Source organism: Urocampus carinirostris, chromosome 12 (genome assembly GCF_059441175.1).
Source record: "Urocampus carinirostris isolate Australia breed hairy pipefish chromosome 12, RoL_Ucar_1.0, whole genome shotgun sequence".
NCBI classification, from domain to species: Eukaryota; Metazoa; Chordata; class Actinopteri; order Syngnathiformes; family Syngnathidae; genus Urocampus; species Urocampus carinirostris.
In genome coordinates, this window is record NC_142360.1 from 32,098,518 (window position 1) to 32,166,143 (window position 67,626).

The 67,626-nt window shown below is 38.2% G+C and overlaps 3 protein-coding genes across 3 annotated transcripts; 2 read left to right on the top strand and 1 right to left on the bottom strand.

Annotated features, from left to right (window-relative positions):
* Positions 1–6,733: 6,733 nt before the first annotated feature.
* kdr (kinase insert domain receptor (a type III receptor tyrosine kinase)) lies at positions 6,734–43,362 on the bottom strand. The gene is made up of 30 exons (XM_088349183.1): positions 43,157–43,362; positions 40,264–40,357; positions 39,996–40,198; positions 39,804–39,925; positions 38,236–38,404; positions 37,996–38,135; positions 35,917–36,100; positions 35,731–35,851; positions 33,005–33,171; positions 32,275–32,431; positions 28,013–28,133; positions 27,808–27,919; positions 25,327–25,674; positions 23,529–23,675; positions 23,336–23,467; positions 19,416–19,522; positions 17,648–17,783; positions 15,930–16,034; positions 15,752–15,865; positions 15,569–15,657; positions 15,362–15,500; positions 15,201–15,292; positions 15,002–15,124; positions 14,484–14,595; positions 13,699–13,798; positions 13,520–13,625; positions 13,313–13,422; positions 13,152–13,224; positions 12,877–12,950; positions 6,734–11,035 (listed from the first exon to the last, which is right to left on the bottom strand). The coding sequence occupies exons 1-30, from the start codon at positions 43,209–43,211 to the stop codon at positions 10,810–10,812; spliced, it is 3,978 nt and encodes a 1,325-aa protein (XP_088205309.1). The 5' UTR covers positions 43,212–43,362; the 3' UTR covers positions 6,734–10,809.
* Positions 43,363–46,910: 3,548 nt separating this feature from the next.
* Positions 46,911–53,597, top strand: srd5a3 (steroid 5 alpha-reductase 3). The gene is made up of 5 exons (XM_088350273.1): positions 46,911–47,183; positions 48,083–48,234; positions 50,409–50,588; positions 50,671–50,796; positions 53,047–53,597. The coding sequence occupies exons 1-5, from the start codon at positions 46,960–46,962 to the stop codon at positions 53,304–53,306; spliced, it is 942 nt and encodes a 313-aa protein (XP_088206399.1). The 5' UTR covers positions 46,911–46,959; the 3' UTR covers positions 53,307–53,597.
* Positions 53,598–56,628: 3,031 nt separating this feature from the next.
* Positions 56,629–63,534, top strand: tmem165 (transmembrane protein 165). The gene is made up of 6 exons (XM_088350420.1): positions 56,629–56,976; positions 59,326–59,551; positions 61,224–61,399; positions 61,520–61,708; positions 62,684–62,789; positions 62,957–63,534. Exons 1-6 carry the CDS (start codon positions 56,830–56,832, stop codon positions 63,031–63,033), a joined length of 921 nt encoding a protein of 306 aa, XP_088206546.1. The 5' UTR covers positions 56,629–56,829; the 3' UTR covers positions 63,034–63,534.
* The last annotated feature ends 4,092 nt before the right edge of the window (positions 63,535–67,626 follow it).

Genomic DNA, 67,626 nt, shown 5'->3' on the forward strand with positions numbered 1-67,626 from the left:
GATAGTCGAATAAATATTTAAAATACCCTTTGACTTAGAAATTAAAGTTTTCAACAGTAAATGTACGACAACTTCCTGTCAACTTGTGTGTTTACCCCATATTTTATCAATTTATTGATTATTTGAAATTGTACATTCGTTTTTTTGGTTGGACTGATCTTGTCTTGACTATTTCAGCCATATTCCACATCATTTCGGTCATTTGCAACAGACGACAACGTCGTAATTTGCTGATATTGTCGCGGTATTCTATATAGTCTGTCTTGCTGTGAGTAAATAGGAACCATGTTGTGTTAGTAAGGTTTATTATTGCTTATTACGGGGAATTCTAATCATTAATGGGGGAGCAGTTGGCTTTGGTTGACAAGTAAGCATTGTTTGTAAAGTGACAGTGTGGATCATTTAGCGATAGGGATAAGAGATGTGATTATGATTTTTACACATATGGACAAGATTTTTTTTTCACAATCTTGTGTGCTAGTCTAGGGCAGTGATGATTCCAGGGGAGGAAATTATCTCTTGAGTCCTATTTTAAAGGGACGGTAAGTATCATATAACCCTCCGTATTGGTAAATAAAAAAACCTTGATTTAAATAATAAGAAAAAATACATGCTCTATCATCAAAACATGCATTTAAAAAAAATACTCGTAGATCAAGAAATCAGTATTTATTTTTTTCATGACATGAGCCTAACTTAGAGGGAGCTGACATAATTGTCTGCCATCTCACTGTTACGGGTACGCAAAAAGAAAAAGAAAAGAAAAGAGGTAAAATGGTGCGTTTTGGTCACTGTATATCTCCACACTGTGTTCTTTTTTGTGCATTTTAGCACTTCTGCTTGGTTGCATTACACATGAGACAGTAGTGGCAAGCGCCCTCTTCTATGCGGCAGCGTGTTGGGGAGGCAGCGTCAAGAAGAAGGATGCCTCTCGTCTCAATAAACTGGCTAGGAAAGCGAGCTCTGTTGTGGGCAAAGAGCTGGACAGCCTAACAACAGTAGCTGAGAGACGAGCACTGAAAAAGCTGAGGTCAATCATGGACAATCCATCGCATCCACTACACAGCATTATCTCCAGACAGAAGAGCAGTTTCAGCGACAGACTGCTGTCACTGTCTTGTACTACGGATGCCATGAGGCTCTTTAACTCCACCCGGCAGAGTAAAGGCCCACATTAAACCACACCACCTACATTGGATATTACGGAATCTTACTGCAATATGTATTCTGTGTAGCACTATTTAGTTACTCTATTTAACACGCTACAGTGGACATTTGCACGTCACACTGGGTATTTGTATATTGTATTCTTTTGGCTTTATTATTGTACTGTTCTCAGCTCAGGGATGCTGCTGGAAATGTGAATTTCCCTTCGGGGATGAATAAAGTATCTATCTATCTATCTATCTATCTATCTATCTATCTATCTATCTATCTATCTATCTATCTATCTATCTATCTATCTATCTATCTATCTATCTATCTATCTATCTATCTATCTATCTATCTATCTATCTATCTATCTATCTACCTGGTGGTCAAATAATATACACTATCTTAAAGTTTTTATGGCGGCACACCATTATATGTAAAATCGTAATGACATATTTTGCTCATGATGGAAATGAAATGTTGTCGGAATGTTGTTAAACGCCATGTTTTTTACCACATGGGTTTCATTTTTACAAATCATGGGCAGGTGTCTTTCAAAGAGATTATTTTGCAATTTGATCCTTTTCGGCTCCAGCAATCTGCTTTTACTTGTGAAAGTAAAGCCCAATATATTGACGTAGTGTGGACCGAGCCAGTAATTACTGTACATTATCGCCAATGTTTTATAAAATGAAATATTGAATAAATCGTCTCTTTTAAAAGGCATGAATTGAAAATAAAACAAATGTGCATCCAATAACTCGTTATTTTTATTATATGTGGGCTTTTTTGTTCTTGTCTTTCTGTTTTTTAAATGGTAAGATCTTTATATGTATTGCAATCCCTTGCTACCTTGCGCTTAGTACTTTGTTGCCTTTGTCGCATTGCACGTTGTAAGATATTCCGTGATCCATTATCCCCGATCCCGTATTGCTGTGAGCAAGGGCAGGAAAAGTGCATTTTTGTCGGGCCTGGCAGCCCTTTTGTGCTGTTCTGTCCCCCAAAAAGTGAACTGCACTTGAGCAGCTAACTCCGTTATTGCTGTCTAAAATGAATTGCACTCCATTATCCCCAAACGCATACTGCTATGAACTGGAATCAGCACACTTTTGTCGGGAGGCATGCCGTTCTGGCCCATATGAAATGCACGATTATGGCTGCAATTTATTATCCCCTGTCGAATATTGCTGAGAGCAGGCACCAGAAAAGTACATGTCATTCAATTCGGGCCACAGAAGCACGCCATTAAGGCTCTTCTAAAATGAACTGCACTTTGTTGTCGACAATCCATTATACCATTGCTGCTTGCGGGTGCCTGCAGAGAGCATTTTGATTGGGCCCGGTAACTCTTTTTTAAACACTCATACAGCCACCTCCCATTATCCCCGTTCGCATGTTTGCTGCAACAGGGGGCGGACAGAATGCACTTTTGTCAGGTCTGACAGCTTTTTTAACTGTTACTGTATTTCCACTTTAACTTAACTGCACTTTTGCGGTTGTGATCCAATATCATCTTTCCCATATTGCTGTGAGTGGGGCCCAGCGGAAGGCCCTTTTGTCAGGAGGTGTGCCATTCTGGCTTGTCCAAAATGAAATGCACGATTGTGGCCGGGATCCATTGTCCCTGTGCGACTATTACTGAGGGCTAAGGCAGGGACCTGCAGAGAGCACTTTTTTCAAACCTGGCGGCTCTTTCTTGTCTGTATTTCCGCCAAAATGAACTGCAATCGTTTTGCCGCAATTCATTATAACCAATCTTGTATTGCATTGAAGGCGCTTTTGTCAGGAAGTGTGTCATTCTGGCTTGCTTTAATTGAACTGCACAATTTTGGCTGCAATCCTTTATCACCGGTCAAGTATTGCTGAAGCAGAGGCTGGCAAATCACTTTTTTTTGTCCAGGCTGCTGGAATTTGCCATAGTAGCCCACCTCAAACGAACTGCACTGGTTTGTCCACGATCCATTATCTACTGTCCTCTATTGTTGAAAGCGTACTAATATTACTGTATGTATTGTTAGCAATTTAATATTAAAATGTACCGTTTACCAAATTGTTCGAATTAGTCATTTGACTCCATTAACCAAACACAACCTACATTCACCTAACAATGCGCGCTCGTTTCTTGGTGGAAAAGATGACCAAGAGACCGGCATTTTCACACGGGGCAGATTCAATTTCTTAAACAAATTAACTAAGTGAACTCCATCGAATATGGCTGAATTAGCCGAATTAGTGTCGCTCGAGTCTCTGTCAGGCCTCCTCTCTCGTACTTCTGCTTCTTTCTCTCGGCACACGTTTTTCCGCAAGCTGGTGTGCCGGCTCCTCCCATGAGCGTACCAGGAAAGCCCCAACGTGAAGAGCGTCGTGATGTCTGGAATTAACCGAGACAACACCGAGCGTTTCTACGTCATCAGGGCCTTGTTCTTCAAACATCGCCTGCCGTCCCACGTCAAAGTCCGGTTATCAAAATTCCCCAGCCAAAACATTCCGCTTTTGGAACAGCGTGACCTGAAGCCCACTCAGTGAAAATCTTCATTGCACTCAATAAATTAAACTTGTATTCAATCGTAGAAAATCCCTTATAGTCAAATGTATAAAATCCTTCAGTATGTATGTGAATGCAGTTTACGCTCGTGTGCATGTCACTTGGGAGGCCTCCATCTGCCAGCGTTAACAGACAGTTAATTTTTTTCTGGGATTTAGGAAACATCTTTTTTTCCAATCTCTAGATTTGTCAAGCCTTGAGTGGCACGCCACCACGCTCCTTTTGCTGTCTGACGGCTTAACAAGACATCTGACAGCTGCAGGTGTGTGTATACATGTCTGTGTCTATAAGTGAGCGCACAGTTATGTCAGTGATGTGATCAGAGAGGTGAGGGGAAAGTGCATTGGGTTGAGATCATGTGGGATCATGCAGGAAATGATTGGAATATGACAATTAAGCGGTGTCTGTAAAATAGCAACATACCTGAAAATACATTTCCAAATATTTGACGTTGTTATATTTATGTGCTTTGAGTGCTACAAAGTATGGAAGACTGGAAGTGCAAAAAAGAAATAATTGATAAAATGTTTCATTTATCTATTATGCATTGAATTTAAAAAAAGTCAATTAATTAAATGCATGTGTTGTATATTGCACATTAGCTCTGTTATCTAAATATCCACTGTATAAATTTGTCATTCAATGTGACATTAATTAATTACATGCAATAATTTCTAAAATGCATGTATTCATTAATATCTTTTTAAAAATGCAAATCAAATTTTCATTCTTTAAATGTGAATTTTACAGATGGTAATAAATGTCATAAATGTGACTTTTTCAATAGTTATAATGGAGTTTATAAATATGAGTAAATAAATAAATAAATATGTGTTAAATCCGTTAGATGTTTCAGTAAATGACTGATAATTACTTGTAAAATGCAAATATTTAATTATTTTTTTGGTAATGAAAATGAAGTTTAAAATATATAATACGTGGATAAATGTGTCATTGCTTAATTAGATGTTTCCGTCGGTTACTATTGAGTTTAATGGGACAGTGTGTATATTTCAGTAAAAAAAAAGAAACATACTAGGCAAAAATACCTGAATTATCATCCATCCATCCATTATCTGCACCGCTTATTCTCAGTAGGGTTGCGGGGGTGTTGGAGCCCATCCTAGCTATCTTCGGACCATGGGCGGGGGACACCCTGAGCTGGTTGCCAGCTAGTTGCAGGGACAGACAACTCACTCCCCTTTTTACACATAGGGACAATTTGGACCGACCAATTTACCTGAAATGCATGTTTTTGGAATGTGGGAGGAAACTGGGTGCCCGGAGGAAACCCACGCAAGCACGGGGAGAACATGCAAACTCTGCACAGGAAGGTTGGTAGCTGGATTTGATCCCATGGCCTCAGAACTGTGCTGCAGACACGCTAACCACTCCCCAGCGTGCCGCCTGAACTATCATAGCAACGTTCATTTTTATCTTAAAAAAAAATTAGTATTTGTTTTTCAAAGTTATTTCCTGACCTTAGTTCATTACAGTGCCATCTATTGGTCATATATTACACACAGGGCTTTAAACTTTAGTAGAAACTCAAAATACGGCAAGAAGACATCAATGCATATCTAAGCCCTCTCTTTTTATTAAATCTTCATTAAATTTTCATTAAATAGCAAAAACCACGGACAACAGTGAGTCAAATTAAGGAACTGGCACCCCATTAAATCTCCTTTGCACTTATTAGTTTCCCATAATTATTTGTACAATGCATATATTTCTTTATTTCTCCAGTTGTCCCGGTTTTTTTTTTCATTTGAAAAATGATCTGCATTTATATAGCGCTTTTCAAGTCAAGACTTCCCAAAGTGCTTTACAGTGTGCTTCACATTTCCCAATAGCAGCCGTGCAGCCATGTAAGGCGCTAACCTGCTTATTGGGGGCATTAGGGGTTCAGTGTCTTACCCAAGGACACTTCGACATGTAACACGGAGGAGCCGAGATTCGAACTGCGATCTCTTGATCCCAAGACGAGCGCTCTACCTCCTGAGCCACTGCCGCCCAAAAACATTTCTCGTTCATCTTGAAATTGACTTAGTACCAAACTGAAAGCAATCGGTTACGTTGGTTTGAGGATACACCGAGAGACATTTAACAAGGAGAAAGATTTTTGACACAAGGAGACTGAAGGCAAATAAAAGGGAGAATGTGGAGTGCCTTTCTTTACAGAGGAGAATAAGAAATAGGTACTTAGATCAAAATAAGCTGTAAGAATGGAGATGTAAAGTCAATTTTGAAAACGGTGCATAAGGAAAATGAGAAAATGGCACAAGAGCTTGCAAGATGTGAGCAATATGACGGCATAAATCGGGCCACAGGAACAATTTCATTTCTAGAAGTTTGCGACTCACTAGCAGTATTACATTTGTTTCATGGACTGGAGCGCTATCTGCTGGACAGAAAGAGTTATTGCACCTCACACACTGACATTATTTCTTCATTTCAATGCAGTTTACATTGGACACAAAACTGGCTGTGGCTTTTCTTGTTCTGAGCAGATACAATATGTTTAATGAATACATACCGTCTGCATACTTTTTTATTATAGCTCAGTTAAAGTGTAATCATCACATTTTCTATAATGTGTGCTTAATCGCCAGAGCAGGGGTCTCCAACATGGGGCCTGTGGGCACCTGGGTGCCCCCTTGGCATACCTGTCAACCTCCACGGCTTCATGCCCTTACAAACTGTCGTATTTTCCCTTAAAAAATACAAAAAAAACCTTACACCATATTTTTTCTCAAACGTGTTTATTTATGTAGTTTAACATGTTATATTCTACATGTGTTTCGTTATATCATGTATATTGTTAATTAACATTTTGTTGAGAGACACTGAGTTGCTCGACATGAATGAGGTTTATTATAAAAAAAGTTCAAAAATGAAGTAGCTTGGACGTTCACTGTAGAAGGAAAAAATACATGCAAATATAATTAAGTAGAATAATACATTTTCTTATTCAAATTATCATATTCCGCATTAAATTATTGTTGGTAATATACAGATTAAAGGGATAACCACAAACCTGTCTTTTTTCATGATCTCCTTTAATACGTCCTTTTTTTCTTAACTTCTTTATACAACATAATCATTCGTAATATAATGCATCAAAGCAAGTTTGAGAGCCGGCTCTCTTTAATGAGTTGAGCCGAAAAAGCCGGTTCTCTAAAAAGAGACGGACTTCCTTTCACTACACAACTCGAACTCGTTTGACTTAATTGATTTGCCGTTTCGTGATAGTCGGTGTATCCTGGATGGTACCCATAATTGACAAATTTGCATTTTTCCGTACAGATTTTCTTGTATGTCGTACACGTCTTCAAATGCATAATAAACGTACTTTGTACGGCATTTTTTAGTAGTTTACTAAGACCATTTAACCCTACTTCCTATAATTAACCCGGTAATAACATAGTAACGAAATGGTAATAACTTGTTATAACAAGTTATCCTTAGAAATGTATATCAAATTGGTTAGCCATTTGCACTAATAAGTGACAAAAAGTATCTATCAGCTTGAAAAAGATTGAATACCACATATATTTATTCTAGTTTCCTGATTACTAATTGTATCGTTTTATAAGCGGCACCCACAACTCAATTTCCCTCCTGGTCCTGATCACTGGTGTTCAGCCCAAAAGTTGTAATGTACAAATGTCTTCCTGCTTTTTATTGAGAAAAGAGAAAAAACATTTTGCCTTTGCTTGCGATAATCTACTGTGTTCAACAAGAATGCTTAAAATTAGCGTCATATTTTAAATCAGCGCCATCATCTGCATAACTCATGTAATATGAATCTTATATAATAGACCTGTGGATATTATTTGAAAACGCACGTTATTGTGTTGTAAGACCTTTCTGAACAGTATCTTTTTAGGATTATTAGTTGACCACTGGATGGTGCTAAACATTACACAGTGATTATGTTTACATACAGGGAATAGTGCAACTGAAATGAGAATTTGGATTTTTACAGCAATCCGAATAATCGGTTACATTACTAGTGAAGGATTTTATACATTTGACTATAAAGGATTTTATACGGTTGACTACAAATTACATTTAATGCAATAGATATTTACTGACTGCTCCTTTATTCAATGAGCAGGGAAAGTTCAGGGCAGGCATAAGTGGTGGAAGATGTTGTTTACAGGGACGGGACGTATGGCTGATAGCACAATCAGCACACCCAGACGTTGTTGACGCAGAATGGGCCTGTGTTGTTTTTAGGAAGCCAGACATCAAGGCGCTGTGTTGTGAGAACGATGGGCACAAACAATTGCTTGGCACGCCCATGGGAGGAGCCAAAACGCCATCTTCCGGGAAGACGTGGACCAATAAGAGAAAGCTAAAGGATTTCAGAAAAAGGCTTCCCGCACAGACTTCAACGTCACTACTTCGGATGTCTTCGATGAAGTACACTTAGTTCTTCTGTTAGGGAAAATAAATCCGCCTCCGTGTGCAAATGTCAGCTTTCCTGATCATATTTCTCTCGAAAAACGAGCGCGCATGATTGTTGGGTGAATGTAGTTTGTGTTTGGTTAATGGAGTCAGATAGCTAATTCGAACAATTTGGTAAACGGTACATTTTGATGATTAATCCCCAACACTAGTATCAAACATACATCCCCATATAGAGGGCGTTTGCGAGTAATCCGATTACCAGGGGAAAGCGGGTGTTCCTCGAGATTATTTAATTGAAAAAAAAGAATGTTTCGGCTCAAAAAAGGTTAAGAAACACTGATTTAGGTTATGTGGTATCTGGTTGTGTACAGTATGTATGGTTAAAAAAAACACACAATAAACTGAATTTAACTTAAGGGTGTACTTCTTGTAGTATGAAACCAGTAAAACTCAGAAAAAGGATCAAGACACAAAAAGAGGACAATAAATTGTTTGAATTTTTTTTTTTCCTGTACTATTATTCTTCGCCATCCCCCCATACAACAGCAAGCTATACTTAGCATTTGTCCTGGATTGCAGACAAAACACATTAGTACTACGTCCCCGCTTGCCTTTGTCACTCGTCAGCTACTTTGTTGCTGAGAGGGCGACTTCAACGCTCTTTCTTTACAAGACAAGTTTGTTGAAAAGACTATACTGTACCATGTTTCTCTCCGCCCTGGTCGTTGCATTTCAGGTCCACGTGGACGGAAGAACATTTGAAAAAATGCGATAGAAATGACAACGGACGGTGATTGACATGGTTTTTCCGAACATTTTGTCATGTCAGTCGAAATGTAGTTGAGAAATACACAAAATGGGAATATGCTGCAAACTTCACTCGTTAGCGCTTAGTGCAGTCAGCAGCAATTTGCCACTGACGTTAGTTTAGCATGATCTTGCAAATTTAGTAGTGATAACTATAATTACTGGAAGTATTACAACAATTTTAGATACTAATTTGGTAGAATTCGAAGTTGTCGATAGGATATTAAATCATCATACCTGTCAAACTCTACGGCCCCATGCCCGTACAAACTGTCGTATTTTTCCGTGCAAAATACAAAATAATCGTACACCTTATATATTTTTTTTTTCAGAATGATGCATGATGGGAAATCCCCAGGCGGCAGACGCATGCGCACAGTAGCATCAAACCGCTCGCTTCGTTTGCAACAAAAAGAACGATACAGAGATAGAGGCTTCCGCGGCAAACTCCTTTAACTTGATTGGTTTGCCGTTTTGTGATAATCGGTGTATACCGGATGGTACCCAACAAATTTGCGTTTTTCCGTACAGGTTTCCTTGTACGTCGTACTCTTCTTATATGCATAAAAAACGTACTTTGGACGGCAAAACCGTACAGGTTGACAGGTATGAATCATGAAGCGCCAAATGATCGTGTTTCAAAAACAAGATTGTTGTATAACCTATGGATTGACAACCCAAAACATTGAAAGACCCATTTTGGATCCCCAAAAATTAAAGGTGGTGTCTGTGTATTCAAAATATTGTACTTGCTGACGCCATTTTTAGGCTGAAATCATCATTGCAGCTCTGTCAATTGCTTCTGTGCCACGTCCTCGTACGTGTCTCTATTGTAGCGCTCAAATAAACTCTTCCATTTTTTTTTAATGTTTTTGGGGGATTGGGTTGGCATTTGAACTGTTTTTGAAACAGTCCTTTTTTTACTTTCACCATTTTCATCCTACAATTAAAGATAACCTCGAGCATCCACGAGGATTCACTCTACTCGCCCCCTCCACTCATCATTTTTTAATCGCGATCAAATCAAGATTGGATATATTTTTGCCATATCACCAGGGTTGGGTAGGGTTACTTTAACTAGATTACTTTCAATTACTTTTGGATTACTCCATTACCAAATATGCTAATAAAAGACAAAATAAACTAAATATGAAAAAATGATGACTCACAACACGTGGTAAGCTTTCTCTCCTGGCTTTGATCTCTTTGATCTCCGGCAAAACTAACATAAAATGCGACAGAAACAAAATGAAAATAAATCCAAACAGCTTGGCAACATCATTTTTGCCGTTCCATGTATTCCGTTACTACCCAAGCCTGCACAGAATTTAGTAATTTTATTCATATTTAGTTTCTTTTGTCTTTTATTAGCATATTTGGTATTGGAGTAATCCAAAAGTAATTGAAAGTAATCAAGTTAAAGTAACCCTACCCAACCCTGCATATCACCACTTCGAATTCCAAGGCTTATTTGTTAACAGATTCGTATGAGGAAGTGGTAAAAATATCCGCATTGACAGTACTTTTTTTCAAATACTTTACTAATGGTGATATCCCAAATCTTTTATAAAACTAGTTACATGAATTCTCTGGCTAGCATATATACTGTAATGCAGGTAAAAATAATTAACTGTACACAAAGAAAAGAGAACTACCTCAATGCATTGAGCGCACTGACGCCACGATCACAGAATTTCCGTTGGCGTTTCCTGTCATACAGGAAGCCGGTCCGCCCGTTAGCTCGCTGAATAAACACGATAGCCAGCATAGTTTACGCGCTCTCGTCTTTCAACCTTTGATTTTTCTTCCGGGTGATTTATGGGGCCAACAGCAACAGCTTTATACATTGTTCAACCAAAAATACTGTACAGGACCGCAGGGTTTTGGGGTCAGACAGGAGGCGTGCTGTAACGAATCTCTGGCCCGTATTTAGGCACTGGGGGCGCAGGAGGCAGCTTTTGCTTTTTCAGCAGCATGCTATGCTTGGCGATGGCCTCTTCATTGGCGTAGATGGGACCCTCGGCATCGTCCGAGTGGTAGCCCGACTGGTAGCCGCTCGTTTGGTTGGAGGACTCGGACGCTAGCGACTCTTTGCTTTTGGAGCGCAGGAGCTGACTGTTGGGTTGGGAAACAATTTTACAGGCTGTTAATCAACCAATCACAGTGTTCATAATAGTCTCACATACAGTCCCATACCTGTCAACCTCCACGGCTCCATGCCCGTACAAACTGTCATATTTTCCCTTGCAAAATACAAAATAATCTTACACCCTTTTTTTTTTTTCCCCGAATGATGCATGATGGGAAATCCACAGGCGGCAGACGCATGCGCACAGTAGCATTAAACCGCTCACTTCGTTTGCAACAAAAAAAACGATACCGAGATAGAGGGTACCGCGGCGAACTCGTTTGACTTGATTGATTTGCCGTTCCGTGATAGTCGGTGTTTACCGGATGGTACCCATAATTGACAGATTTGCGTTTTTCCGTACAGATTTTCTTGTACTTCGTACACGTCTTAAAATGCATAATAAACGTACTTTGTACGGCAGAAACGTACAGGTTGACATGTATGCAGTCCCGTGAAAAAGTATTTCACTCCTTCCTGGTTTATGTTTTTTGCATAATTATCCCTCACAACCATTTCAGATCATCAAAACAATTTTAAAACCTCACAGACACAACCCAAAGAAATACAAATTGCAGTTCAAAATGTTGATTCAATTTATTAGGTTCCTATCTGATAAAGAGATTGCCCCCTGAACCTAATAGCCAGTTGGGCCACTTACGTTTATGATAATTGTTAATGAGTCTGTTACATTGCTCTGGATGAATTTAGGCTCTTTCTTCTTTGCAAAGTTTTTAATGAATTTTGGAAGATTTTCTAGCACCACAACGCACCATCTAAATAGGATCTAAATCCAGGCTTGGACTTAACCACTACTGAACCTTCAATTTTTTAAGCCATTCAAAGGTGGACTTGCTGGTGTGTTTCCGATTGCTATTCTGCTGCGTGATCCAGATGCGCTTGAGTTGAGGGTATGAACAGATGGCCGGACGTTCTCCTTCGGCATCTTCTGGTAAACACCTGGTTTCATTACTCCATCCACTGCAGCAAGTTGTTGGGTCCTGAGGCAGCAATGCAGCCCCAGACCTTCACGCTGCCACCACCATGCTTCACACGATTATTTGGAATCATGTTCTTTTTGTCAAAATGCTATGCCGTTTTACACCAGATGTAACAGTCTGCACACCTTCCAAAAAGTTCAATTTTAGACTCATCAGTCCATACGTTTCTCCAAAAGGCATGAGGATAATCAAGATACCCTGAGACGACTCTGTGTTATTTTGTGACAGTAGTTTTAATAGGACAGTTTATATATCATTTTACGCTTCCTAGTGGTAAAAAACCCAACACAATTCATTAAAAAGCATTGATTTAAGTGATAAACAATAACACATAAACTCAAACAAACCTGCATTTTTTTAGATAATCATAGGTCAACCAAACATGAGCCTCACATAAAGGGAGTTGGCATAATTGAATGTCATCTTTGTGCTACGTTTACCCAAAACTCTCAAAAATGCTGGGCAAAAAAATTCCGAAATAAAACTATGCATTTTGTTCACATTGAGTCTCCGTAGTTTGATTTATTCCTTTATATTCTTTTGCAATTTCTTTCTCTTAATGTTAATGCATTTGCATTACTTCTGAAAATAACGTCACACTAGAACTTTTTTCTTGTTGTATCAAAATGTAATTTAAAATAGTTTTTCTAATACGATTGCAATATTCCAACCGAGCATGTCTTTATTTATTTTTTACATTTTTTTTACTATTTAATATTCCAGATTATACTTTACATTGTAACTGTTTTGGGGGAATATTTTGACTTGATTATTATTTTTTTAATGATTTTGGAGATGTGTTGTAGTACGTGAATGGGAAGAATTACCTCAAGTTGGGAGTCGTTAAGAGCTGTGGACTTGAAACTTTTTCTTCCTCAGGTGAGCAGTCTATATGACCCTTCTATGAAAACAGATATGAGACCCTTAATCCTTATCACATTTGGTTTGATATTGCAACTTCTGCTAAAATTCAAATTTCTTTCAATCATAACAATCATCAAAATGTTCTTTTTCTGCAATAACATACATTATGGTTGTCTACGTATATTTTTCAGGTAGACTGTGCCAATAATTTATGCACGATTGATAAACAATCACTCACAATGACGCTGAGCTCCACTGGAACGTCCTCAAACGTCTTCACGCTGAGTCTACGGCTGTTAATTTCACCCTGCCTGAACACCAAAGACACAACTGAACGTCAGCAGACCAACACACTTACCATCACGAGGAACAGAAGTTTGAACTATGCGTGACACATACCCAAGAGACAGAGCATTGTCATAGTGCAGTTGAGCTTCCAGGTTGTCTCTGCTTTGGGGCTCTTCTGTCACATTGCCTCCTGGTGTCAAGGGGATGTAGTCCTTGCCATCCTGGAGCAGAGAATGCCTTAAATAAGTCTAGCTAATGAAATCCTGAGTACAAGGAGGCTATGGCTTTTTTTAGAAGTCGCTGAGGTTGTTTATATACCTTACGAGCGCTAGCCTGCAGCAGGTTGCCTAAATGCTCCACGAGTTCGGCGAAGGTGGGCCTTTCCGTTGGGCGGTCCAGCCAGCAGTCCAACATAGTCTGGTATCTGCCAAAGTGTGAGTTTTTTAAGTGCTCAGAATGGCAGTAGACGGAAACTCGCAAATTTCCTTGTCACTCACATTTCTGAGGTGGCATACTCTGGTGGTCTCATCCTGGTGCCTTCTTTGAGCCTCCGGCAGAAGGTTTCATCGATATTTACGCCCGGATAGGGTGACGCTCCTAAAGATGACAGAAAGGTTTTATTCCCAGCAGTATTACCAATAAAATGATATCTTATCAAGGTTTTTTCTGTTTGGTAGCAAGCTTCCGCATGGTTGGTTTGTGTCACAATATAAAATATTTGTCAGCTATATATTCTTGATCACTACAAGTCAACTGAAATATTGCAAATCTTTCATTGCTTTAATATTGCTGATAATGGCAAAAACTCTGATATGCCATCTTAAAATGTTGAAAATTTATGAAAAGGTATACTAGCAGCATCATCATATTCAGCATTATCAAAATAACGAAGGTCTTGCAATATTTTTGTGGAATTGTAATGAATCCAGAATTTTGGGCATTTGTTGTTGTTTTTTTTCAATTGCCTTACAGAAAATAAATGTTACTGATACAATATTGTAATTTTCAAAGACAGTCCAGTACAATCACTAATTTAGGCGGTCTCCAAATAAGATCACAAATCTGTGATTCTGCAATAGTCAAGACTGTTGTACCTCTTGCATGCCAATTTTAAAGGGAAGGAATGATAGCGGAAAACATTTTTAAAATCTGAAATCCTCGTATGTATGCAAAGCTATCTCATGCATTGATTTCAAAGGTAACATGCAAATCATTTGTTTATTTTAAGATAATCAAGATAAACAGTTCTTGTCTTTGGGTAACGTGTCTGAATAAGATGTACCCAGTGAAAAGATCTCCCAGAGAAGGACCCCAAAAGACCAGACATCACTTTGAGTGGTGTAGACCCTGTCAAAGATGGTTTCAGGAGCCATCCACTTCAAAGGGAGCCGTGCCTGTAGGGAAAACATGTCAATTTTCATGTGTTTTGCAGTGGTGTGAGTACTGTTACAAGTTTTCATGACTTTTTCAAGACAAGGCTTTTTTTTAACCTTAAAACATACAATAACAAAAAAGGTACAAACAAAATTGTCTACAAAACCAGCACTTAATGCTAGCTACCTTTGGTTCTAGCTAGCAACTAGTTTTATACTTTTCATTTTTGGAATGGTAAATACTTTAAGATGGAGGTTTTTGAATGGGGGGATGTATCGCCCAAGGGCTATATATGACCACTCCAGGGGGATATTGAAGGGGGGAAAAATCAAGAGCAGAAAACTTTTAGTTTGTCTTTGTAACTTTTCCAGGATATTTTTCTGTATCGCCCACTCTCTGGTGCGAGTAACCAACGAAGAACCTCACATCTCCCTTGCGGACGTAGTCAGGGTCCTTGTAGACGTCCCTTGCCAAACCAAAGTCGCATATCTTTACCACGTTGTTCTCGGAGAGCAGGATGTTCCTAGCAGCCAGATCTCTGTGGATGCACTAAATATGCATGGATACAGTTAGTTTGGTTTTCGACGGAATTTGTGTCGATGCCCATATGCTGAAACAAATTTACCTTGCGAGAGGAAAGGAACTCCATGCCTTTGGCCACCTGGAAACTGTAACAAATCAGGTCCTCCATGGTCAGGAGGTCCTCGTCTGTGCTCTCTGCTTTGCAGGATAGGTGTCAGGATTGACAAAATCCATATGGTTGAAGATCAAACCAGAACCACATACCATCTTGTGTGTTGGAAGGGCTGCCTGAAGTTCTGTCTGCCGTCCCTGTGCAGATGTCAAGCTGGGCAACCTTCCCTAGATCTCTTTCACTTACGTCTTCTTCCACATATGTCCACCTATGGCTGTCTGGTCTCTTCCTCTGAGAACCACAGAATAAAGATTATGAATTTTCTAGTTCCTTCCCTGTGCCATGTTGGATCCATCTACCTTGTACGGACTGTATTCTCCACGTTTGCTCTTCAAGTAGCTGGAGAGGTTCCCATGTTTGCAGTACTCCACGATTACCATTAAAGGGCCTAAAGTAACATGATTAATCAACAGGATTCATATTGAACATTTTTCACCGTGATATTTATGCCATTTTCAGCTCACTAGTAATCAAACACTCACCCCCAGGCTTAGTACAGGCCCCCAAAAGGTTGACAACATTTAAGTGATGTCCGATATGGATGAGGATCTTTAACTCAGACATCAAAGCTCGGTACTCACTGGATGTGGCTCCCTCTGCCCAATCAATGTTTGATTAGTTACTACTAGAGTGAAGAACATAGCATGAGGTACAACTCACCTTTAAGCATCTTTACAGCAACCGTAGTGCAGGTGGCTGTCTTCTCGATGCCGAAAGCGGCGGCTTCCACAACCTGGCCGAACGCGCCCCGTCCTAGCGGATCGCCTTCAAACATAAAAAATGGGATCTCAGATATTGAACCAAATCATTTGTTTTTTGGTCAACCATAGAAAACATCAGTGGTTTTGCCAGTTTATTTGACTTTGTAAAATGGTGCGACGTTCTAAAGTAACTGAAAGCAGTTACAATCAGTGTTCCCTCTAAGCTGCGCGCGTGCGCAATCGCGCACTGCTCGCACAACCTTAGCGCACAAGAAAATCTAGCCAGCGCACAAAAATGAGGGCTCAAAATTATTCATTAAGAAGCGACTTAAGTCAAAGTTACAGTGCATGAAGGTAAAAATACACGGGTTCCCCTGACATTGTGTCCTAAATGCGGTATTTTGAAGTCGAGTCAAAGTAGAACGAAGTTGAGTAAAGTTTAGTAGAGTTTGTCGAGAACCGGCTTCTTCGGCTCGGCTCACTTAAAAGAACAAGCTCTTTCAGGTTGTTTTTGCTTCTTTAATCCCGACATGACCAAATATTATGTAAAATTATGCACAAAATGACTTAAAGGAATGGGGGAATAGAACAAAAAAGAAAAAAATACCAAAATGAAAAAGTGGTGAAAAGCTGAGGAAAAAAAGAAACAAAAGGAAGAGAAAAAAAGAAAGAAAAATTTTGAAAAAAGCCAGAAAAAAAGAAAAGAAAGAAATGTAGGAAAAAAGTAAATAAAGAACAAAAAGAAAAAAGTAACAGCTCGGAAAAAATAAACACGATGAGATTTTTTCTAAAGGAATTTTTTAAAAAAGTAGAAAAAAACACGGAAAAAAGAAGAAAAAGTTTGTATTGCATTCAAATAATTTCCAATTATATCTAGTGTATCTTGTTGCCAACATTGTACTTCCACTAAAAAATGTGATTAAGTACAGTTCTGTATCTTGCAACCGACTAAATAAGCCCCCAAAAATGTTAATATTATGCGACAAAATATGTCAGGAAATAAAAATAAATCGATATCTTGTGAAAGAATTGTAAGAACAAACGACTTTTGTAGGCCGTACAACCTTTGCAATAGTACATGAGTCAATTCATTCAAAAGAGAAAAATAATTTTGCATTGCCGGAAACTCAGCAAAATGTAACTTGATGTCAAGTTTTGGACATGTTTGATAATGACTTAGTTGCCACACTTGGGATTATGGTTGCTCACTGTTGTTTCAAGCGTTGCTCACCGACTTTGTGTGAACGCTCAGACCCGTGGAAAATTAGAGGGAACATTGGTTACAATGCCAGTTAAATTTGGGTTGACAGATAATCAAGGAAATTAGCACCATGTTCTGGATTAACACCATTAAGTGGGCAGGGCCTGAAAGTGTACTCTAATTTTGATAAGTGTAATTTTGGCAAAATGCAGGGTTTTTTGTTGAAATTCGCTAGAAAGTATTGTTGTAGCATGGTATAGATACCACAAAATGTCCTTAAACTGTTGAGCAGGAGAGAAGGCATTTTTTCAGAATCATTCAATTGTTTGTAAATTGTTCTCTCATTTTGATCCCCGGTGTTAATTGTAAAAAAAATCTTGTATAATGCACTGATTTTTGTTTTTTAAGCAATGAGTCACGCTCATCAAATCAGTCTTTTTTTCAGCAAAACATGAAATTGTTATATATTAATATACCAAGTTTGAGTCTGTCCCGGGGAAATTCCCACTTGTTGGCGTCATAAGTGAGCCTCTGGCACTGCTCGTCCATGGGCACGTCCTCAGAGTCCAGGATCATGGAGAGATAACCTGTCTTAAGATCGCTGCCGTTGGGCTGAAAGAGAAAATTATTTTTATATTACTGTATGACACTGTTAAAAGGGGCCCAGCGGGTGTAGGTGTAGAAAGTGACCCTGTTATTCTTGGACGCAAAAAAACAGTTTGTGTGTCTGTGCGTGTCAGTGTGTGTCTGTGTATACGTGACATATTCAACCATGTCCGGTGTTTGCGTGAGCTGAGGATGTGAGTAACTGCTTAGTCCGATTTATCTATCTACCTTGGTCATATCCCTCACGGGGTGGTGACCGACAGCAAGACAAACACATACAATAACAAAGAAAATAAAAGGGAAAAAAAGCAAAAAACACACACCAAAAATTTTGGACCATGGCCAACCTAATTGCCCACACACCCAAACAAGTTAGGCACATGGGAACCAAAGTTGGTCATGCTTTCGTCCCTCCAGATGAAAAGGGATACCAGAAAGCGGCCATGTCACTCGGGTCAGGGTGACACTACACACTCTTTTGTTCAACAGCAGGGCCCGACAGCTTTCACTGGTTTACCCCTGCCGCATCATACGGGTGCCCAGCCCATCCTTAAGAACGCGTCCACAATCCCACTATCCTTTCACAACATCGACCCTATTGCTTAGTACACTAAGACAAAATTCAGAATTTCCTTTCACTCATGCTGTTAAAATCAGGGTTTGTAGGGGTCCTTGAAATCCTCGAAATTAATTGATGTTTTGTTTTAAAAAATTCAAAAGTGCTTGCATATTGGGTGAAGTGCTTGTAAATGCCTGCGGTCTCTGACAAGTCTGCTTAAAAATGACACCCACCGACACTAATCTCTGGTATCTTTGCTTTGCCATTGCATTCCTTCCTCTGTCACGATTAGGAGGGCGGCAGTAGCTCAGGAGGTAGAGCGCTCGTCTTGGGATCAAGGGATCCTAGTTCGAATCCCGGCTCATCCGCGATACATGTCGAAGTTTCCTTGGTTAAGACACTGAACCCCTAATACCCGCAATAAGCAGGTTAGCGCCATGGCTGCAAGGCCGCTATTGGGAAATGTGGAGCACATTGTAAAGCGCTTTGGGAAGTCATTGACTTGAAAAGCGCGATATAAAAAAAAATGCAGATTAACGGCAGCTGGGATTAATTTGTATGGCATTGTCCTATGAAGCGCCATCGCCTCCTACAGGTCACTCCCAAGAGAACAGGGGCACTATAAAATGTGTATTAGTGATAGGATTACGTATCGATTATGGACATTAATTATAGACCATGCAAAAATTAACGTAGCGTTTCTTAGTGTTTAATTGTAATGAGAAAAGCTTCCTGCAGCTGAAAATGCATGCTACATATTACCGTCATGTTACCTATCACCTGTATGAGGAGAGATAAGACTCAAAAATATTTACACATGCATTGTTTGGATCCAAAAAAAACATACACTCAAGATCTTAAAATGACATGTCTAAATAAATGTACATGTACGATTAATAATGTATATATATATATATATATATATATATATATATATATATATATATATATATATATATATATATATATATATATATATATATATATATATATATATATATATATATATATATATATATATATATATAATGTTTGAGAGAGGTGGTACCTGACAGCCCCTGATTAAAAGAAATACTTACTCTTTTTCTTCCGCGGATGACAAAGACGACCAGCAGCCAGAAAAACATAGCGATGACAACTGAGCCGATGGGAACGATGAGTTCCACGTTGGTCTTTTCTTCTGCGCCTGTAATTGGCACATTCGCACAGAATAGAGTGAAAAAAAGTGGGCTAATAATGGGATACAGATTATTCATTATTCTTATATAATATTCATGTTGCATATTACCTATGTTTTTATTTTTATTGATGTTCAATATTCTTTATGTATTGTTACCTAAGGCAACATCTATTGCAGCCTAATCATACTGAAAGGGGGATTACCACATGTGTGGCCCCTTCGCAAGGTTTCTTATTATCCCTCATATTAAGGTTTTGAGTTTTTCCTTGCCCGCATGTTGGTTTCAGATCAGGGGAGGGTGTTTTTGTGGCCTGTGCAGTCCTTTGAGATATTTTGTGACTAAGGGCTATACAAATAAATGCAACTTGACACAACTTGATACTATCCACACTCTTTGCTTTTGTCATTATGTTACTTAACTGGAAAGTCAGAGCAAAACTGAACAAGGTTGACTGGAAAACATGCTATTATAACCAGTTTTGGGAGTAACGCGTTTACGTAATGTAATAACATTTCTTGGTAACAAGTACTGAAACGCGTTATTAATTACAACTAATTACAACTGTAAAAATGTATATGTACAAAATTACATGCTCATATATGGTTGGGTGTCACCAGTAAAGAATGGTAGGCAGGGGCTTATACAGGAACTCTGGGGAAAACATTAGGACAGAAATTACGGTAAAAGAGTCCTGAATTTTGGTCTTTTCATTTGGCAAATTATTTTTGCAATACTCCAAAGAAAACGCCTTGGACATGAACCAGGAGTGGGGAAATACATTTTTGAACGTTTGAAACGCAGACAAATTGCAGACTTCTTACTGTAGACTGAAATCATTAAAAATGCTTGATTTTGAATGTTGTGTTTTCAAGGATTGAAAAGTGCTTGGATTTGGGGTGAAGTGCTTCTTTATTTCTGTCTTTTCCTTATTCTTGTCATGATTGCCAAAATGAAGACACCTGGGGCAATCGTTCGGCGCGCAGGAGCTCGCTCTCTGATTGGGTGGCACTCTCCTCTTAAGCTGTCAGCGCCCAGAGAAGAGTGTGGGGTTCTGTCATGATTGCCAAAATGAAGACACATAGGGCAATCGTTTGGCGCGCAGGAGCGCACTCTCTGATTGGCTGGCACTCTCCTCTTAAGCTGTCAGCGCCCAGAGAGGAGTGTCAGACCGTACTTGTGTCTCTCTGTGTGTTTTGCCAGATTCCAGTACCAAAGACCTCTCCTGTTTGATTCCTGCCTGCCTTCGGTTTCCACCTTTTTCTGTCCCACGTTTACGACCTGCTATTCTGCCCTGGCCAATGACCTGCCCGCTAAGCTGTATCGATTCTGCCTACCTGTCACGGAACTGCCATTCCGTCCAAACGCTGCTAGCGACCGACAACCATCGGCTTCTAAAGCAAGCTCTGTCAGCTCAATCCAATAAAGATTGCTTTTAAACGAACGCAATTGGGTCCGAGATTCCATTCTGGGTCGTGACAATTCTCGTTTTTGGTTGGTGTTCTATTCAAGTTTCTTCTGTAATTGATTAGCAAAAACAATTCCTTAAATCCAAAAGTCTGCGTGTCTTGATAAATGAATGTAGAATTTTTAAAAATGGTGAAAAGAATTCACTTCAAATAGTCGTGTATCCAAACTTTCAGGTTAACTGAAAGGCTTTTCATTCGTTTTCATGAATTATCTGAAGACCAATGTGGAAAACCAAAAAGGCAAGACGGGTTTAAAAAAAAAAACTCGCCTCTTCAATTTAGTTGGTTTGATTATTTGCTGAAATGGTTTATCGACCACCCAAATTCGCTACAATTGTTAGTAAATCCTTTTTTTCCAGTAACGTGCCCAACACTGATTAAAACATCATAATTATTTCCAGTCAAAGTCAATCACACAAAGAAGCGTGTGTTGGTAGAAACAAGGTCTCCCTCTCTCGTACGAGCGCTAATTTGTGGTGTCAAGCTCGTTAGCAGCGTTGCGGGCCTCCAATTGTAAGGAGGTCCCCATTCTGCTGGCAAGACCCGGGTCACGTAGACAGATTTGTTTGTTTGCGTGTTCGCCAATGGTAAACTCAACAAGAGAGGGGCGAGCCTGATCCCCATTCCCTCCCCTTTGTCCCCTATAGTCCTCTCATTGTTTTAGATTTAGAAACTCCGGAGAGGATGAACAGCAAAAACGCAGCCAGCTTCCCGTCATGAGGAAGTTGTTCTTTCAAATCTTTGATATGAAAAAAAAATTGTCTTTGAAGTTAAATATAAATGGGATGGTTAATCCAGGAGGTTTTAGGCGGTTATTCCTATGAATATCAACAAACAGGAAATTATGCCTTCCGTTTTGGAATGCCCGTGATAAGATTTTTCCTCAAGGCTGTATATTGGCCTGAATAGTCGCATTGATAATGTATAGTACAGTACAATATTATATCTATTATATATTATATCTTTTTTCCGCAGGGTTTTAAGTTACATTTTTTGCAATCTGCAAATTTTCACTACTAAGTTTTGTATTTTATATTTGTGTTTTATTCCAAGTATTTGCCATTTTGGGGCATTTTATTTGTATATTGAAGTTTTTTTCTGGTTCCAGTTGTTTTAATCATTCTTTGCTCCTTTTTACAATGTTTCGCTTCAGGTTATTTAAGCATGGTCTGATCCTTTTGTTAGAGCGAAAAAAATGTCCTACCTTTGTCTGATTGTGCCATTTTTCTAATGTTTCTGTTAAAAGGTTATGGCCTGTTTTAAGAAATTGTTTTCTCAGGCTTTAGTCCAACTCCTTATTCCAGCAAATTCATTGTTTTTCTCTTTTAATCTAAATTAAAATAAGTACGATTTTGGTCATAGTTTATCAATTTTGCCTAATTGTTTTTACCCTTTTTTCCATTGTATTTGACTGATACAGTTTAATTCATCGTGTATCCGATTTTATAATGTATTATCAATTTTATAATATATATATATTTTTTTGCCATACTTCTATCCTCATCCTTTTAATTTCTGGGATTTTCTTTTAATTTTGAATCAGTTTAAGGTGTCGTTTATTTTTGTTTATTTATTTTTTTATACATTTTTCTATTTATTTACTTGTTTCTATTCATCTACCGGTAATTGTATTACTCAATTGTGAAGTTTGACCATTTCTGTTGAAAATGTGCCTTATTTATTTAGTTTTTCCTTTGCTTTTCAGTTTACAATTAATATTTGATAACGTTAAAAACATTTTATAGGGACTGTGTGTATTTTTAGTGCCTTTTAGTAGTGAAAAGACTAGATTCATTAAAAGAACAGTATTGATTCAAATAACGAGCAAAAATACGTGAATTATCATATGAATATTATTTTTTTTTTAATTCGTAAGTCGAGAAATATACATTTATTTCGTATAAAATAAGCCTCACCTTAAGGTAGTTGACATAATTATTGGCTATCTTGCTGTAATGGGTTCTAAAAAAAAAAAGGGTGGACCAAAAAAATTACAAGAAAAAGTGCGGTCACTTTGAGTCTTTGCAGTTTGTATTTTTCTTTGAGTTTTTAAGCACTGGATTTCAGATGTACTACATGCATCTAGCAGTCAAAAAATACACACTGTCCCTTTAAAGAAATGACTCAAACCATATTTGCCTTTGGATGCACATAATGACCAGTACATAAATAATATGCCAGTCCAGTGAGGTAAACCTAAAAAATCTGAAATAAATTTTACTGAGTTGAATAACTATTGATTATTAAAGTCCTCAGTATATCATATCGACCTTGCTACACAGAAGATGAAATCTGTTCTGATAAAATCGCCCAAGCTACATTGGAAGTAGTGCAGTTGTGCTTTATACTGACCTTGAGTGGTCAAGGAGGCCTGCAAAGTGTCACAGCCTCGACTATTGCAAGCCGAGCATCTGTACACGCCGCCGTCGTCCTTCTTGATGCGCTGAATAGTCAGCAAATGACCATGCCGGCTCAGGATCACACCTGAAGAGAAATCACCTGCGTAACCAAAAGGACAGAAAACGAAAATGGACGCACGTCTTACCGGATCCCTCCACCACCGTGTGGTTGTCTTTAGTCCATACCACTATCGGGTCTGGAGTGCCGGAGGCCTCACACTGGAGTGTGATGGTGGCGCTCACATTGACTTTTTGGTCGGTGAGATTGGTGAGGATCCTCGGAGCTTCCAGTCCTGTAAAAAAAAAAAAAAACAATTATACACAGTAAAACAACCATTGTTAATATAACACTAGATAAGGACCATATGTTCACTAAGGCAATTCTAAAGGTTTATTCTTCAAAGCAACATTGTGTAATATTTGACTACAAGATGTCTGTATATTTTTTAAATCAACCTAAAGCAAGTGCTAAAAAGCACAAGAAAGAATACAAACAACAGAGAGTCAAAGGGACTATAGCACATAAACACAACTTGTTCTGTTTGATTCTATTTCTGTGAAATAAATGTTCCTTTTCCCTTTGCGCGTCCCTCATCTACTTTCATGTTGGTCCAACCGCTGATTCTTGTAGGTCCAAGGAGATATTTTATTACAATAAAACAAAGTTGGACAAAAACAGTAGAAAAAAACAATGAATTAAAAAAAAGAGAATATATTTGTGAAAAAAACCTTTTTACCTGAAACTCGTGGGGCTATGTTTTAAAAGACATAGGTGTGGTTTAAAAGATGAGCCTCTGAGCATAGCAGATCAGCTTGTGAAGAGTGGAGGTTTACATAAATTACTTTAAGCTCAATTGTGGGCAGTTAAAATTGGGGTACGAACAGCTAATAAATGTGTAATTATTTATTTAATGTTTTACTGTATCTGTATGTATACAGACACAGCCAGACTTTTCTTGTCTTTTTTCTGCCCAGACTTTTACATGGTTTTCGTTTTTTGAGGGTACCCTTACCAGCAAGGATGGCTGAGTCATTTTAGCATTAGGTGAGACTTATGTTCTCATCTCTCATTAGCCATACCGCTTATCCTCATTAGGGTCGCGGGGGGGCTGGAGCCCATCCCAGCCATCTCCGGGCAGTGGGCAGGGGACACCCTAAACTGGTTGCCAGCCAATCGCAGGGCACACGAGGACAGACAACTCACTCGCTCATTCACACCTAGGGACAATTTGGACCGGCCAATTCACCTGAAATGCATGTTTTTGGAATGTGGGAGGAAACCGGAATGCCCGGAGGGAACCCACGCAAGCACGGGGAGAACATACAAACTCAGCACAGGAAGTCTGGAGCTGGATTTGAACCCACGCAGGAGGTTCCCATGACATGAACTGTGCCGCACAAGCGCTAACCCCTGCGCCGCCGTGCTGCCCAGACTTATGTTATATAAAATAAATAAAAATGTCTTGACAAGTATTTAAAAATATGCACTTTTATATGATAGTTCATGTATTATTATTCAAATCAATATAGTTTTTTTTTTATTAAATGATGTTTTTTTTACCACTATGAGGCGCTGAATAATATACAATGCCCCATTAATAATATTAGGATGTTCACTTTATTTGATTTATTTGTATTATTTTTGGCAATGCAATCTTAAACAGCTTCTCTAAAAAAAATCCCTGAACTACTTCATGTGCAGATAATTAGTATGTAAAACAGAAAAAAATGACTTGGCTACCACCTAGTGGTATGAATGCATTTTATAGTTACTAGCCCGATCAATGGGAGAAAGCAAATATAATACAGTAAACTTTTAACACACCCTCAGTTCAGATATGTTTATATCTGCAGAGCATTACATTAGCACTGGTAATTGTACTTTTAAGATTTTGGTGGAATTTGGTCTCATCTCACAAAAACAAACATTACGTGTCCTTTCACCTCTGAGCGACAGATAACGCAGCAGACAAGTCTTCTCCTTGGTCTTGAGGTTCTCCACCTGGCAGGCGTAGAGGCCCTCGTCCTGGCGGGAAGCGTTGGACAGCAACAGCTCCAAACTCACGTTTGTGTCGCCTTCCCCGGTCAAGGCGTCGTGGCGCAGCAGCGGCGTCGGCGGCAGCGCCAACGAGCGGCACGGTTGCACGGCTGCCGCGCGCTCCCACCCAGACCGGTTGGATACCCTGAACCAGGCCAGGTTGCCGTACATCAGACCGTCAGCTTTGCAGCGCAGAACGACGTTCTCTTCCTCCAGGGGTTCATTAGATGGCGACACAGTTAGTTCCAAGCCGCCTGCAGACAAAAGGGACAAAGACACTTGCAGTCTGTTTTTAGTTACCTATTTGGGAATTTTTTTTCTGTTAAATGACATAGCACTATTTTGCATTGCACTTATATTACGACCCAGACCAATATCCAAGCACAATATGTTTGCCTATTTATTCTGACATTCTTTTTATCTTATTTTTTTTTAAATCTTGTTTTTCTCCATATTCAATTTTTTTTGGTGCGCCATGATCAATTTAGAAGTAAAAATGGATGGTGTCACAATAGACATTGTATCAGAAATTAAGTTTTTAGGGGTCATAATAGACAATAAACTAAGTTGGAAAACACATCAGACACATACAAACAAAGGTATCTAAAAGCATTTCAATAATTAATAAAACCAAAGTTCTTTTACATTATAATGCATTGTATTTATTATATTGTTCTCTCGTTCTGCCATATTTAACATATGGTGCAGAAGTCTGGGGAAATAATTACAAAAGTTCACTACAGCCCCTTTTTATCCTTCAAAAACGTGCAATAAGAACCATACACAGGGTAGGATATCGGGATCATACCAATATTTTATTCATGCAGTCCAATTTATTGAAACTGGATGATTTAATAAAATTTTTCACTTCACAACTGTTATTTAAAGTCAACAAAAACATAGTGCCAGAAAACATACAAAGATTATTCACTCGGAAAGAGGGAAACTATAACTTGAGGGGCTGTGGTGAATTCATAATCCCAAAGGTGAGAACCACCAGGAGAAGTATGTGTGTGTCTGTGTGTGGAGTCAGACTTTGGAATAATTTGCAAAATGAAATCAAACAATGTCCAAATATCCATGTGTTCAAATTTAAATACAAAAAAGCATTACTGGCGAAATACAGAGATGAAGAAAATGGGATATGAGGGAGACTGGAAATACTGCACTTCAAACCATGGCTAACTTGTTGTTATTGTGCTATTATCACATCAGAACTGTTATAAATATTGTGTTCATTTTTATTGATATTATCACTGGTGCCGCAGTGACATTATGCGCATTATGATGTTGAGGGATGGGTATTGCGAAGATTAGTGTATAAAATATGTGATTATTGTAACTTATAATTATAGATATCTGACCTATGTAATAAGTATATCCATGAGATTTTGTTGTATTGTACACAAGAGGGAGCTATCTATAAAATGTATTTAATAGGGAAGATAAAGGGGTAGGAAAAATAAGCATCTGCTTCTGACTACCCCTTTTCGAACATTTTGTGGGACATTATTTCGTTGTTGACTCATTGTTTTTGTCCTGTTTTTATTTTTATGTTCGAAATAAAATTTTCATTCATTCATTCATTCATTCATCAATCTCATTGCAAACAATGCTTGTTGCATTGTTATCAATGACAGAAAAACAATACTACTCTATTCTTGTACAGGTGCTGTAGAAAACAAAGAACTATGGAAAATAAAATAACTGATTTGACTTTAGTAATCAAAAAGTGAATTTACATAGTTCAATAATGAACAGTTTCAATCTACAATTATCAATTTGTCAGATCTTTTAAATTTTGATGTTTTTTTAAAAAAGCCTTTAACATAGAAAGAAAAAATAGGATGAAAACTAAATTGGAGTTTTTTTAATTTGACAAATAGCTAAAAATAATATTTTTTTCAAAGAATCAATACAACTATAGGACAATAAAATTTTAAGTACAAAAACTAATTGTTAAATACTCCGAAAATGAAAGATATTTTTCTGTGGAATAACACAGAATTTATTTCGTAATGTGAAGCAATAACAAAAAAATCATTTAAGACACGTATTCCCGCTTTTTTATTTCAATCAAAACACTGCATTTCATAAAAACTATTAATCTTGCAAGAGGGATTCTAGGTACGCATCAAAGATTTTTGATAAATGTAGGTAATTGTACAGAATTGACTTTAAATGTTTTGAAATTCAAAATTGTGTCTTTCATTTAATTCAAATGCAAACTTTTTGTCTAAATTTGAAAAATTTAAAAACAAAAGAAACAATACAGGCGTTAAGCTAACTAAAAAATCCACTTGAGTACCGTGATGATGTAGAAGATACAAATAAAGTATCGAAGAAGACATCCATGCTAGACATGACATCTTCAAGGGCTTACTCACGTGTCACGTGGAAAAAAATCACTCGGGAATCCTTTCCCACTTTATTGGCGGCTGTGCATCGGTACAGAGCGTGCACTTCAGCTTTCTGGAACTTCAAGGAGCTCACCATTTTCTGTCAAAGCCCCAAAGATTTTTGTTTGGTTTTAGTTTCCGGGTCCCATGAATCAACCAACTATCTCAGATTTAAAACACGTACTGAGAGTACCTTTTGGCTGTGATCGACATTAGTGGAAATCCGCTCCACAAGGTTGTGCGTGGTACCATTGTGGATCTCACGCCAAGATTTGCAGAAGACTATTTGCTCGTCCGATTTCGGCAGTCCCGGCCTGTGAGCCGAAAAAGTAATCAGAGCATTTAGGACTACGGCAGGCACAGTCAGACTGAACAACACTAGATAAAACATGACAAAAACCTTATCGTGATGAAAACAAACATACTAAGAGTCATCAACAAAGCACAGGAAATCATTAACTGCTCTCTGTCCAGTCTGAAGTACATCGCAAGCTAGCGAGACCACAGCAGAACCAACATTATAACTTTATAAAGGACTTCTCTCTCTCTCTCTCTCTCTCTCTCATATATATATATATATATATATATATATATATATATATATATATATATATATATATATATATATATATATATATATATATATATATATATATATATATATATATATATATATATATATATATATATATATATATATATATATATATATATCCATCAACCCATTATCTGCACCGCTTATCCTCAGTAGGGTCGCGGGGGTGCTGGAGCCCATCCCAGACATCTCCGAGCAGTGGGCAGGGGACACCCTGAACTGGTTGCCAGCCAGTCGCAGGGCACACAGGGACAGACCATTCGCTCGCTCATTCACACCTAGGGACAATTTTGACCGGCCAATTAACCTGAGATGCATGCTTTTGGAATGTGGGAGGAAACCGGAGTGCCTGGAGGAAACCCATGCAAGCACAGGAAGAACGTGGAAACCCCACACAGGAAGGCTAGTAGCTGGATTTTAACCCGTGGCCTCAGAACTGAGGTGCAGACGCATTAACCACAGCTTAATTTAAATAATTGATTTAAATAAAGGGAAAAAAATACTCGGGCCAAGAAGTCTTTATCAATTTTATGGAACATCTGGCTTACCTAGAGAGAGCTGACATAATTGTACGTTATATTGCTGCGATGGGTAATCCCAAAAACTAAAAACGTTGAGAAAAACGGTGCAAAAAAATGAGAACAAAATTTGTGCAAATTGGTCACTTTGAGTCTCCATGGTTTGTTTTCTTCCTTGGGCTATGTAGGACTCGTTTTCAGTTGCACTTTACAACACAGCGACATCTAGTGGTCAAATATTATGCAGCGTCCTTTTAATCCTCAATCCCCCCCGCCACCCCAAAAAAGGACATAAAGGATACAAATGCAAGGGGAGAGATGAGGTATTCACAAAAATGTTGCCTTTACTACATTGCTCAAAGCATGACAAGGACTATGATAGTTTCTAGAGTAAGGATGGACTTTGCTTGCTTGGTCCTCTGTCAACCTTTGTGAGAATCTGTTACGTATGTTTTACTTAAAAGTTACGTGTCCGCAGCCTCATGTGATTTCCTCGATGTCCTGGTTTTGCCATGTTGTATTTTTCCTAAAATACAATTAAGTCCTGGACAAAAAAAGAAGACAACAGGATACCAAGCACGATTCAGACATGAGGAAGTGGTAAGATGTGCAGCCGGCAGATAAGGAGCCTGATGCTCCTCTGCAGGCTGTTGCATAAGTGCTTTGTTTCTGATAACTGATGGTCAACTCCAAATGGTCACCAAATGACCTTCGCCTCGCATCTGGTCATTGTCTCCACCTGTTTTGTTAACATTCCTTAGCTGTAGCTTGGAACTTCTACTGTACTGGGTGAAGTAAATCAAGTCACATTTATTAATATAGCCCTTTATCACAAAATGTCTCAAAGGACTGCACAGGCAAAATTTACGCCATTCCCTGATCTGGAAAAACTGAAAACCTCAACATGAGGAAAAAAAAACCTTGAGAAGGGGCCACACAATTGGTGACCAGGCTGCAATAGATGTTGGATTGGGTGACAATACACAAAACGTAGTGAACATTAATTAAAAAACATAGGTAATATGTAAAAGTGTCCAACTGATGACGCAGCTTCCCATATCTTGGGGGCAGCAACAGAAAATGCTCCAGTTTCCTCTTAGACCTCATACCCCAAGCAGCAGATGATCGGCTGACCTGAGGCACCGAGCAGGGACATGACAGTGAAGCAGCTCACTGAGGTAAGGAGGGGCAAAGGCGTTCAAAGATGTAAAAACAAATAAAATAATCTTAAAATAAACCCTGAAATGCACGGGCAGCCAGTGAAGGGAAGCCAGAACTGGTGTAATGTGCTCCTTCTGACGGGTGCCATTTAAAAGTTAAGCTGCAGCATTTTAGACCCGCTGTAGACGTGTGATGGAAGACTGGCTGATTCAATAATACAATGTATTGCAGAAGTCCTATCTAATGAAATATTTTGGAAGCCAAGTGCACCCTTAACTAGTACTGCACTAAGAATCTTTGACATTGTATTTAATTAAAATCCTTGTTTTTCCATTTAATTACTTAATGTGGAAATACAGCATGTTCTTTTTTCAGTTCAGAAAGAAAGGAAGTGCTGTGAGTTTGCATTTATGCTATTTTTTTTTAATATATCTTAAATAAACAAATAATAATCCTTTTTGATTGTGGTTAATGGGGACCTGTAGCCTCCCATCCATTTTTAATATGCACTCGGCTGGCACAGGGATGTAGAGTGTTCAACGTTTGGTCAGAATTCTGTTTTGCAATGTCAGAAAATGATTAAACAATGTCAACACATGTGACGTGAATGCTGTGTTTTAAGTCAATCACATAGCTATATTATCTGACTGATACTGGTGGACAGTGAGATTAGGGACGGGGCATTAGCTTGCATTTGCACATCAAAGATTGCCATGACAACTCAACCACAGGAGGTCCGCCCTTCCCAGGAGACCGGAACTGACAGCTGGTACACGTATCACCTTGCAAGGACAGTTTGAATTTGACTAGCAAGAACGCAAGAGGGCATATCCTAACGAGAAGAACTGGACCAAAACCCTGGCCCGTCCTGACCAAGTTTCAGTTCAACAAGCAGCCAGAGAACCTTGCCAAGTCAGCAGCCAAGCTTGATCAAGCTTGTGGCCAAACCAGTGAACCGAGCCAGCGACCCCAGAGAAGCCTCAAGCCACCAGCAGTCAACTTCTGCTTCAAAACCCTGCATCCTGTTGTCCTCATCCCAACTGGCGCTCAAGCATACCAGGATTCCTCATCGCACTACAGATGAAGACAAAGACTGGGCCGTCATCTTCATTGAAACAGAACTTCGGAGAACATTTCGTTCTTGCTAGGTTTTGGTATTAGTGTGACATAAAATACAATAACGTAATAATCAAGCCAATGTTGTCCATCCAAATGGTGCCAGTTCAAGTTCTCAACTTCTAGATGTCTCTGTTTTATTTTCTTATTATTGTTTTGTGTTCTATTCAAGCTTCTTTCATAAATGATTAGTAAAAGAAAATTCTATAAATCCTAGAGTGTGTGTCTTGGTTAAAGTATATTGAACCATCAAAACGGTAGAAAAAATTAAGGGTGTGTAGCCACCCTTCAGAACAACTAAACAAGGTTTTTCATCCGTTTTCCTGACATAATGATCTAAAAACGTATGTGGTGCTCTAAAAAGGCAAGACGAGTTTTGAAAAGAATAAACTCGGCTCTTCAATTTAATTAGTCAATAAATTGTTTTTTAGAATTCATTTACCACCCATATATGCTACAGGGATAATGGATCGCGGCCATGCATGTGCTGTTCATTTTAGACAGAAAGAATGGGAAGAAAGAGCCCCCACGTCTGAGACAAATTTGCTCTCTCCGTCCCAGCTCTCAGCACAGTGTGGTTCGTCCGATGCAGGCCACAATGGCATGCTTTACCAGCACTTACTAAAGGAAAATGCACTGTGCCGGCCTTTGTTCAAAGGAATAGTCGACCAAGGATAATGGATAACGCCCACAACCATGCGCTACATTTTAGGCGGGCTAGAACAACAGGCCTCCCCTCAAAAGTGCCTTCTGCCTGTTTCCGCTCACATCAATAGGGGATTAGGGATAATGGATTGCAGCCGCACAGGTGCAGTTCATTTTAGGCATAAATACAGTAACGATAAAAAGAGCCGCCAGGCCTGACAAAAATGCCCCCTACCAGCCCTGGCTCACAGGTCTGGGATAATTGATCGCTATATTTTTCAACCTCCAAGGCGCAGAGGCCACAGATAACAAAGCGCAAAGTAGTGAGGTTACAGAACGCCTTAAATAAAATCTTGCGTACACCGTGAAGTGCCTTTACGCCTGCTGATATGAGAACCACTGCAAAAAACAAAAACTCACAAAAAGGCCTCTGGACAGTCATCAGTGGACATCCACTGCCACTGCACATGTGTGGGCGTGGGGAAGCCTCGGGCGGTGCATCGCAGTGTTGGGCTGCTGCCGTGCAAAAAAACATCCGTATCCATTGCCACCTCCTTCTCGATGATGTGAGGAGGAACTAAAATGGGAGGAAACTACAATTATGGATACTGCCAGCCTGCAAGAGGAAAACGTATGCCCTTTCTCCACCACACGGTTCTGGCCTTCCTCGCTTCGCCTTTTTTGGTTTTCCATTAGGTAAAAGTATCAGGTACTTAGTCCCTTGGAGCCTGGCCTTAGGTACCCTCTCCGTTGAGGTTCTATACCTCGGACTGTGGACATAAAACCGCCGACTACTGATTGGTGTGCTAAAATTGGGGCACTGTTCAGAGAGGTTCAGTTCGTCCTATTTTCAGTTCGAAATTCAGCCTCGTCGTCTTCTGACAAGATACAGTGTTTGCTAACTTAAAGCTCTTCTGCCCTATTCATCTATTGCCGCTAAATTGTGTTTGTGCTTCTGGTTTGGGCCAATGATTTGAGCCAAAGATTTGAGCTAAATGTGAAATGACGTCAAGACGCAGCACCGACCTATAATGTAAATGGTACCCAGGGAGAGGCCGGGAAAGGCCATGAGAAGCCAGGCGAGGCGAGGAAGGCCAGAACCGTGTAGTGGAAACGGGACTTTAAGCTTAAGTTCGTAACAATGACGTGCCATTAACCAGGAGCTCAAAGGATCTCCTCTGCTCGTCTTTGGTGATTTTGTTGCTCAGGACAACCGTGTAGTTTCCGGCATCGGATTCAGTGACGCCGCGAAAGATGAGGGCGTCGCTTCTTTGTTTGATCCGGCGGTCTTCCCTCAGTGGAAGGCCATTTTTTAACCTGTGGGGATAAACACCCTCAACGCGAGCCTTGAAGGATACTTTGAAAATATTTATGTGGAAAAAAAAACTTTTAAGAAAAAAAATTGGTTACTTTTGTTCTCCAAGCATTATGATGGATTGTTTTTGTTTTCTGTTTGGTGCACTGCGATAACATACGCTGGCTGAAATCCATGTGATGGCTGAATTGTGTGGCATATTCCAGGGTTGGGTCGGGTTACTTTAACTTGATTACTTTCAATTACTTTTGGATTACTCCAATACCAAATATGCTAATAAAAGACAAAATAAACTAAATATGAATAAAATTGCTAAGTTTTGTGCAGGCTTGGGGAGTAACGGAATACATGGAACGGCAAAATTGATGTTGGCAAGCTGTTTGGATTTATTTTCATTTTGTTTCTGTTGCATTTTATGTTAGTTTTGCCGGAGATCAAAGAGATCAAAGCCAGGAGAGAAAGCTTACCACGTGTTGTGAGTCATCATTTTATTCATATTTAGTTTCTTTAGCTTTTGAATTCTATTCTGATTTTAATATTGGACACCTAAAAAATAGATTGCATAGGATGCCAGTTTGGAATTGGGACTATTATCAGTGTCTGAAATAACGTCTCCCCGGCCGCCCGGGGCGTGCATCTTTTATGTCGGGCGTACAACTTACACAACGTCTCTGCCCGGGTGGCCGACAACTTTTTCAACAAAGAAAAAAAATTATATTTCATTTTTATTAATTTTATTTTATTTTATTTTTTTCAAATCAAACGTTCGTCTTAATCAGATTTCGAAATTTTCTTTTGGTTTGGAAATTTCTGAATTTCGGTTCGTTTGGCAATTTGCATACTCGGCAGCCAATCAGAAGCCTGCATCGAATAATTTAGTGCTCCCGGACTTTCCCGAGTGTTATAAGGTCGCGCATTTGCGTATCATTTTCCAAAGTAGTCGCACAGAGAACACAAGAAAAGTGAATGAATGGTTAGGAATCAAGCCAAAACCTCAGCGCCAGAAGAAAGATTCGAAAGAAGCCAACAAAATTTATGACGCTACAAAACGTAAACGTACATTAAAAGTATCGTGGAAAGAGGAGTTCACGTTGCTTGTAGCAGACGACGCAACCCAAATATTGCATGAATGAAAATGAGTAAATACAGGTACATACTGATGGCAGATGGAAAACAGCGGTGTCATATGCATGCAATGAATGTTATAAGTTGATTTATAATAAAGTTAATTTTAAAGTGTTGCTCTGTTATATCTTCTGATTATCAATCCTTAATACTTTGCCACAATGTTTTATTTTTTGTGATTAGTCGTCTTATTGTGAAAAATGAGGCAGACAACTTTATGACTAGGCAGGCAACTTTTCAGAGTTGTCTGCCCTGGTGTCCGTTAAGTTTTTGTCATGAGTTTCAACACTGCTATTATGCACTGTTTCTATTTTAGTCATTATCGGCCAATTGTGTTGCTGTGTACACCCTTTTTTTTAACCCAGGAGATTCAATTTAAAAAAAGGTCCAAGAGGAGGTCTTTTGGAACAGTTTTCAATTTCTTATCCGTGGTTTGGGATCGCCTCGCAAGTTTAATATCCATTGATGTCTTCTCTTCTTATACTGAGTGTCTACTAAACTTTGAACTTTTGAGTAACATTTTGGTTGAAGTACATGCTTTGTAGGGCTGTTTTCTTTTTGTTTTGTTTTTAAAAAGATAAATCTCTATTGAATAAATTTGTCTTTATGTATTGCGGTTGCAATTCATAAACCACTGATTCATACTTTTTGTATTTTGCTTTTTTTAATGAGGTTTTTATATGAAAAATACAAAAAATCTACTATATTTAAAAGTAATATTTTTACCTGTTACTCTCTTTACCTAATTTAATTTGAGTGTATTCCAACAAGTGCTTGATGTTAAAAAATGAGTTTCGATTTTATTTGTAGTAAATTACTGGTATTTATTAAATTTGGCCATAAAATAGAATGTATTTGCCTGGGCAAAAAGTAATACAAATTTAAAAAATGACTTATTATGGCCTGCCACACATTTATTATTTTTTCAGGAAAACATTTTTAGTTGAACTAACTGTTTTTAAGTCATATTTATACAAGTCAATGGTCTCCAACAGATAGCCACTTAAAACTTCATGAGGAGCCCACGGAGTGGTTCGTAATATAAATCATGTTTCATTGTGATTATCTAGGAAACTTAATTTCTAACTGGCATGATGTTTAGTGGTTGACTGAGAGTACTTTGACCTCAGATCATTACGAACTGGAAATATCATACTGGTTGCTTTTAATGCTAGTCAGTAACAAAAAAATAGTTCTCAGCTTTCAGAAAGGTTGGCGACCACTGCTTGAAGTAGACCAATTTTGAGAGAAAACATGATGAAATTATGAAGTTAAACTGTATTGGTGTATCGCACTCGTATAGATTTTGAGAATTGTATTTTTCATGTTTGAACTCCAAACAGGATTACAGTCGATAAAGAGAATGTTTTGCCTCAGACAGAGGATCCATCCTTCAAAAGACATTTTGTTTGAGTGGTTTTCGAGACGCAACTTACCATTTAAAGTTGGGCTCAGGGTAGGCCGTGTACCTGACGGGAATGGAGGTTGATGACGTACCCCCCATGTTCACCTCCCTCACTTTGGTCCAGGGCTCCTTAATATCGATGAACATTTTTTCTGGGAATGATATAAAATTCAGCGCGGTGATCTTTTCGTTCCTGTTCCATTTTGAGTAAACCTACCGTAGACCTTGAGGAAGGCCGTGGCACTTTTCTCCATGGCTCCGCTGGAGGCCGTGCAGGTATATTCACCAGTGTGTTCCACCGTCACGTTGTCCACCACCAATGTGTTGGACAGCTCCAAAGAGTCCCACAGCTTCTTTTTGTGAGGCGTCATGTGTGCTGCCCTCGAACTGTTACCCGTCATCTGAAGAGAGTGTGAAGGTTAATAAAATGTCTGTACCTTTTTTGAGCCGAGGCAGACTCTTTTTGATGAAAGGGACACAGTGTAATATGTGACCACCGGAAGTTTTTTGTATTGCATCCAAAAACGAGGGCTATGAAGCACAAATAAAAATACAGACTATGGTGATTAAAAGTAAACAAGCATTTTGCAGCATATTGATTCAAAAATCAAGAGTCAGTGTTGTGCCCTTCCCCCTGAGATTTGATCTACAACCTCAGTGGAACTGTTTAAATCTAGGCTTAAAACACACTTATATTCTATAGCATATGAATAACCTATTGTTTATGTTGACAATATCTGTGTAGTATTTGTTATTGCAACATCCATTGCAGCCTAGTCATCCTGGAAGGGTGTTTACCTCATGTGCGGTCCCTTCTCAAGGTATCTTCATTGTCCTCATGTTGAGGTTTTTGAGTTTTTCCTTGCCCTCATGTAGGTTTCTGATCAGGAGATTGTGTAATAATAGTCTGTGGTTTGCAATCTTCTGTGGTCTGTGCAGCCCTTTGAGACTATTTGTGATAAAGGGCTATACAAATAAACATGACTTGACTTGATTCTCATTTACTTTTCCTGACTTCAAAAGCATGCTGGCTAGAGGTTTTAGGGTCTTTGGGTACCCGTAGCAGCAAGATAGCAGACAATCATCTCAGCTCCAGCTAAGTGAGCCTCATATTATTCAAATCTATATTGCTTTTTTGAAAAACGTTTTTTTTTTTAATAATACAAGTCTCTAAATAATACACAATGTCTCTGAAATCTCACTATCGAAAATATTTCAAATCAGTACTATGTCTATCAGTTCTATGTACATTGTTTTTTCAAACGTCAAATTATCATCTTGTCTAAATTGACTGCATAAAGTTTTTCTTATCATTTGTGGTTACTTTTTTCTTATTTATTTCTCTCCCCCAAAAAACTAAAAATAATATTAGAATTGAAAATATATTATCTGACAGTGGAACATTTTTAATACATTCTAACAGTTCTATTATTTTTGCGTATAGTATGAAAATAATTAAAACCTGATAACTTTTATGGGAAAGATTTTTACTTTATTTGATTTATTTTACTGTTTTTTACTGTGCAATCTTAAATAGCTTCTCTAAACAAAACACAGTAGTAAAGGGACACTGTGTACTAATTAACCACTAGATGTCACTGCAATGTATAGTGCAACTGAAAACAAGTGCCACAAAGCACAAGGAAGAATACAAACTACGGAGAATTTAATTGGCTAAAGAGATATTTTTTTTCTAGGTGTTCGTGTTCGTGCGCGCGCGTGTGTGTGTGTGTGTGTGTGTGTGTGTGTGTGTGTGTGTGTGTGTGTGTGTGTGTGTGTGTGTGTGTGTGTGTGTGTGTGTGTGTGAGACTATAGCAGCAAGATTGCAGAAAATCATGCCAGCCCCTTTTAAATGAGGCTCATGTTATGTAAAATGCAAATTATTCTGAGTATTTTTTTCAAATGCATGTTAAAATGATGGTTCATGTATTTTTGCTTATTATTAGTTTTACCACTAGGAGGCACTAAATAATACACAATGTCCCTTTAAAATCAGAAAAGTTATGTGCACACTTTTCACTTTGATTTGTTTTTGCCTTTTTTGCAGTGCAATTGTAATCAGGTTCTTGAAACAAAATGAGTTATCAATTATTGAACTATGTCATGAGCAGATAATTGGTATATACTGATATGGGTGCAATTTGCAGTCACTTTCTGTATCTATTTTGAACAATGGCATTATTTTTTGCAGAGATTAGGCATTTTCCTGCGGCACACTAGACAAGGTCTCACGGCCCACTTTTGTGCCCGGGTTGAAAAACACTGCTCTAGTGGTTTATTGAAGGGTTGTGCTAACCAAAGGCTGTCCAGCATGCGTCCAGTTGAACTCGATGCCCACGTTTAGTTCAGTGTACGCGGTACAGCTGAGCACCAGACGCTCCCCGACAGCCAACCTGACTTGCGCCGGTTCCAGAGTCAGGTCATAGATCTTGTATCCTGCGGAAGTGGGTGCAAGTTTTGCAAGGGGGAGGATAGTCAGTTGGCCTGCAGCGTGCATTGTTCTCCTAAGACTCTGTACAGGTTTTCTTTTCCTCACCCACGACGGCCACCACGTAGAGGGGAGACTTGAAGGTCTCGTTGCCTATGCGAGTCTGGCAGGACACAACGCCAGCGTAGCTGATCAGATAACTTGGGATGGTGAAGCCGGTTTTGGCGTCCCACATGGTATCCTTTCCGTCTGGATGGAACTCTTTGTTTGGATACTTCTGACAGACAGGGAGGCGAATGGTTTAAACAGAGAATAGGCAAGGACGTAAAAAAGAAACCCTATTTCAGGGGTCTCTAGCGTGATGCCCTAGGCTACAATAGTGCCCTCTAAGGACAGCTGAAGATCGGACAGATTGGTTCTGAAAATAGCTCACCTGTGCTGAGTCATTGTGATTTTCGAAACATATTTAATAGGTGATTGACCAGGTCTATTTAACCTTATCTTGATATTTAAAAGGTGATGACATGGCGAAAACAGAGTAATCACATGACATGTTATTTTAAAAATGCATATCAAATAGGGTTTTATGGTTTGTTTTTTTAAATGTTTTACTTTGAATTTTTCACTCACATGTAAGACCGGAAAAAAAATTGTAATCGATAAAAAGTCAACCGAAGTTTAGCTTAAAGCAAGGGTCTTTTTTCATATCAAACAGAGTGCTATTTGCGCTAATTAGTAACAAGAAGTAGCTACCAGCTTGAAAAAGGTAAGAGACTCCCGCTGTAGTTGATGATAATTTATAAAATTTTCTGTGACGGCGCACACCAACCGAAAAAGCCTTCAAGATTTTCAGGATTTTTTTTTCAAATATATACCACAAAACATTGTTCACATTTGTTTTTTTATAGACAAAACATGATAAACTGTTACATGAAACTAAAATTATTTTAATTTGGCTTAGTCAAACAAGTGTTGCTTTTACACTAGCAAAAATGTCCAAATTAAGCAAAATGTGCTCATATGGCATACATGTATGATTATTTTTTGATTTTTGCAAATAGATTATGAAAATTGTGTTTTTTATGTTGTTTTAAATAATAAAAAAATCATAACATTAAGATCGTTTTCCTCATTTTAGGAAAAATTCTGATGACATTATTTTAAAAAACTTTTTTAAATGTAATATTTGACCACAATTTCCTCATATTGCAGATAATTGCATCAGATTTATTGTACTTTATCTTTTTCTTGCAAAATGTTTATGTTGTTGTTTTAGTTAGTAAATACATCTTAAAATTTGAATCACTTTTCTTATTTTAAGAAAAAAAAACTATTCTTATATAATCGACAGATAGTTTTAAAATATTTAATTATTGTCTTTTTTCTGTCAAAACAAAAATCTTTTTTGTTAACATAAGAAACATAATAAATTACCAAAATTATCTACAATACTGGAGAATTACTATTTTAGTTCATGGCAAAAAAAAAAAAACGTTAATGACCAAAATGTTCTGCTACAACCAATCTTTTGATTTTAAGAAGTGAAAGAAGAAAAAACGGGATAAAATTTAGCATAATACCTAAACTGACAATAAAAAAACATGCCAACCATTTTTTAAGTAAATTATTTTTTTAATGCTGAACCCAATAAACCTCAAAAGAAATAATCTCCTCACAGTGTGAAGTGTGACGTTGAGGTTCTCCAGAGATCCTCGACACGGTATGATGACCCGCTCTCCTTCTCGGATGAACACTACTTCGTATTCCTTCTCAGACGGAACAAAGGGCACCTTGCTGTCTGAAATCCCAAACACCACATCTCAAATTATTTACTATCTACTTGACTAATCTTAAACTAAAAACCTTACCATGAACAAAAATGTGAACCGCCACTGATGTGCCACTACCTTCACCTTTGAGATCACTGTACGAGCATCGATATTGTCCCGTTTCATTTACGGTGGCATTGGAGATGCGTAACTCGGTGCAAAAGAGCCCCGAACCGCTACAGTCGCTAATGGAAAATCGAGAACTAGTGGGAGGGGTGCTCCAACGCAGGTTCTGGCGACCTCTGTGGAAAATGAATATGGTTTCATGGAGATAACACAGAAAAGCCGCTTGAAAAAGAGGACGTACCTGCATGTGAGCTCCAAATTGTCGGATTTGTTCATCCTGTGCACACCAGGGACGTTCAGGATTGGTGGGTCGGATGTAAAACGCAGATCGACAGCTTTAGAGAAAAAAAGTTAGAGTAGTGACCGAGTTAATAAATAGGAAAACCAGCCATTCAATGTTCCCCAACAACAGACCAATTCAGATTCTAACCCTAAACCCAACACCCTAACCTGCCAACACTAACCAACCTAACCCTTAACTATTAACCATTAACCATGGACTTTCTGGACTAGTTTACAGGCTGGGGGCATCGTTGCTGTCATACACATTCCGGACAAATTTCAACATGTGACCTAGTGTTCTCTTTTATTGATGTTTACCATTGTTTGTGTACTGTAACTCAATGCTAAATCTATTCCACCCTGGTCATCCTGGAACGGGGATTACCACTTGTGAGGCCCCTTCTCAAGGTTTCTTTTTTCCTCACGCTGAGGTTTTGAGTTTTTCCTTGCCCGCATGTTGGTTTAAGATCAGGTAATGGTGTAATTGTAATCCTGTGCAGTCCTTTGAAAGATTTTTGTGATTAAGGGCTATATAAATAGATGTGACTTGACTTGACTTAACGACTAACCTATGGATGTCAAACCTAGTTCGGCTCTCTGTTCTCAGGCGGGTTAAAAAGAATGTTAACTCCAAAATTTAAGCTTTGTTTTTCAGTATTATTCTTTATCATTCAGCCTGCGTTAGTAACCTACCCTATATATCATACTCACAGATGACAAGGGATATTTTCTAATCGCAAAATATTTATTTAGAAACAATGGGGAAAAAAGATGTTCATGTTTGGTTTTGAATATGTTAATTTGTTTATTTTAGCAGTTTAGTAAATGCAGGTTTACACCTGAACCAACTCACCCCACTATGCAAACTAACCACTGTCCTCTAGCGGGCAGAGAGAGCATTTGGTTTGACTGTATCTAAAAAAGATCATGATTTTTCATAAAACCAACCAAAGGACTTGCTTCTTTTTTCTACATATTCAGAAATGTATGGTAATTAAATCATTCGTGGGGCCGGATCTGGTATGTTTGATATGCGTGCTCCAACCCTCAACCCTCTAACTTCTTACCCTAACTGTCTAGTACCATATACCCTCACCTAACCTTAACCATAAGCCTTAACCCATGAAACCCCATACCACGATTCCCTGAACCGGGGGTCATAAACATGTGGCTTTAGAACCCCATGTGTCTCTTTAGCACTATCCAGGTGGTTCCCCGGAGCTTTTTCAGTGGTTTCTGAAAATAGGAAAAGATGGGGGAGGCATTTTTTTCGTGATGGTTTTATGTAGGAGGGGAAACATGACAAAAACATTCTTAACCTCTTCCAAATGCTTAAAAAACATTTTAGATTCATATTCATTTTTTTAAAAACTGGTTTATATTAGGCCTTTAAGATTTTGTGGCTCCTGATGAATAAGTTTCTTGTTCTTTGGGGTCTTTTATGGCTATTTCAATTTTTTTTGTTGGTGATTCCTGCCCTAAACACTAAATTTAAGTCACCCCGTGTAAAAACAGGAACCTAGACATGTTTTGGTGGCAGGTGGCCATTTTTGAAAACTTTAAAGCAAATTACTACATACAGCTTTATGGTGCTTAACATGCCTGAAAATTGACCAATATCTGTAAAACTATGCATCAAGGTGAACATAGAATAGAATAGAATAGAATATACCTTTATTGTCATTGTTACAAAATGGGTTAACATATTGTGACAACGAAATTGGGCATGACATTCCAGTTTCACACATTCACAGTTAGGTAAAAAAACAGGAAGATAAAGGAACAGAGAAGATAAGGTTATACAACAAGGAGAATAAGGTTATAGTTATAATTCACACAATATTTACACAAGAAATGTCGGCATGTAGGATGTTACATACAGTTTGGTATCGTAAGGGTTTGTGCAATATGCATTTCGTGCAAAAATAGTCATTATGGTGCAAAAAATAGTCAACATATGCATTTGGTGCAAAAAATAGTCATCATAGTGGAAAAAAAAATGTCAACATTGTGCATTGTGCAATGTGTGTATTTAAAAAAATATATACTGCATCCAGGAAAATCTGTCTCTGAAAGGAGTTTTACCAACTGACATAAACTTGGGCAAATAGGTCTGATATGTTAAGAAGCCTCTATATTTTTGAAGTATCCTTTGAAATTGCAAAAGGAAATTTGCACTTCAGTACTAAATTGTGTGGACACATCTCATGACGGGGCCTTTGAAAAATAATCGCACATAACCGAAACCACCTGCTAGAAAATCCATCCAAATGACACTTGTAGGCAGGTTTAATAGGGTTTATGGGAGGTGTATGTGCATTTATTGAGGCTGTTGGCCTTTTTTGTCAAAAAAAACATATCCAAAAATGCATGCATGAGCCATGCTACAGCACAATACGTCCTTTCCCAGATTGTTCCGATTAGCCTCACAGCATACAAATTGTCGAGACCTAATAAAATCCATTTTCTTATTGTGCCCAAATAATTTCATCTTTAAAGTCTTTGAAAGATTATTAAAACATTTATTTCAACAATTGGCATCACTTATCGAGGAAAATTTATCTCCACGTTTTATGCTCCTGTGGTAGTTAATCCCCAGTATGGCAACAAAGTGCCGGAGATGTGTCAAAACAGGAAGCCGGGAAAAAAAGCCCTGGACCCTAGTGCGGCCTAGGTGGGGTTCCTGTTTCGGAGGATGCAGGCTGACCCCCCCACCCACCTGACGTCAGCAGACATTGTGTGGAAAAAAAACAAGTCACAGAGAAACACACAAAAAAAATTACGTCAATTTTTTTTTTTAAGAAAGCCTCTAAATAATTTCAATAAATTTTATAAAAATGAATGAATCTTACCAGAAATAAAACAAAGTTCCAGACAGGAAATAAGAGTGAAAAAAGCCCAAGCCATTATTCCACCGACCAAGTCCAGGAATAGTTTTGGGGAAAAAATGTTGAGAGAATCAAATAAAACAATCCGTTCACTACCAATCCATCGAACCGGAAGGTGCTGAATAACCAGCAACAAGTGCTGAGCAGCAGGTTCCAATGGAGGTGGACTTGCTTCTGAGAGGGGAGACAGAAAAGACAACTGGAGCTGACCAGCCTGCAGGGGAGGAGCATCCCTGGCCTGAGAGGACACCTCCATTTTCACATCACAAAACAGAATTTTCCACATCTAACTTTTTTTTTTTCCCTTTCCGACCATGTATAACACCACTTTCAATCTCTGATTCTGCTATTTTATCAACTTTACTTAATTATTCGAAAAGGTCCCATTATACGTATTTTGATCATTCATCCATCCATTTATTATCTGCAGAGCTTAACCTCAGTTGATAATTAGTCGGGGTGATACCGATACCCTATTTTGGTGCAGATTAGCCATGGAGCCATATATTGCACTGGTGCAGTAGTTGATACTGGTATCACGAGCCTTCGATTGTTGATTTAAAAAAAAATGTGCACCTGAATTGGAATTGAATACAATTTATTTGGTGTCTTTGATTACAACATAGTCTACATTGTTAATAACGAGATTAGACTTCGAAGATAAAAATTAAAAAAAATACTAGGACGGATATCAAATATTTACAAGGAAATGGTTAAAGGATGGTCTAAATTATATGTACATCATATGTTCGTATTCTCGTTAAAATAACTTTGCCCGCAACTTGTTTTGAAACCATTTTTTAGCACCAAAATAACTGAATTTTAAGTGATATATTATTATTGATATGGAACACAGGCTCTGGCATACAGGGTTTTTAATAGATTTTATCTAATCATCTAACGTCTCACAGTGAAATAAAATGTACTGAAGAATTAGATTTTGTCTGGACGGTTTTGTTGAATTTTGTCATACAATATATTGTGTGGCTTATTAAAGAAAAAGAAAAAAAAAATACTTTTATGGCTCTTTGGGTCGAAAAGGTTCCCGACCTCTTTTTTAAAGCGTCATCCCGCTGATCAGAGACAACCTGGACGACAGCATTGATGGCCAGTAGCGTAAGGCAATATTAATACTGAGGGGGGAAAAGAATATAAAAAATATGAATATAAAATAAAATAGAATTGTCTTGATCATACAATTTATCAACATAAATTGTTTCAATATACTAAATGGTGGGTAAAAAATAGTGGTTTTTTTGTGAAAGTTTTTTTTTCTAATTCACATTATTTTTGTATAAAAAGGAATCATGAGGGCGCATAGCAATGCCAGATATCAAATTTAAAAACCAGAAATTTCAAATAAAAACAAAAGGTCATGGTCATTCATTTATGTATCGATGTGGAAAATGGATTGTCCGTAATTACTGTTATTTCATTCAAATGATCAGTAATAGTTTATTCTATTCTTTTTGTATTGGTGATAGATTTTAGTGTTGGTAATTCCTCAAGCAGAATAGAATAGAATAGAATAGAATAGAATAGAATAGAATAGAATAGAATAGAATAGAATAGAATAGAATATAACAGAATAGTCTTTCCTGCCATTGATAACAACATACCGGTAGTGTACATTGTTTACATTAAGATCAGACCTGTCACTACCAGTTAAACATGTAATAAAAGACTTAAAAATAAAAGGAATATTTGGATGAAGAGGTAATATTTACAATGCAGTGGTTGTACACTGGTCGAAATTGTATGTACATAAAAAAAAACTCAATTCACATTAGTAGCAACATTGTGCAAAAATAAGAATAAGGAAAAACATTATGAATATACATTTTCTATGGATGGTCAATTGTTTAAAGAATTGCTACATTGTCATTAAATATGTTTATTATTGATACAAAAAATATGTTGGGATCTAAAGGTATTTAAAAATACCTGTCTTTGTAGAAAAAGAAAATAATGTACAAATGGCTTTGGTATGTGATATCGGTATAAATGACTACTGAAATAATGGAGTTCTTGTTAAGTGGGAAAAAGAGAAGTATCATGAATACAGCTATATATATATATAAATATATTAAATATATTATTGCAAAAAGTGTTCAGGGGGTCAGGAGACGGAACCTAGATAAGCAACGGCTTTTCCCCAGGAACCCTTTTGTTCCTTTGTTTTCTGATATGGATTGGGATGAACAGAGAGAGAAAAAAGAATGACAATTAATCATAAAACATTAACATTGGTAATACTGTGCAATGTTTAAACAAAATAACTTGTAATTGGTACTACTTGATACACTCAACTAACCCTCAATCCCCAACTCAAATTAATAATACTTGCCAATGTTGTTTTTGTTTCACTTTTTTTTAATGTTGCTATGAGCAACTTCACGCATCACTTATGCAGTTTTCAGTTTAATAAATGAAGAAGCATGTCTGCTAGCTATTGCCACAAATTCACAATTGTGATGGCTTTGCTTGGCATGGTGTAGCCATATGGCTGTTGAGATTGTCGTGTTTGTTTTGCTGCTGTTGATGTCGGTGGATTTGTTCAGACCAAGGACAATCGACTTTGGCCTGGACGGATCTATTGACACTAACAAAAATGTTATATAACGAAATTGTGAATATGCTTGATTGCTATTAAGATTTTCGAGAAGGGTTGTTCAAACCTCACATTGTGTTTGCTGTTAAACGTCATATTGAAATATAATATTGTGAATGTGCTTGATTGCTGTTGAGATCGTCATGATTGTTTTCTGTTATTAGTGTCAATAAATTTGTTCAAACCAAAAAAAAATAAGAAGAGGACACCAGCATCAACTGGGAGAGAGGAAGCAGGAAACGGTCCACACTTCCTCAGACAGGATGTTGCACTCCCCAAAAGGCATCCTGGAATTCCGAATCTCAAATGCCTCACGCTTGTTGACTAACACAACTACAGAGAGAGGGAACGATCAGCAAAAAGGAAATATGATGACTGATGTATAAGGCCAGGGTCAGTGAGGATGATAACCCTGGCCTTTGATCAAAGCAGATATAGTGTGTTTGTGTGAGTGTGTGCCTGCATCAGTGTGTGACTGTGCATATGTGTATATGGGTGCACTAACACTTATTTGTTCATAATGTTATTAAATACTCATGTATTGTACTGATTTACTGACCTACTTGTATTTGTATCCAACCTACTAGTTTGTGTTATTTTGTTTTATCTGATTTTACTTGTGCCGCACTTTATAGGCGGTCCCGATCATTTTAAAATACTGTATTTGAAATTAAAGAGAAGACAGCTCTGTAATAGCTGTCAGATGTTAAAAAAAAAATCATGATAATAAAAACATTCCGGATTTTTACAATTCATATTTTTGACGCATGAGAAAATTCGAGTAGTGTACTGTTATAGGTCTGCATCTGCAGAATTTGCTTTATTTTATGGGCAAATACTGATTTCAGGTCATATAACATAAATATACATTTCTTGACTATTTTTAAAAAAGCGTGTCTATATGATAGTTTATGTAGTTTCCCTTATTATTTAAATCTATATCGTTTTCTTTTTTTTTTTTTTTAAATAAATCACGTGTTTTACCAAAAGGAGGGTCTACATAATACATACAGTTCCTTTAATTATATTGGTGCGGTATTATAAATTTATCCTGACTTATTTGAATGTGCGGCTCATCCAAGGAACATAATTTAGTCTCTGTTCCCAAACGAGCTGTTATTAGTGTAACACAAAACAATCACATACTCATTCAAAAATGACTCGGAATGTTTTCGGTTTTCGTCTCATAGATTTCGTGTGGTTGGTTTTGTCTTTTTCTTTCTTCGTGGCGATTTTAGTGCACAACGTAGCAAAGAAACTGCCACCGAAATACCAAACTTGTTATCTTAATGTGCTGTTCCAGGATCTAGTTCGCTACGGAAAAACCAAACAGATTCTCAAACGCGACTACCGGCTTTCTGCTTTTGACGTCCCGAAGAGGTAAATATTTGGGGGGGGGGAATATCATTTCATACCTGTCAACCTGTACGTTTTTGCCGTACAAAGTACGTTTATTATGCACTTTAAGACGTGTACGACGTACAAGAAAATCTGTACGGAAAAACGCAAATTTATCAATTATGTGTACCATGCGGTATACACCGACTATCATGAAACGGCAAATCAATCAAATCAAAGAAGTTTGACGCAGTATCCTCTATCTCGGTGTCGTTTTTTTTCGTTGCAAACGAAGCAAGCGGTTTGATGCTACTGTGCGCATGCGTCTGCCGCCTCGGATTTCATGTGGTAGTTATGTAGTGAAAAGAAGTCCGTCTCTTTTTAGAGAACCGGCTTTTTCGGCTCAACTCATTAAAGAGAGCCGGTTCTCAAACGGCTCACTTGCTTTGATGCATTATATTACGAATTATTATGTTGTATAAAGAAGTTAAGAAAAGAGGAAGTATAAAAGGAGAAAATGAAAAAAGACAGGTTTGTGGTTATCCCTTTAATCAGTATATTACCAACAATAATTTAATGCAGAAAATGAATTGATAATTTGAATTAGAAAATGTATTATTCTACTTAAGTATATTTGCATGTATTTTTTCCTTCTACAGTGAACGTCCAAGCAACTTCATTTTTGAACTTTTTTTATAATAAACCTCATTCATGTCGAGCACCTCAGTGTCTTACAACAAAATGTTAGCTAACAATATACATGATATAACGAAACACATGTACAATATAACATGTTAAACTACATAAATAAACACGTTTGAAAAAGAAAATATGGTGTAAGAAATACAACATTTTGTAAGGGCATGGAGCCGTGGAGGTTGACAGGTATGTCATAGGTGTTCGTATTTAACTGTGGGAAGTTTTGTTACCTCCTCCATTAGGTGGTTTTGGCATTTCTACGCCATTTCGCTCGTCTGGAATGGTCTTTTGTTGGCTTGTAGCCTGAACGACACCGTGAAATTGCATTTATATCCAAAATGGCTGACTAGTTTCGAAGATATTCTGTCTGGATCGTCACAAAAAAATTATCACGGTTAGTTTCTTTGTGGATGAATCGACGGATGGGTTGGTGAGTGAGTCATTGGCAGTGTTGGGAGCGTTACTTTAAAAAAGTAATTCTAGTTACTCACTACTTCTTCCAAAAAGTAACTCAGCTAGTAACTGGGTTACTCTATAGTAGAAGTAACTAGTAACCAGGGAAAGTAACTATTTCCGTTACTGTAAAAAAAGGTGTAGGTCAAAGAATTTGAAATTCCCTTTGCAGTATTCAAGTCAGTTGAATAAAAAAGAACTTACAGGTAGTTGTGCTATAGAACCTTGTCATATTTATTGCATATCACCAGCAACATACTTATCCTACACTTGAAGTGCAATAAAAAGAAACAATATAATAAAAAAACAATCATTAGTAAACAATATAAAGTAAGTTTACTAAATTAAATCTAACTCAAATGGTCAGTTGTAATGATAGTAATTACGATTTTATAAAGAACCGGCCTTTTTGGCTTAGCTCACTAAAAAGAGCTGGCTCTTTTGGCTTCCAAATGTCTGTTTTGAATCTATTTTCACATTTTATTATATATTATTATGAATTACTTATTTTCGAGAAAAATTAATCAAAATTAACACTTAAACGTAACACTAAAAAATACAGGAAACATACATTAAAATATTTAAAAATCGACAAAAAGATATACAAGAGGATTTCAACCTTTTTATACTCAATAAATTCATAGTCAACAGAGCAGAATCGCTGAAAAAAATGAACGACAGGGGTAGATTGCCATACCACCAATTCGCCTTTTCTTTTAGCGCATTAGGACATACTGTATTCATAATAGCCATCTAACTATATGGTTGTCACTATTTAGTAACTAAAACTATAAATGGCGTCAGGTCCAGAGACACGCCGCTGTTGCCGTTCTGCAGCCGAAGAAACGCGCAACTTTTGACTCTCAGTAACGATAACGGGGTTGACACGGCAGGAAAAGTACCATATTTTCCGCACTATAAGGCGCACCGGGTTATAGGGCGCACCCCCAAAAAATAGTTTTTGGTCCTATATGTTCCATACATAAGGCGCACCGGATTATAAGGCGCTACAATGGGAACGTCGACAAAACAGTCAGATAGTTCAGTCAAACTTATTACACCCTTAACATTCCGAAAGCTTGCAAAGAAGCAAATCCGTGTCTCAGACATGTACGGAAACAGTGTCTGTACGATGTCACCAATTACTCAAATGCATTGTTCCAAATATCATTCGGAAGGTTAAAGTCTTGGGATTGAAGAAATGCCAAACATTTCTTAGTTTCCATTTTATTTTTTGCTGGCAACTGTGTGGACAGCAAAGTAAGAATTTTATTGTGCAGGGAAACGGGGTTCTTTACTGTGCATATGACAATAAACACTTTGAATTGAATTGAGTTGAAAAATAGACTCATCACAGAAACATCAAGATCGTTCTAAAACAAGATACCAGGAAAATATAAAGCCGCAAAGCTCACCTAAGTTTTCTTGCAGCCATCATGTTCAATAATGATACGTAACCATGGTCTTCTTACAACGGTGACTGTAGTAAATCCAGGAGAGTAAAATATTTACAAATACAGAATAGTAAAAAATGTTTTCTCTATGCCGTAGTGCAACCCAACGTGTGATTCACATTCATCTTTTTCGGCCAATTGCAGGCTTTGTTTCGCCCCTTTAGCCTATGCGAGCCTGTAAATGATAAAAAGGATCCGCCCCCTTTACCGCCGAATAACTTTAGCCAAAAGTGACTGATTCAAATGATGATTGACACATTGGTTAGGAAATGAAACGCCGGTATATAAATCCCAGCATACACCGCGGACTACTTTGCCTTCGGGGGAAAATCTAGTCGGCGGCTGCTTGCCTTAGTTGTAAGACTTTGCGACTTAATATTGATCCATATATAAGGCGCACTGTATTATAAGGCGCATGGTCAGCTTTTGAAAAAAATAAAGGCTTTTAGGTGCGCCTTATAGTGCGGAAAATACGGTAATTAGTTAATTTACTCCGTTACTAAAAAAACAAAGCCATTATGTAACTGCATTATTTATAACGGCGTTATTCCCAACACTGGTCATTGGGTGAATCGATGGATGTGTGTTGAGAAGCTGATTTTCCTATAGCTGCTTAGCAAGACTGTTCTGTTATAAATGATGTAGTTATTTTGTCATAAAGGTCCACATGTGAGCATGGTGCCCCTCCAGCTGCTTTTGTGGACGCACTCCTTCCGGAGGCTTTTGGAGTGCCTCTGTGTTAGTGTCTTCTCTACCAGTGTCATTCACCTGCTTCAGTACATCTTCGGCCTATCATACTATATCTTGCTGGGGCTGACTGTGCTCTGCCACCAAACAGAAGGTTAAACAGACCTCTAAAGTTTAGATAATTTGTGTTTTTTTATGTTAACCTCTGTTCCTTGTTGTTTTTCCTCCATTTTTAGCACCGGTGTCTGTCATCTCCCAAATTACGTGGTTTCATGTTACTGGGGTTGCACTTTTCATTTTCGCCTCTTTGCTTCAGCATCAGTCTATGGTGCTTTTAGCTGGACTCCGCACTGGAAAGTCAGGTGAGCTTTTTGTCTATCATTTACCGAACCGATTTTCCTCATTTGGGCCCCGGGGAGGTTCTGGAGACCTTCCCAGCTAACTTGCGGCAGGGGACACCCTGAACTGGTTGCCAGCCCGTCTCAGGGCACAGAGACGGACACCACATTAGCACACTCATTTATACCTAGGGAGAATTTGACTCACCGATAAAACTCCATGCATGATTTTGGAACATAGGAGGAAACCCAGGGAGAACATACAAACTGCACAGGGAGGCCATCAGCTGCAAGTGACCCAGCAACCTCTGCACTGTGTGATGGCCGTGCTAACCTGTCATCCACTGTCCCACCGGCGCTTTTTTTTCAATATTTTGTCATTTGTTAATATTAATAATAATAATTATATATATATATATATATATATATATATATATATAAAACATATTATACTGTACTTATTACTCAGTAACTACATGTTGAGAGAATCACCTACATCAATTTTTGCTTTATTAGTCTTTAAATTCAACGGACATTGTGGTGCTCCTTCTAATACAAATTAGATCGGCCACAATTCAACAAACCGCCCCGTTATCATTTGTTGCCGAGAACGAATCCGTGCTGATAACTCTAGTTATGTCATTTATTGCCTAAAAGTTAGCAACACTGCACCAATGCAATCGATCTTCCCTTTATTGTGTTTTGTATTATTTTAGTATTATGCTAGAGTAAAATGGATATTTGTGCAACATTCTCTTTTTTATTTCAGACCAATCTTCACTAATTTTGTTTAGAGGTCTAGAGCAGTGATTTTTAACCACTGCGCCACCGTGCTGCCCATTTATGAATCATTTTCTGCAAATATTATGTCATTGTCAAGTGTCTGTGCTGTAAAAACTGGGGTTATTATTAATTGTATTGTAATTAATCATATTTTCCAGTGTCATTTTATAACATTTTTGGTTAGTGGTGTGCTGCAAATTTTTTCCAATGTAAAAAACCTGCCCCGGCTCAAAAAAGGTTTAAAAACACTGGTCTAGAGTACCAGTGGGTAGGTTTATCTAAAGCAGGGGTCTTCAACATGACGCCTGCGGACACCAGGAAGTCCGCAGACACGTTCTAAAAATAGCACAATGGAGTCATTGTAATGTTCTAATATTTTTTTTCTAACTGACATGTTTTAGTGGTTGACTGAGTCTATTTATTTATAATTTTTATATTTATTATAATGAACTTGATAATAAAATATTGACAACGTAGTTATTCTATTAGTTGTCATTTTAGAAATGCATATCAAGATGGTAGCTCACCCTGCTCGTTAATAACAAAAAGAAGCTCTCGGATTCATAGATTGACGATCTTGATTTAAAGCACAGGTGTCACAGGCGGCCAGCGGGCCAGATCAGGCCCGCTAAGGGATTGAGACAACACTCAGAGAAGCGCAAGAGAAAAACAAGCTGCAGGTTGAAATATGTCCACTTGATGTTGCCAAAGCCAGGTTCCTCTCACAAAGATACTGTACTTGTATTTATTTCTCTCTCTCTCTCTCTTTCCCACCCCTTTTCTACCACTCTAAGTCTCTTTCACTCTGTGTCTCTCTTTTTCTCTTCCTTTGTTGCTCTTTGTCTCTTTCTCTCTCTGTGTCTTTTTAACTTATTTTGCTCTAACTTCCTTTTTTCCTTTTCCCTCTTTTCTCTTTCTCTCTTCCTACCCTTTGTGTTTTCTTTTCTCTTTCTCTCCTTCTGTCTATCTATTTCTCTTTGGATTTCTGTCTTCTGCTCCCCTTCTTTTCCCCCTGTCTCACGACTTCTCTTTTTATCTCTTTTGTTTCTCACGCTCTCTCCCTCTCTCTCTTTATTTGTCTTGCCCTCTCTCCTTTTCCCTCCCTCTTTCTCTTATTTCTTTATCTCTCTTTTTTCTTTTTCTTTCTAATCTACTAGTCCGGCCCCCGACGGAATGTTTGTTCTATCGTGTGGCCCCCGGGTTTAAATGAGTTTGACACCCCTGATTTAAAGCAACAAAATTATTATTTGGCGCCATCTGCTGGACTATTAATATTATTGTTAGATTGTGTTCATTAATTATTGTTTAGTGAATGCAATTTGTGCCTAGCAACAACAACTTAGATGTAGCTTATTTTGTTTTGTTTGGTGTTATTTATATATTCTACTCTAACAAATGGATTGTGTGGGAATGTAAATATGGTGTGAGGAATTGGCTAATACCAGTTCCACTTACATGCCCTTTTCTTATTTCTGTGCTTTGTTTATACAGGAAGGGTTAAAACACTGGCTCACCAAATGCCATGTGGCGGCTGGTTCGAGCTGGTGTCGTGTCCGCACTACTTTGCCGAGCTGCTCATTTACATCTCCCTGAGTTTGGTAGCTGGCGGGCTTTCGCTTACCTGGTGGCTGGTGGTTCTCTATGTATTCTTCAACCAGGCTTTGGCCGCACTAATCTGCCACGAACACTATGTTAGCAAATACCCATCCTATCCTGCGCACAGAAAAGCATTCATACCTTTTGTGATGTGATCTGGGTAGCCAGTATTTTTTTCTTGTGTGTATTTATTTTGGGCTTTTCTTGTAAATATTGCTAATTATAAAGACATGCATTCTAAAAATACAGTGATTATTGCTTCAATGATTTTTTTGAACACTGTTGTAAGTGTGAAGTAGATGTGAGTTATAGATCATCTTATTGAATTTATAATATATAAGAATTTAGTTTGTGAGTTCCTCCTTTCTTGGATTGGATTAAGAGCCACATATTTTATTATTATTTTGCACCAAATTAAAGGCACACTTCATGTTATTTGACCACTATTTGTCGTTGTATTTTTTAGTGCAACCGAAAACAATGCTACATAGCAGAAGGAAGAATACTAAACAACAGAGACTCAAAGTGACCAAACTGCACAATATTCTTCATTTGTTTTTTTGCCCAGCTTTTTACAAGGTTTTTATTTTTTCAGGATACTTTAGCAGCAAGCAGAGGTGGGTAGAGTAGCCCAAAATTTTACTCAAGTAAAAGTATTGTTACTCCAGAATAATACTCAAGTAAAAGTAGTCATACAAATGCTTATTTGAGTAAAAGTAAAAAAGCACTTGGTGAGAAAACTCTAGCGACGTCGTATTTATTGATTTTTTTTTTTAAACAACCAATCAGATCATTAAATTATCAAAGTTCATTCAGTAAACAAAAAAATACATTTAATTTAAAAGTAGATTAAAATAATCAAAATTCAAGTGCTTTAATAAATAATAAAATGAAAATAGTATAAATCAAATGAATGAATTAACCACTTGCAGCATAAAGTAGCACATTTAAGGCCCCAATACTTATCTTAGCAGTATCTACAAGCAGAACAACAAACTAGCCCATGAACTCAAAGGAGACATTGCATATTGTACCTGGTGTTTGGCACCCTTTTTAAGGAGAACCTGCTTTTGATGTGAGGTGCTCCTCCTCTTCTGGGTTTTCATAGTCTGTATTGCTAAGTAACATTCTTGATCTATTTCATTCGTGGACAACTTTCCCCCTGATAAAGTTAAATATGGTCACATGACGAGGCTGCTACGTTTGATTGTTTAAACATGGTAGAGCCTGGCGGGGTTTCGCATCAAAACTAAATGCGCCTTAGCGGAGACGGACAGACGCATACTTACGTGGAGGGGATTTATTAAGTAACAAATAGACTACTTCAGTGTTTCCTAATGTAGCGGAGTAAAAGTACCGTTATTTATTCACAAATTAACTTATGTAAAATTAAAAGTATAGGGATTTAAAAATACTTCTAAAAGTACAAATACTACCAAAACGTACTCAAGTAAATGTAACTGACTCCCTTACTACCCACTTCTGGCAGCAAGATGGCGAATAATTATGTCAACTCCCTACAAGTGAGGCTCATTTTATGTAAGTTGAATACAAATTTCTACACAATGACATAGTCTAGGTAATGAGGGCTTGTGGGGTTCACTCCTTAAGGGGCTTCATTTTGCCATCCCTATAGAAAGGCATGGAAGGTAGAAAGTAAGGGCTCTTTGAACTCAGGCGTGCATTGTAAGCACATACTTAAAAGATAACTTTTTAAGAATACCTCAAACGACACCCTCCACTTTTAATGAAATGCTTTATAATCAAATAAATATTGTTTTTAACCAAATAAATGTACCTTTAGGGCGGTGCACCCAATTAATTGCCCGTTTTACTGTACACCAGGTATGTCCAAGGTCCAGCTTGGCAGACAGTTACAGCCCGTGACCACATTTTTTCCTGCCCACAGCCTCTGCCGTAAAATTAATAATAATATGGCTCTTCAGTAATGTTAACTGCAGTATAAAATAAATCCGTACCAAAAAAGATAACCATTTCACCAGACGATATCAGTCGCACTCTGGCCACCTTGCCCCTGGCTTTGTGTGAGAAATTTGGCCCACCCTGTTTCCGACATAGCAACTCTAAATAAAAAAAAAAAAGCGAAATTGACTGTGAGAGCCGCTGCTTCCAGGACAGTGGAAATTTGAATATTTTTTCACCAAAATCTGAAACAACTGCATCTGTCTAAATTGCCCAGAGAATGGGACTGTTTTCAAAGAATATAGAATCAAGAAGCACTTCCAGGTGTAACATTCTGACTACATAAAGGTATATGGAAATAAACGCTGTGAAAAGGTGAAGCAACTGGAAGCTGTTTTAACGGTACTTTTTCACGAGACCCTGCGAGTCAAATGAAAATGTTACAAAGGCGAGCTACGAGGTTGCGGCCTTGATTGCGAAGCACTGCAAGACTTTAACAGAGGGTGGATTCACTAAAGACTATTCAAAGAAAGCAAGACTGAATAGTCGGCCCACATACATTTTCAGCTTACCAAGTTTCATACCTGTCAACCTCCACGGCTCCATGCCCTTACAAACTTTTATTTTTCCTTACAAAATACCAAAAATTCTTACCCCATATTTTTTTTCAAACGTGTTTATTTATGTAGTTTAACATGTTATATTGTACATGTGTTTTGTTATATCATATATATTGTTAATGAAAATGTTGTTGTGAGATACTTAGTTGCTCGACATGAGTGAGGTTTATTATAAAAAAAAAGTTCAAAAATTAAGTATCTTGGACGTTCACTGTAGAAGGAAAATATACATGCAAATATAATTAAGTAGATTAATACATTTTCTTATTCAAATTATGTATTCATTTTCTGCAGTAAATTATTGTTGGTAATTTACTGATTAAAGGAATAACGACAAAACTGTCTTTTTTCATTTTGTTCTTCTATAGTTCCTTTTTTTCTTAACATCTTTACATAACATAATAATTCGTAATATAATGCATCAAAGTAAGTGGGCTCTCTTTAATGAGTTGAGCCGAAAAAGCCGGTTCTCTAGAAAGAGACTGACTTCCTTTCACTACACAACTAACACATGATATCTGAGGCAGCAGACGCATGCACACAGTAGCATCAAACCACTTGCTTCGCTTGCAACGAAAAAAATAAAACTATACCGAGATAGAGGATACCGCGGCAAACTCCTTTGACTTGATTGATTTGCCGTTTCGTGATGGTACCCATAATTGACACATTTTCTTGTACGTCGTGCACGTCTTAAAATACATAATAAACGTACTTTGTACGGCAAAAAAAGGTTGACAGGAAAGAAATTTGTCCCGCTTTCTGAAAAGTTTAAACACTACCGCTGAATGCAAACAAATGGAAGACTTCTCAAGGACACGTCATTTTTATGATGTGATTGCCATTTCAAACGATCCAATCAATGAGCTGCAGACATATTTAGACCCTCCCCTTTTTTTGTCTTCGTCATATTATTTAGACCAATCATGGCGACCGCTTTCTTCTCCATGCGGCAGTAAAACATGCGAGCAACTTCCTCTGGAGTTCTCGGACACCGTATGTTTGTGACATCCGATTATACGACAAAACAAAAATGAAAAATGAAGCTGCAAGTGTCAGGCTCTAGTGTTCCGCTAAAGGGCTGAATAGAAGAACGAAGGCTGTCAGGGAGCCATAAAACCCCCAAACACGAAGGATGCCTTTCGGGGTCGTTGTTGGTAATGGACGGGCTGCTCGGAGCTTCCTTTTACCGCTCGCCGTTTCGGTCTTTTTCCTGTTGCTGGTCGGTGTTTCGGCAATACCCGAGGAAGCAAACGCCGTCAAGGAGCAGGCTCCCATTGAGGTAAATCGTGACATGAAATTAATGTTTAGCTATAGTGAATAAATCTGGTTTTAACGACCTTATTTATCTTAGCATCATAGCTCATTTGCTACATGCTAACAGGGACGTGTCAGTGCAGAGTCTGCGAGATAGCCAAAATAAGATTGCCCATTATTTCCTTTTGATGGAATGATCACACACATATTTAAATATAAAAGTAGTTTTCTAATGGTAAACGTTTAATTCTTCTTATTATGACCACTGGCTTTTACCGTTTAATTGTCCCACGACCCAACATTAAACACATCTCCATAATATACAGTAAACCCCGCGGTACGACATTAATCCGTTCTGTCGTAGAATGAGGTCAAGTCGAGTCAAATTTATTTATAAAGCCCTTAATCACAAAAATGTCTCAAAGGACTGCACAGGATTACAATTGCACAATTACCTGATCTTAAACCAGCATGCGGGCAAGGAACAACTCAAAACCTCAGTGTGAGGAAAGGAAGAGAAACCTTGAGAAAGGACCTCACATGTGGTAATCCCCCTTCCAGGATTGACCAGGGTAAATCACAATTAGCATTACTGTACACAGAATAGTAAACAATAGGTAAAATGTTGAAGATGTTAGGAAAGTGCAGGACAGCAACGACACCCCCAGCCTGTAAACTCGTCCAGAAAGTCTCTGACGGCCACACGCAGCTTCCCATCTCTGCCAGCTGGTAAATGCAGGGGTTGACATGCTTCAGGTCAGACGCTGGTCCGCTGACTTATCTCAAATCGTCCTTCTCCCTCGTATCAGCCAGGCAGGCAATCGGAAAAAGACAGGACAATACAGAATATGAGGTGGGCATTAATCATAAGCTTTGGAATAGAGGTGTGTCTTAAGCCTCGATTTAAAAACTTCCGTTGAGGTTGCAGATCTTATCTCCGGAGGCAGGGCATTCCATAACACCGGGGCCCGGAAGGAAAACGCTCTCGTGCCTGCAGACTTCTTGGCTCTCAGAGTCACAAGTAGACCGGCATTTTCCGAGCGCAGACTCCGTGCAGGAACATAGGGGGAAATCAAATCAGAGAGATAAGAGGGTGCAAGCCCATGCAAACATTTATGTGTTAATAAGAGAACCTTAAAGTCACATCTAAAGTGGACTGGGAGCCAGTGCAAGTTGGCCAATACAGGTGTAATATGCTCAAACTGTTTGGTCTTAGTCAAAAGTCTAGCTGCCGCATTCTGAACCAACTTCAAACTTTTAATGCTAGACATTGGGAGACCAGAAAGCAATGAGGCGATTAAAACCAATGGTGATTAGCTTTCTTCACCGCTTTACCTCAAATAAAACTTTTATTAAAAAAAAATAGTAACTGATGTGTGCTACTCGTGTGCATTTGATTAAAAAACATTTAAAATATATATGTAAACGACAATGGCGTTTTTTTTGAGGGCATGTGCGGTTTGACGCGTCCCTAAACAGTTGAAAGTAGGCATGGTGAACAGAGAAAGTATTCTATCTCCTTTTATCTCACTTTTAGCAATGCTATTCCAGGACTTGCAACAAATTACAAAGCAGTTAAGGAGGATGAGGGGTGGAGAGCGATTTCCTGCTCGTCCCTGGGGGTTTTCTGTTAGATTAGCCTAAATATAGTAAAAATAACAAAAGGCCTGTTTCAAATAAAGCACAAACACCAACTCAAACCCCCCAAAAGATGAAATAAAGAAGAGTTTCTTTGAGCGTGTCTAAAATGCACCTACTAATGAATGAGCTTACTGAGCCTGCGGTCATGACTCTTAAGTCAGGAGATTGCAGCAGAGATGATCAAAGTTTGAAAATCCAGACAGCATATTTAACCTTTGGCGTGATGTGACTTAAGCTGGTGGAGTGGTGTAGCGGATGGGTGCCACCAAAGGTGAAAACTTCCACCTCGGACTTAAAATGAAACAGATTCTTGCGAGGATTGTCATTCCCTTATAAGATTTTTTTTGCTTTTATCATCTCTTTGTTTTAACTATGGTCCAAAATGTTGATGCAACTTGGCGACTTTGTAAGGTAGGGACACTGTTTTTGGCGGGTCTTTAGTTATACCATTCATTACAAAACCCTGCATATTAGTGGGGGGTGATATTGTTAAAAAAACATTCTGAGAGTTCTGACTACATGTGTGGTCTTTGAACGCACCTGGAGTCTCCTGCAGAACACTTTATTTTTTTTTATAAATGTTTATTTCTGCTATAAGGCAGTTTAAAAATTGAAAAACACAACTCTGTGACAAGCAGCTGTCTTTGAATTACAGCTTTCCAAATGGGACTGGCATTCATTTTTCTTTTATTCAAATGTTAGGCACCATTTTTCACACATTATTTCTCTACAGAAAAAGCCCACAGTGAGTCCTTTGGTGTTGGTAGCCAAGGAGGATGATCCCAGCACAGGAAATTTGGGCTTCATTCATGCCTTTGTGGCCTCCATTTCTGTCATCATCGTGTCGGAGCTGGGTGACAAGACTTTCTTCATCGCTGCCATCATGGCCATGCGGTACAATCGACTCACCGTGCTGGCTGGTGCCATGCTGGCGCTTGGGCTCATGACATGTCTGTCAGGTGAGTTTGGTTTTAGAACCTCTAACTGGGGTTTTCACGTTGTCTCCTGTTACTGCTGCATCGCTTTTTCTGCCGCATCGTTTTTCTTCAGACTGTATTTACTGTAAATTCCGGACAACACTGTGGCTTAAAATTATTTTATTTATCTTTGCGCAGTGGCACAGAGGAAAACTAAGAGCTGCTTTTTTTCCTCAACGTAACCATTTTAGATTTAAAACACAACAGTTACATCTGCAAACATTTATGACACCAGAAATAACGTCTGCCCAGACGCCCGGGGCGTGCATCTTTTATGTCGGGCGTACAACTTACAAAACATCTCTGCCTGCGTGGCTGACAATTTTTTTCAAGAAAAAAATAAATAAAGCCGAAAGCTTTTTTTTCCACATCAAACGCTTGTTTAATTCCTTCGAAATCTTGGTCCGGTTTGGAAATTTCGAATTTTCAGTTCATATGGCAATTTGCATACTTGGCAGCCGATCAGAAGCCTGCACCGAAACACTTTGTACATTCGGTACTTACTGATGGCAGATGGAAAACAGAGATGTCATATACATGCAACGAATGTTATGAGTAGATTTATAATAAATTTAATTTTAAAGTGTTGCTCTGTTACATATTCTGATTATCAATCCTTAATACAATGGGTTTTTTGTGGTGAGTTGTCATATTGTGTTTCAAGTTGTGAAAAATGGGGCAGGCAAGTTTATGGCTGGGCAGGCAACTTTTCAGAGTTGTCTGCCCTGGTGTCCGGTAACTTTTTGTCATGAGTTTCAGACACTGATGACACCCTTCGAGAGGAATTAGTCTGTTTCTGTCAACATTATTTATGTATTGCATAATAGGAGCAAATAGGGGGGGTTGACAGTTCTGTACTTTATCTGGTATTGCGAATGTATTTACGAAGTTTTAACTTTTTTTCACCCACAAACCGTCGTCAATTATTCATCTGAATTGAAGAGTGGTGGAAGTTAATTATAAAGAATGCTACACTTATTTTTCCCCATCAGCACCATTTTTATCTTACTGGAGTTTCCTTTAATCCTTGAGTAACTATGGCACAAGAATAAATTTCGGTCCGCCGCAGCGGCAACCACCTATGACAACAGCACAATAACCCCGTCTGAGTTGCTATCCAGGGCTATTCGATAGTATGGTTGCCCTGCCGCTGTCGTCTGAAATATAGGGCTCACTTTTCAAGAGACACAGCCTTTTCTTTGCGCAGTTGTAAATATGTGCTAGTCTTTGTAATCGCCAACTTGAATGGTCACACGGTCTAGAATCTCATGCTGTAAACAACTTCAATTACAAATACGCAGCTAAAAATCGCGTCAGGTTTGCGGGGGCACGGCGCCATTAGCGTTGTGCAGCCAAACACGTCGGGCCGACGTAGTCTGCGCCAAATTTCCCTCGCGGTTTGTGCGCATAGAGGTAAAAACGTAAGAAATCGACGTGAATGAGTTCATTTTATGGCTGTTAAAGCATGCAGTTTCAAATCCTGTGCAGCTCGTTTGAAGAAAAAAATTGAGTTTCGTTCTTAAATTCGAGCATGCGGCATTTAATAAGGTCTGCTCTGTCGTCTGGAGTTTACAGTAACATGTATTGGTTTTAAATTTGTACTGTATGATGAAACTGCTGAATGAGTATTTTTTTCCCCTCTCGTCCGCCACAGTCCTCTTCGGCTTTGCCACGACAATAATCCCAAGAATTTACACTTATTACGTGTCCACGGGCCTATTCGCTATCTTTGGCATACGCATGCTGCGCGAGGGACTGAAAATGAGTCCCGATGAAGGACAGGAGGAGCTGGAAGAGGTGCAGGCTGAGATCAAGAAAAAAGATGAAGAGGTATGATTCCAACAATTTTTATGACTTTACAACATGGTGTATTAAAATCTCATTTGTCTCAACAGTCTGAGATTTAGTCCATAAAAAGGAAAGGCCATGTCATATTTTTATTCCGCGCAGCTGCAACGTTCCAAAATGACCAACGGGGCCCTGGATGTGGAGGCGGGGTCTGGTTCTGCTTTGCCGGCTCCATCGTCCAGGTGGCACCGGATCATCTCACCCATCTTCATCCAAGCGCTCACCCTCACATTCCTCGCCGAGTGGGGCGACCGCTCCCAGCTCACCACCATCATCCTGGCTGCTCGCGAGGTACAATAGTTGGGCCTGTCTTAAAGGGACATTGTGTATTATTTAGTGCCTCCTAGTGGTATTAAAAATTATGACAGTGAATTTCTAATTGTGTCGACGTGTACATTCGCAATGATCGCAGCAATGTATTGAGGCTAGGACCTTAGCTCGGCCTTTTGGCTGAGAGTAAGTGTCCCGGTTCCTTGGCTTTGTAGCGTATTATGAACTGACCGATAATGGATAATTAATAAAGAAAATGGAACAATAACCCTTAAAAAATACCCCCCCACACTTCCTTAAAAAAACAACATTCATCTGAATGATAAGAAAATATACATAGATTATCATGCCATTTTGCAGATGTAATTCGAGAATGGTGCAGGTTTTGAGTCTCCATAGTTTGTAAAATTATTTTTCAGTTGCACTTACTATGGCAAAACATGTTGGTCAAATATTACGCGGCGTCCCTTTTAAATAAAAAGTTTAACACAAAAATTTTGATGGGACAACCATCAAACTCATGTTTAATCGGGGGGAAAACTGACAATTTTTTTTGATAACCAATATTTTATCAATTCTGCAAGTCCTCAGAATTTTTGATTTTCAACTGTATTTAGCATTTTTCTTTTGTCCGTCATCATGGACCTATAATTAATTTCATGTTTACCAATATGACTGACTCCCCACAAACTGGTCATAATTTGTTTTCTCTTTTTTTTTTTTTTTCAATAGTGAGAAAAAAACGAGCTGTGCTTGTTGAATCAAACTTTACACTCAGTTGAAAAGATAAAAGAAAGGAGCATGTCTTTTGAACCTTGATCTTTCTTTTATAATGCCGAACTAGATACATGCAAAGTGTGCAAATTATATTTGCATTGGCTTCATTTGCTCAAACGGGACCACACCCTTAAAACAGGGTTGGTGAAAGTAGTTGTAACTGTAAATCCTTGTGATATTTTGATTAACAACAAACACTCTTACTTAACGCAAATCCAGGATCCATTTGGTGTGGCTGTAGGCGGCACACTGGGACACTGCCTGTGCACAGGGCTGGCTGTTATCGGCGGCCGGATGATCGCCCAGAAAATCTCCGTCAGAACAGGTAAGAAATACAGTTATCACAGTTAATAGTGACCGCAAAACTGTGAACCAGCAATGACTTAGGCACAAAGTAGGGAGGGATTACTGAAAATCTAATTTCGAACACATCAGTCTCCCATTTTGCCTGGCAGTCACCTTGTTCAGCATTTGATCCCCATTGTCTTTCAGTCACAATCATCGGTGGGATCGTCTTCCTGGCTTTCGCCTTCTCCGCCCTTTTCATTAAGCCCGACGCCGGACCATGAGAGTGCTGCCGAAGGACGCTCGAGTGTACATATTGTATCCGGTAGTTGCTGTAGAGATTTTAATGTGTTGACTGTGTGACAGAAATCTCGTGTCCCACGCTGCACCCGTCCAGCCCCAAGGCATTCTGGGAGATGCAGTCTGGAGGAAACGGACCTTCCTGAACTTGATGACAAGCTGATGTTTCATTGCAGAATTTATGTGCGTTTTTTTTTTTTAATGCGTTACTCAACATGTTGCACATCAGTAGCTTCCTTGATGAGCTTTTAACTCAAGAATAATGACAGGGTTTTTTTCTATGCTGTAACAAGGCACAAGTCATTTTATGGTTGCTGTCACTCCACTATGATTTTTTTCCCCTTTTTGCTTTATTTATTTGGTATCGTGTTACTATCAAGAAGTGTTGAAGAGGCAGCAGCTGGGAAATATTTTTGTAAAAGTTCGACAAGTGAACTATGAAATAAGTAACACGTCGCAATAAATGATTGGAACATTTGAGCGTAGGCCTTTTAAAGTTTATTTGCTCAATTAAAAAGTGTTTCTGTACGATGCAAGCAAATTTCTTTTTTTTTTTTTTTTTTTTTTAAATCACCCTGACTAAAATTTTTTTTTTTTTTTTTTCGTAATATATGCTAAGGGGATTACCTTGTAACACTTCAGCAGTTTTTATATTAAAAAGGATAAATCCCTCATTAGTGAAGTTTTTTTAGTTATTTATGAGGTTCTTTAGGTTGGTTATTCAGAAAGGTTTTTCTATGTAATGTGATTGGATTTGTTTCATTTTGTTGAATAATGCATCTTAAATACCCACATTTTTTAAAATAACAAGTGCTCTCGCTTGGTTTAAAATTAAGATATGTTTTTCTTTTTGTGTTTGTGTGGATGAACTAATAATGGTACCAAAGGTAACTTTAGTGGATTATTATTATAGTAGACTATTATTATAGTGGTTAAGTCCATTTAACCCTTCTTTCAATATTTTTTCTGATAATAACAAGTGTTATTTGAGAAATGCATATCAAACTGGGTACCCTTTACGCTCCTTAGCAATTAAAAGTAGCTCCACTTGATAAAGGTTAGAGACCCCTGGTATAGAGTACGTGGTCAGAAATCTGTCAACAAGGTTTTTAAATGAGCAACATAAAGGTGATACATTTATTTATTACTACTAATTCTATCCACATACTGTTATCGGTTCATGGATTCTTAACAGGTCATTGGGGCACCAAAGGAGGATGCAACTCTGGAAAGCTTTCTCCACTGTTGACGGTCCCTGGCCTGTTCTTGGGTAGTGGCAAAATTCGCACTACAATAATGTTGGCCCAATTTTTCGGTTGCCCTCTCCACCTGCCCCTTAAACTGTGCCCAGGAGAATTATCTTGGTCAGTCCTGATGATCTTGTGACGTGACCATACTACTGAAGTTACCGTCTGTATGTAAATGTACTTGTCCCTTTTCGGTTCTTATCTGGATTTTTGGGGGGTCTTTTTCTTTTCATGCATGCTGCAACACACATCAAAATGTTAAATAAGCCTAAAAGTAAAAAAAAGCTGACGTTTTTATGCCAAGGATTAAAGGAGGCCCTTCCCATAAATAACATAAGACGCTTCTTTTCTTCCCTCTAGTTTCTCTGATAATCTGTCACTGTGGCTCAATTTCCTCTTTGATTTTCTCAAATTCTTTCTCCATTCTGACAATGTTGTCCGTAAATCTAAGCAAATCTTTTTTTAATGGTGTTTTTTTCCCCAGACAACCATATCTTCTTTGTTTTTGGTCATTTCAGGAATTTCACCATAACTTCCTCCATCTTTTGTTATCTTTGATTATTTCCATTGTCGAGTCTTTCCATTTTTTGTATGTACGATTTTCCTTTCTTTGTAGGGTGAGTTTATCCAGTCTATATAGTCGACTTTCTTTGCTTTGGACATTTTGGAGGAAGAACATTTTTTCATGGGGATTACAATTCACATAGTGTGAGAAGCATCCTTTCATATGCGACTTCACAACCACAGTGACCTTAGTTTTCTTAAGAAGTGTTGATGTTGAAATGATTCATTTTTACTTTTTAAACTACTAACAAAAGATGTATTCTATCTCAGCAGTCACCGACATGTTACTCAGTGATGTAAGTAACCTGCAGACCATTTCTAAAAATAAATCACTAATAATGGGATATTGTGATTTTCCAGGATGTCTTAATTGTAACTGGCATGCAAACTCATTGCCATGATCAGTTAACTATTTTTTTAATTTGCCTATACTTAATATATGTAAATAATAATCCCATTCAAAAAACAGTTGAAAAAAGGGCCCTAATCTAAAGTCTGCCTGATTTTTCAGCCAAATCAAGTCATATTTCTTTATATAGCCCTTAATCACAAAAATGTCTCAAAGGACTGCACAGGATTACAATTACACCATTATCTGATCTTACACCAACATGCGGGGAAGGAAAAACTCAAAACCTCAGCGTGAGGAAAAAAAACTTGAGAAGGGGCCTCACAAGTGGTAATCCCCATTCCAGCCCGATACTTAACTATTGAGTAATCATTGATACAGTTACTATTTATAAGGATACCACTGTTAAGTGAAATGATATTCCCACAGCCAAATAATGACTAATATTATTACACAATATTTTCCTTAATATTAAATTCAAATAATTGCAATATATTATTATTTCTAGTTCTCCATTTGCTCCCTGGTGCTGTGGAATACGCTGCCCTTTTAGATTAGATCTGCAACCTCTAGAAGTGTTTGCATCTAGGCTTATGAATGATGTTGACATACCTGTCAACCTTCACGGCTCCATGCCCTTACAAACTAGTATTTTCCCTTACAAAATACAATAAAATCTTACACCATATTTTTTTTCCAAACGTGATTATTTATGTAGTTTAACATGTTATATTGTACATGTCTTTGGTTATATCATTCTGTGCATATTCTTAATAATAAAAAAAATCAAGAACAATCGGAGTAACTAAAATATCCATTAATAACACTTTAAATTTAGATTTGTGAATAGATATTTTTGGAGGGAAAAAAAAGTTGGCATTTCTATTTTGTAAACCAAACGACAATATCAACCATTGATGTGTAGTGCCTAATTTTGACTCCCCTGCAAAATCCTCCCCCCTCACATGAACACGCATTCTTCTGCGCTTCCAACAATAGCTTTATAAGATTATTATATAGACTACGTTTGTTATTATCTGAAGCGCAGCAGAATGCGCGTTTACGCGAGGGGGGGGGGGGATTTTGCAGGGGAGTCGAAATTAGACACTACAGCGGCAGACGCATGCGCACAGTAGCATCAAATGCTTGCTTCGTTTGCAACGAAATAAACGATACAGAGATAGAGGCCACCGCGGCAAACTCGTTTGACTTGATTGATTTGCAGATTTTGTGATAGTCGGTGTATACCGGATTGTACCTATAATTTACAAATTTGCGTTTTTCCGTACATATTTTCTTGTACGTCTTAAAATGCACAATAAACGTACTTTGTACGGCAAAAACGTACAGGTTGACAGGTATGTGTTGACCTCAGGTAGCTCTTAACCGGGAATTCTGTCACCAACTATATTTTATGTTGATGTCTGTGTATTGACATCCTCCTCTTGCAGAGTTTTTAAGTTTTTCCTTGCCCTCATGTAGGTTTTAAATCAGAGGATGGTGTAATTGTTGTCTGTACCAGTGTTCTCGTTTGCCCGCGTCTCTTCGTCCTAGACGCATCATTTTTATTGGGGACGCATTGGCTCAAATCATCGTGCGTCCCCCGGACGCAATGTTTTTGACACCGAATTCTCATTATTACCCGATTACTTTTTTTTTTTTTTAAACAAAGATTTACCGCACTCCAAACTTTTCGTCAGGCAGATCCGCCATTGTTGTTTTGGTCTCGCACTGATTTCGGCAAACGAGATGTCGTCATTGTTGTGGCGGTTGTCGTTCAAAAGAGAAGTATGCCTCCGAAAAAACAGTTGGTACTAGGTGCAAATCAACAAAAAATTGGTGATTTCTTCAGTGTCGGTAATAAGTCGAAACATAACACAGAAAGTGGTAACAACGGCAATAATTCCGGCACGAAAAAAACGGCTTAGAAATTCTTCAGAAGACCGCGAAGGCAAGGAAAACGCGTGTTTTGAAGCAAACGATTCGACGAAAGATAAACGAAAAAATACTCCTAGCAAGATAAGGACTTTCCTGCCCAAATTGACTCAATTATATTCCTGGTTGCGCTGTGAGAAGGAGTAAAATGGATTGGACCTTGGGATTACAACTATGGCGGGACAGGAAACCACGAAGAATATATGAACTGAAAAATTTGAAGTGATAACTGCTTTGTATTACCAATTAACTGTGACGATTAAAACTGAATGAAAATATAGATTAATATAATTATTTCAGCAATAATATTTTGTATAATGTACAATGTTGTTGTGAACTGAAAAATCTTGAAGCGATAACTGATTTGTATTACCAATAAACTGTTATGATTAAAACTGAATGAATATATAGATTTATATTATAGATTTGTCACCGATTTACAATTTCAACCGCGATAACACTAAATTTTGGGGACCCATAGA

What these genes read in the sequence shown, in the direction of transcription:
- kdr (XM_088349183.1), bottom strand. Translation starts at nt 43,211, where the DNA reads ATGGCTTGGGCTTTTTTCACTCTTATTTCCTGTCTGGAACTTTGTTTT. An exon ending in GACTGTCCAGAGGCCTTTTT is followed by an intron (nt 28,134 to 32,274) that starts GTGAGTTTTTGT and finishes TTCGGCTCACAG; the next exon opens with GCCGGGACTGCCGAAATCGG. An exon ending in CTGGGAGATCTTTTCACTGG is followed by an intron (nt 13,799 to 14,483) that starts GTACATCTTATT and finishes TGTCATCTTTAG; the next exon opens with GAGCGTCACCCTATCCGGGC.
- srd5a3 (XM_088350273.1), top strand. Translation starts at nt 46,960, where the DNA reads ATGACTCGGAATGTTTTCGGTTTTCGTCTCATAGATTTCGTGTGGTTG. An exon ending in GCTTTTGACGTCCCGAAGAG is followed by an intron (nt 47,184 to 48,082) that starts GTAAATATTTGG and finishes CTCCTCCATTAG; the next exon opens with GTGGTTTTGGCATTTCTACG. An exon ending in GCTCTGCCACCAAACAGAAG is followed by an intron (nt 50,589 to 50,670) that starts GTTAAACAGACC and finishes CTCCATTTTTAG; the next exon opens with CACCGGTGTCTGTCATCTCC.
- tmem165 (XM_088350420.1), top strand. Translation starts at nt 56,830, where the DNA reads ATGCCTTTCGGGGTCGTTGTTGGTAATGGACGGGCTGCTCGGAGCTTC. An exon ending in TCAAGAAAAAAGATGAAGAG is followed by an intron (nt 61,400 to 61,519) that starts GTATGATTCCAA and finishes TATTCCGCGCAG; the next exon opens with CTGCAACGTTCCAAAATGAC. An exon ending in GAAAATCTCCGTCAGAACAG is followed by an intron (nt 62,790 to 62,956) that starts GTAAGAAATACA and finishes ATTGTCTTTCAG; the next exon opens with TCACAATCATCGGTGGGATC.